Source organism: Ahaetulla prasina, chromosome 2 (assembly GCF_028640845.1).
Source record: "Ahaetulla prasina isolate Xishuangbanna chromosome 2, ASM2864084v1, whole genome shotgun sequence".
In the NCBI taxonomy this organism is placed as follows: Eukaryota; Metazoa; Chordata; class Lepidosauria; order Squamata; family Colubridae; genus Ahaetulla; species Ahaetulla prasina.
In genome coordinates, this window is record NC_080540.1 from 18,055,905 (window position 1) to 18,113,259 (window position 57,355).

The 57,355-nt window shown below is 41.4% G+C and overlaps 2 protein-coding genes across 2 annotated transcripts; one reads left to right on the plus strand and one right to left on the minus strand.

The window, feature by feature from the left end:
* Positions 1-11,890: 11,890 nt before the first annotated feature.
* On the plus strand, positions 11,891-16,388 carry LOC131190398 (C-type lectin domain family 2 member D-like; the record flags this gene model as incomplete). Its single annotated transcript, XM_058167719.1, has 3 exons — positions 11,891-12,031; positions 13,760-13,857; positions 15,794-16,388. Coding segments are annotated over 3 exons (375 nt in total), but the record flags the coding sequence as incomplete, so codon positions are not given.
* Positions 16,389-18,090: 1,702 nt separating this feature from the next.
* On the minus strand, positions 18,091-57,067 carry LOC131191691 (killer cell lectin-like receptor subfamily B member 1B allele B). The gene is made up of 6 exons (XM_058170099.1): positions 56,565-57,067; positions 50,733-50,834; positions 31,468-31,611; positions 24,244-24,392; positions 22,169-22,287; positions 18,091-20,133 (listed from the first exon to the last, which is right to left on the minus strand). Exons 1-6 carry the CDS (start codon positions 56,644-56,646, stop codon positions 20,010-20,012), a joined length of 720 nt encoding a protein of 239 aa, XP_058026082.1. The 5' UTR covers positions 56,647-57,067; the 3' UTR covers positions 18,091-20,009.
* Positions 57,068-57,355: the final 288 nt, after the last annotated feature.

Consider the following 57,355-nt stretch of genomic DNA (forward strand, 5'->3'; position numbering starts at 1 on the left):
AAGTTAAGAAGATAAGGAAATAGGAAATAGGAAAGATAATAATAAAATAGGCCTACTTGGTTGTTAACGGTATTGTGGGAATTAGAGTGATGGCATGGGGGTAAAATTGTCCTTCTGTCTAGTTATTTTGGCATGAAATGCCCTATAGCATAATCTTGAGGGAAGCAGTTTATGTCCCTGAGATGAGGTATTTGTAGATATTTTCACTGCCTTCTTTCTGGCTCCTGCAGTATACAGGTCCTCAATGGAAGGCAGACTAGTTGCAATTAGTTTTTCTGCAGTCCTAACCACGAGTGAAATGCTACCGGTTCAGGCCGGTTTGCCCAAACCAGTAGTAACAAATGCTACCAGTTCGCCGGGATGCTTAAAAAGTAAAAAAAAAGTTTTAAAAAAGTTCCAAGAATCAGCTGTGTGACAATCAGCTGTGCCATGTGATCACGGAACTTTTTAAAAACTTTTTTTACATTTTTTTACAACTGGTTCACTGGAACCGGTAGTAAAAAAATGCTTTAAAAAGTTTTTTTTTTAAGTTCTAAGGATCAGCTATGCGACAATCAGCTGTGCCACACGATTTATATTAACAGGAAATCCTGCTTTCTAGCGAATCTAGATCGCACGGCACAGCTGTTTCCCCCCCCCTTGCTGTTCTACTTACCTTTATGGACTCAGAAAAGGCTTCTTAGTGCCTGCGGTGAAAAGCGAACTGGTAGTAGACTTCAGAGCATTTTACCCCTGGTCCTAACTATCCGTTGAAGTCTGTGTCTGTCTTGTTTGGTTGCAGTGCCAAACCAGACAGTTATAGAGGTGCAGATGACAGACTCAATAATTCCTCTATAGAACTGTATCAGCAGCTCCTTGGACAGTCTGAGCTTTCTGGGTTGGCTCAAGAAGAACATTCTTTGTTGTGCTTTTTTGATGACTTTTTGGTGTTAAGTGTTCATCCTATGTCTTGCGATATTATAGAACCTAGAAACTTGAAGGTCTCTACTGTTTACACTGAGTGGCCTAGTATTGTAAGAAGTGATAGAATAGGAAGATTTCTCCTAAAAGCTACCATCATTTCTACAGTTTTGAGTGTGTTTAGTTCAAGATTTTTCTGGTTGCATCACAAGGCTAGTTATTCAACCTCCCGTCTGTATGCAGATCCATCATTTCCTCGATTGAGACCAAACACTGTTGTATTATCTGCAAACTTCAGTATTTTAACAAAGGGATCCTTTGAGATGCAGTCGTTGGTATACAGAGAGGAGTGGAGAGAGCACACAGCCCTGTGTCACCCCTGTGCCAATTGTACAGGCATCTGATGTGATTTTGCCAAGTTTCACCTGCTGCTTCCTTTCTGTTACGAAGCTTATGATCCACTTATAAGTACCGTGTGGTCAGGCAGGGATAGCTGACTCAGTTTAGTTAGAAGAATATCTGGAATGATGTTATTGAATGCTGAGCTAAAGTCTACAAAAAGGACTCCTGCATAGGTCCTTGGAGATTCAAGATGTTGTAGGATGTAGTGCAGAGGCATATTAACAGCATCATCTGCGGATCTATTTGCTCTGTAGGCAAATTGCAAGGAGTCTAACAGCGGATCCGTGATGGTTTTCAAGTGGGCCAGCAGTGACCTTTCAATGGTTTTCATAACTATGGATGTCAGAACAACCAATTTGATGGTTTTTGTTTGTATATTAAACTTCTTTATTTATTTTTTGTAAAATGAAAAGTTGTTTAGTTACCAGAAATGAAGATATTATAGCAATACAGCAGTGGTGGGTTTCCAATTTTTTTACTACCAGTTCTGTGGGCATGGCTTAGTGGGCGTGGCTTAGTGGGCGTGGCATAGTTTGGTGGCTGTGGCTTGATGGCCATGTCAGGGGAAGGTTTCTTCCCAATCAGCTGGGATTCAGGAGGCAGAGAATAGATGGGGGGCGGGGCCAGTTGGAATTTTTACTACCAGTTCTCCGAACTACTAAAAATTCCCGCTACCGGTTCTCCAGAACTGGTCAGAACCTGCTGAAACCCAACCCTGCAATACAGCAACATACAGCAATACTCCAAAAATAAATGAATTACTTTTTCCAGCATCAGGAAGCCTGGTTCTTTTCAATCAACATGTTTTTCCAACAAATCTTTACTTTCAAGAACATTGCTAGCAATAAGACAGAATTATTATATTGTCCCTCAGTATGAATTACAGGCTGGATTACAGGCTATACTTATACTATACTATTTGCACATGATTAAAATTAAAAAGAAAGAAAAGAACAGAAGATTCAGATGTGCCAGTAGCATAATGGGTCTATGCCGCCCCCTCCTGGCCACATCGAACCAGCAGCATCAAGTCGTCCCATTCCATAGCAATAACTTTTTATTTTTTTTATTTTTATTTATTTGTTACAATAGTATATATAAGCATAAGCAGGAAATAACTATACGATATATAAGCATATATATAAGCATAAGTATGTAATTAATTGGATATAATGAAAGGAAACATTAGGACAGGAACAGTAGGCACGATTATGCTCTTATGCACGCTCCTTACAGACCTCTTAGGAAAGGGGTGAGGTCAATAGTAGACATTTTTTGATTAAAGGAGATTTGGGTTTGGGGATTTTGGGAAGAGAGCACAGAGTCTGGTAGTTTATTCCAAGTATTAACAACTCTGTTACTGAAGTCATATTTTCTGCAATCAAGATTGGAGCGGTTAACATTAAGCTTAAATCTATTGTGTGCTCGTGTATTGTTGCAATTGAAGCTGAAGTAGTCTTCAACAGGAAGGACATTGTAATAGATGATTCTATGAGTTAAACTCAGGTCATGTTGAAGGCGGCGGAGTTCTAAGTTTTCTAAACCCAGGATTTCAAGTCTGGTGACATAAGGTATTTTGTTGTAATCAGAGGAGTGGAGAACTCTTCTTGTAAAATATTTCTGGACACATTCAATTGTATTAATGTCTGAAATGAGGTATAGGTTCCAGACAGGCGAGCTGTATTCAAGAATTGGTCTAGCAAATGTTTTATATGCTTTGGTTAGTAGTGTAGTGTTTCTGGAGAAGAAGCTACGCAAGATTAGGTTTACAACTCTTAAAGCCTTTTTTGCAATGTAGTTGCAGTGGGCTTTGGCACTTAGATCATTTGATATGAAAACTCCAAGGTCTTTAACAGGGTTGGGGTCATCTGTAAGGTAATGTCCATCGAGCTTGTATTTAGTGTTCTGATTCTTTTTTCCAATGTGTGAGACAGAGCATTTGCTGGTTGAGATTTGGAGTTGCCAAGTTTTTGACCATTCTGACACAAAGTCAAGGTCTTTTTGAAGGGTAGCTGTATTGTTGGTGATGTTAAATAGTTTGACACCGTCAGCAAAGAGAACACAATTACTTATAATATGGTCACAGAGATCATTAATGTATAATATGAAGAGTGTTGGTCCAAGAACGCTCTCTTGGGGAACGCCGCTATTGACAGGAACAGGATTTGATAGAGCACTGCCAATTTTCACCACTTGTCTGTTTGATAGGAAAGCTGTTATCCAATTGTGGAAGGGTCCTGAGATGCCGTAGGATTTTAGTTTTAGGAGAAGTTTATCATGTACCACAGAGTCAAAAGCTTTACAGAAGTCTATGTAAATTGCAACTATTGCTTTGTCCTGATCAAGATTTGTAGTCCATATGTTTTTGCAGTGAAGAAGTTGTAAATTACAAGATAAATTTTTTCTGAAACCAAATTGTTTATTAGAGAGTAGGTTGTTTGTTTCTAGGTGGAGGGTAATGGATTGGTTGATAATAGATTCCATTACTTTGCAGGTAACGCAGCATAGAGTGATTGGTCTGTAATTTTTAACTAGGCTGGAGTCTCCTTTTTTGAAGACAGGGTTTTGTAAGGGTGAAGAAGTGACTGTTGAATTGGCAAAACCAGCGGTGTGCTTTCTCCCCTTGTGAAGCCAAAGCAAAGGGCAGATTGTAGTCATAAATCAAGAACTACCTGTAACTGGATTAAGCCCAAAACATTTTACATTTGTTAACTCTGAAATGAATCAATTCCTACTTTAGAGTTTGGAGAGATTCTTTTGCACTTAGCACTTAGACCACTGCCCCATTTTGTTTTAAACATGCTGAGGGTAATTTGAGCACTAACTGGTCATCCTGAGCTGAATTATGAAGGTAATTCAAATTAGGAATGCCATAGAGCTGTAGTAATGCTTCTGTTTGCAGCAAACTAAATATTATTTGCATAGTCATGGGAGAAAGCTCTGAAAACTGATCTAGAAGGCTGCAAACCTGGAAGGAAGTACAGGAAAAATATATTTAATTCTTTCTGAGAACTGCAATATCCTTCCTATAAAAGACTACTTCAGCTTCAATCGCAATATTACAAGAGCAAAAAATAGATTCAAGCTAAATGTCAACTGCTTCAAACTTGATTGCAGAAAATATGACTTCTGTAACAGAGTTGTTAATGCTTGGAACTCATTACCTGACTCCATAGTCTCTACTCAAAATCCCAAAATCTTCAACCAAAACCTGTCTACTATTGACCTCACCCCATTCCTAAGAGGGCTATAAGGGGCGTGCATAAGAGCACAAAAGTGCCTACCGTTCCTGTCCTATTTCCTTCATTATATCAAATTGATATAGTTGATGCATATTTTTTACATATATATATATATGTTTTCTGAGGTTTTCGCGGGTGTTTGTATGTAGGTCTTTGGTTATTCGGGTTTTCTCCTGCGTAAAATTGGAAGTGTCTTGGCGACGTTTCGACGAAGTCTCATTCGTCATCTTCAGGCTTCAGCTTCATGCTTCTGGGAGCTCCCAGAAGCACGAAGCTGAAGCCTGAAGATGACGAATGAGACTTCGTCGAAACGTCGCCAAGACACTTCCAATTTTACGCGGGAGAAAACCCGAATAACCAAAGACCTACATATATATATTTCTTCAAAATATGTTGTTTTATCTATGACAATTGTTTGTGTATACTGTTGTGACAAAAAGAAATTTAAAAAAAAACTGTTTTGCTACCAATACCAGCTATCAATTCCAAAAGCCCTCTCCATTGGAAATTTTAATGAAGAGATTTGCTGGCAAATATGGTGACACATATCCTAATCAACCTAAAAGCAGGAGTATAAGCCAGATAGGAAATTGTTAAAGATATTTCTCAAAGCAATAGCATATGGAACAAATTAGGCTGGGCTTTTGCGCAATGTGACTTTGTCACAGCTAATAGTCTACATATTCTGACTGCTGGAAGGATCTCTCAGCAAAAAGCAGCAAGATAAAGATAAGTAAAGGGCAGGGGCGGGCAGTTGGCCTGACCTGATCATCGGAGAGAACCGGTTCGCTCCCAGCTGATCATCAGAGCTACTGGTTTGCCCAAACCGGTCCAAATTGGTAGAATCCCACCCCTGATTCCTAACCACAAAATGACAAACATGCGGTCTGACATGACCTATGAGTTCCACTCCAGTCTGGCATTGTGTGTTCATTTGTAAATATGTAGAATTTTATATTTGTCACTTGACGTGCTCTGCACAGATGCCCAGAGAATGCTTGTGTGCTTGCTTATTGATATTATTTATGCATTCATTCATTTACTTGTATCCCACGAAGGCAGCAAAGATATTCAACACTCTTTCCTTCCTCCTATTTTCCCCACTACCACAACCTTGTGGGTTGGGTTGAGAGAGAGTAACTGGTTCAGTCACCTAGCCGGGTTTCATGCCTAAAACAGAATTAGAACTCATGATCTAAATGTGGGTTAGACAGCACCACCACCAGATGGACTCGTAACTGGCTGACCAACCGCACTCAACATGTAGTCCTCAACGGAACTACATCCACATGGAGGGAAGTATGCAGTGGAGTACCCCAAGGCTCTGTTTTAGGCCCAGTACTCTTCAACATCTTCATCAATGACTTGGACAAGGGGATAGATGGGGAACTCATCAAATTTGCAGATGACACCAAGCTGGCAGGAATAGCCAACACTCCAGAAGATAGGCTCAAGTTACAGAAAGATCTTGACAGACTTGAACATTGGGCGCTATCTAACAAAATGAAATTCAACAGTGAAAAAAGTAAGGTTCTACATTTAGGCAAAAAAACCAAAATGCACCGGTACCGTATATGTGGCACCTTGCTCAATAGTAGTACCTGTGAGAGGGATCTTGGAGTCCTAGTGGATAACCATTTAGATATGAGCCAGCAGTGTGCAGCAGCTGCTAAAAAAGTTCTGGGCTGCATAAACAGAGGGATAGAATCAAGATCACATGAAGTGTTAGTGCCACTTTATAATGCCTTAGTAAGGCCACACTTGGAATATTGCATCCAATTTTGGTCGCCACGATGTAAAAAAAGATGTTGAGACTCTAGAAAGAGTGCAGAGAAGAGCAACAAAGATGATTAGGGGACTGGAGGCTAAAACATATGAAGAACGGTTGCAGGAACTCGGTATGCCTAGTTTAATAAAAAGAAGGACTAGGGGAGACATGATAGCAGTGTTCCAATATCTCAGGGGTTGCCACAAAGAAGAGGGAGTCGGGCTGTTCTCCAAAGCACCTGAGGGTAGAACAAGAAGCAATGGGTGGAAACTGATCAAAGAAAGAAGCAACTTAGAACTAAGGAGAAATTTCCTGACAGTTAGAACAATTAATAAGTGGAACGACTTGCCTTCAGAAGTTGTGAATGCTCCAACACTGGAAATTTTTAAGAAAATGTTGGATAACCATCTGACTGAGATGGTGTAGGGTTTCCTGCCTGGGCAGGGGGTTGGACTAGAAGGCCTCCAAGGTCCCTTCCAACTCTGTTGTTATATATATTATATATAAAGCCTGATGATCTTGATCTAGTTCGCATAGTAGATACAGGATTAGCAATGTGACATTCTCCAGATTTTTCACTGTGGTCCTTTCTGCTGCCTTGCTGATAGGAATAGCAGCCCAAAATATGTGCAGTGGCTTATTTCTACTTTGCATAGGTTGAATGTCTTATATAAAAGCACTGCACTGTGGTTTATAAGTGGTTGTCGAGCACAGCTCTGGCTCAACACATGATGCTGCAGGGATCTGGATCATGGGAGCAGCCCCTAATCGAAGATCCAAAAGGATGAATTATCCTTGTTCAAGGGGTGCAGGGATCTGCGTTTGGGAAGCATGGGGAGAGGAACAACACACTGGCAGCCGGGAATAGAGGGAGATGAGGGCTAGGCATCATGAAGAGCTGTTTTACTTCCGGGATTTGGCAGATGACGTGGCAGCTGAGGCTGTCAGACGAGGAGGGAGAGAGTGGCCAGACGTCCAATCAACTGAGCAGCATGGGATGTTTAAAAAGGCTGAGAGGCAGAAGCTCTCAGCGCTGACTTTATACAGAGAGACCTCGACTATTACTGAGACCCGGTTTGTAGCAGACCCAATAAACGAAATCACTGTTGGAAAAAAGAAAACCAAGTTGGCTTGCTTCTTCTCACGGCATCTGACACAATTGTGGCTGAGCTAGCCGAGAGCGGTAATTTATAAATTAGTGTACTGTGTATGTCTACTTAATCATGGTTCTTTACCAAACAGGAAGTTATACCCTAGTGCAGTGATGGCAAACCTTTTCAGCACCGAGTGCCCAAATTGGAACACGTGTCCATGCACATGCATGTGTGGATGCCGGAGCACCAGATACCGGAAGAACAGCTGGCCAGTGCACCAAAAACAGCCTGGAAAAGGCCCAGAAAATGGCCTGTTTTTTGAGCATTTTTCAGGCCATTTTCCGGCACTCTGGTGCTCACGAAGACCAGCTGGCTAGCACTGGAAACCAGAAGAGCAGGTGGCGATGGTGCGCGTGCCCACAGAGAGGGCTCTGCATGCCACCTTTGGCACACGTGCCATAGGTTCGCCATCACGGCCCTAGTGAAATCTGATTGTGTGATATATATTTTACATAAGGCAGTAGACACCTTCACACTTGTATTTATCATTGATCTATTGACTAGATCATTCTGCTTTTGGGTTAAGTTATGGAGAGGACTGAAACAGCTTCTGGATCATCTACAGTGGTGTGGCCCAACCTGAAGAGTTGAGAAGCTTGGAGGTGTGTGGACTTGGTCTGCTTGAATGCCCTAGTCAAGAACTCTGGGAGTTGACGTCCACATATCTACAGGTTGCCCACGATGAGAAACACTGATTTGGCCTGAATAGGCATTTCTGCTCCCTGCCCTGCGCAGAGAAAAGGAAGACCTTTAAACATTTTGAAGGAGCTTTGCAATAAATGTATTTCCTTTTTTTTTTAACCATAAAACCCCCTGAGCCTTTGTCTCTTTCTTGATTGGGGAAGCTATTAAACGATGAAAGACGTTTCCTCCGGAAGTTGTAGTTGAGCCATCAACTGGTCTCAGGAAAACAAAAGATAACAGGGTTTTCCCTTTTTTCAAGCCAGGGAGTGGCAGACAAATAAGTCAGGAACCACATCTCTGAGGAAAGGAGTTGATCCATTTCTTCCCAATAACAAAGTCTCTGGGGCAGCTAAAAATTAAACAACTTTTCTCTGGAGATAGCTGATTTCCAAGAAAAGAAAAAAGGAAGTTGGTTAAGAAAACTCTAATTCTAACTTCTCATTTCAATGGGTGCTTCCATCCAGCAAGGTGAGCTCTTACCACCTTCTTACCACGTTGTCAACTTCCTCTTAACCTGAGATTGGAGATCTTGTCGGTTTAAGATTTTGTTTTTTTCTTTCTGCTTTAGATAATATGCAGAACTGCAGAAATTCAAAAATGGGAACTCTTTTCGTCGCGTACCGTGGTCATATTGCCACCGCTGTTGTTGCTGCTGTTGCTTCTGCTGCACTTGTATTTTTCATCGGTAAGTTATCCAAACTCTAATATTGCAAGCTAGGTGAGGCTTTAATTTTTGGTGAGGGTTTGTTTTCTGCATTCCTTTCTACCCTCCTTCTGGGAGATAACAGCAGCCAGGTTAATGAAGAGGTTGGACAGGCCCTGGGTAGACCCAGGTTTATTTATCTGCTTGTTTGTTTGATTACTATAGCTGCCTATCTCAGTAAATGACTCTACCAGCCTACAGTTCAGAACATATGTTACAACTGATTCTTTCTGTTAATTACTTTGTCACAAATATAAACATATAGAACAGGGGCAGTGGTGGGATTCAGCCAGTTCGCACCACTTCGGGAGAACCGGTTGTTAACTTTCTGATCCGTTTGGCAAACTGGTTGTTGGAAGAAATCATTAGGGCAGAGAACTGGTTGTTAAATTACTTAAATCCCACCACTGAACAGGGGTCTCCAATCTTGGAAACTTTAAGACTTTAAGCAAAGCTGGCTGAGGAATTCTGGGAGTTGAAGTCCACAAGTCTTAAAGCTGCCAAAGTTGGAGGCCCCTGCTATAGAAGACAAATCAATAAATTGCAAATAGATTTAGTAGTTTAAAAAAATTAAGAGGTCCTGTTTTGCAAGGGGTAGGAACTAATGTCACAATGTATTAATTCAACTAGGTGGGATAATATGTGTATATATTTTGAGGGGGGGTTGATGCAGCTTTTTCTTTTTTAATGTTTTGATTCTTTTATGATTTTTTTTCTTTTTTGTCTTGTTTCGGATTTTTTTTTAATTTTATATTTTAACCTTGTCTTGATCAATATATATATAGAACATGTTATAACTGAAAATTTAAAAAATCATTTAAAAGTAATAGGAAGCATTTTCTAATGAGACAACGGAGACAAAAAGATCATTTTATTACAATTTACAGAATATTCAGGCAAAAGAGATTCCCCTTATTCAAAGAGGGAGCCTCGATCCTTAGCTTACTTCCCCTTTTATAATTAACATAATGAAGGAAAAATGAAAGAGGAAAGTTGGATGGATAAGATAAAAGTAATCCCACCTTTTCACAATAAATCAACCACAAAGGTTGTTTGAAGTTAGATAACCAAATGCCAGTTGACACTAAGAAACCTTTTCTTACCAGGAGATAGTATCCTGCCACCCTTCTGTAACTTCTATCTTTTCAGTTTAGGAATGTTATAAGCTATCTAATCAATCCATAGAGCCATAGGATTAAAAAAAAAGTTTTCCTACATTCCAGTCTAATGGTTTTATAAAACCCTATCACCATTTTAAAGGAGATGAAAAGTAAGTCAATTCAAAATATAAAGTAATTATGTTTAAAATACAAGGTAAAATATAAAATAACTATCAGCTAACAAATTACAAAATCCATGTCATTTGCCCCTCCTGGTGCATTCACTGCCTCAGGCTCAGGAACATACTGTAGTCAGGTTTTTAGGGCCTTACGAAAGGCTAAGAGGGCTAGGACCAGCGGTGGAATTCAAATTTTTTTACTACCGGTTCTTTACTATCGGCTTGGTGGGCATGGCAGGGGAAGGATACTGCAAAATCCCCATTCCCTCCCCACTCCTGGGGGAAGGCTCTTGCAAAATCCCCATTCCCACCACACTGTGAGGCCAGCCAGAGGTTGTATTTGCCGGTTCTCCAAACTTCTCAAAATTTCCACTACCGGTTCTCTAGAACCTGTCAGAGGTTTTGCTGAATAGCTCCCCTGGTTAGGACCATTCTTGTCTCCAAAGGGAGAATGTCCCATAAAGAAGAGAACACTGGTGAAAAGCTACCCCCACCAATGGTTTAAAAAGCTTGTAATTTCCCCTCAGCCACAAAAGCTCCTTGGATGGCTTTGGGCCTTTTGCCTTCTCTCTCAGGACAACTTACCTCTCAGGATGATCGTGGGGAAAAATGGGACCAAGAAAAAGAAGCAAATAAATCCAACAGATAAAATAAATCAATGCATGGGAGTCTCGCCCTGCCTTATTCCCTCTCCATTCCAAATGAGACCGAAACAGAGAAGGAAGGTCCTGTCATTTCCATATACATGACATGGTCTGCTAACTTTTCACCATCTTATTACCCATTGCAGCTTTTAATCCCCTGCTCCAAAAGCTCAGTATCAGTGGTGGTTTCAAATTTGTTTACTATCGGTTCTGTGGGTGTGGCTTGGTGGGCGTGGCATGGCTTGATGGGCGTGGCTTGGTGGGCGTGGTAGGGAAAGGATACTGTAAAATCTCCATTCCCACCCCAGTCCAGGGGAAGGTTACTGCAAAATCCCCATTTCCTTCCAATCAGCTGGGACTTCAGAGGCAGAGAATAGATGGGGGCAGGGCCAGTCAGAATTTATACTACTGGTTCTCCAAACTACTCAAAATTTCCGCTACCAGTTCTCCAGAACTGGTCAGAACCTGCTGAAGCCCACCTCTGCTCAGTATGCTCCTTAGCCAATGAAAGCTTGAACATTTCTGCTCTGGAAGTGCAGATTTCCAGCTATTCCTTATTACAGATAATCCTCAACTTATGACCAATCAATTAGCCACTGTTTGAAATTATGATTCAGCTCTCAAGGGCTACAGATTCGAAGTTACAACAGATGTCCTCCCCTCCCCCCCCCCACAGAGGTCTTGTGATCACATTTGGGGTGCATTTGTATATTGCGAGGTCACATGACTACGATTTACAACATTTTTTCTGGAAACATTTTTATTTCTAATTTCTGACCAAAAAAAAAACCCACACACATTGGGGGAAATGGATTCACTTTACACTCACTGGGTTTGCTTTATGGCCACTGCATTCGCTTAATGAGCACAGCAAAAAATGTTGTAAGATCAAATCAGTCATGTGATGCCTTGGCTTATGATCATCACAACTTATGTCAGAAATTCCAGACTTCATTATGGTCATATGTCGAGGACTAGCTGTATTCCCCATGCACATTTGTGGTTAATGGACTATGGAGAGTGTTTGTTAGATCATGATCTTTTTTCCCCCCCTCAGTATTGTCGGTAAATAAACCGACCTCAAACCCAGATGACTGTAAACTGCTATTGACAACCTCCGAACATCCTGCCTGACTGGATTGGGTACCAGATGAAATGTTTCTACTTCTCAGATAAAGAAGAAACCTGGTCTGCTAGTCGAGACTTTTGCTCTTTGTACAATGCCTCTCTAGCCATTATTGAAAAGGAAGAAAAGGTAAGAGGTGAAAATATCCTACTGTATTGTGGATGATGCCAATTTCATGTAGGGCCCACATGCACCTCAGTTCTGCTAGCAGGGAATTGATTTTATACAATATCACTTTGTGCTGGTCCGTAGCAAAGATTGAAAAAAAGTTTGGATTGACTTTTATTAAGGAAGAGCATCTATCGCTTTCTAATTTTCAGCCACTGTCTCTAGCCTATGACTACTATAGGTAGTCCTTGTTTAATGATTGCCCTGTTTAGTGACCGTTCATAGTTACTTTTTTCCAGGTTTCATCTTTCCAGCTTTTTTTGTACTTTAGCTTTTTCACTTCTTTTTCATTCTATGTTCTGGAACTGAGTCCGGTAAACACAACCAGCCTCTTCTTTTTGAAATAGCTGCACCCTTTTTAAAGGGAACAGCTGCCTTTTCTCCTAGGTGGAATCCTTTTTAACATTTCAGGGAAAGGAAGTGAGAGAAAACAGCACAGTCATTTTGCCTTCATGCATCCTCTACTAAAATATATTGAAATCATTGATATTAGGGCTGGTTAGCACTCTGCTTTGACTCTAAAGGAGGCTTTGAAAGTCTAAGGCAGCGGTTCTCAACCTGTGGGTCGGGACCCCGTTGGGGGTCGAAAGACGATTTGCCAGGGGTTGCCTAAGACCATCGGAAATATGGGAAGTATACTTGCAAGTCGAAGAATCGCGCTCCAATGGTTGACTCCACAAGCCAGCTGCAGGCTCTTCAAATCGCTAGCTGAATTCGGCTTCAGGCGCGATGAATTAAAAAAGAGAGAAATCTTTGCTCTGATGTCTCCCTCTCAAGCCAGCTGCAATCACTCCCAATCGCTAGCCTAATCTGGCTTCAGGCGCGATAAACTTAATAAGGGAGGAGTCTCCGCTTTAATGCCTCCGTCCTCAAGGCAGTCGCAAGCAGTTCAGATCGCTAGCCAATATGGCTTCAGGCGCGATAAATTCAAAACGAAAATAATTTTATGGTTGGGGTCGCCACATCGTGGGGAATTGTATTAAAGGGGTCGCAGCACTGTAAAGGTTGAGAACCACTGGTCTAAGAGGTATCAGCAGAGCTGCTCCCTGCAACTATTTAAAATAGCTGCATCTTTTCTGGATTCTGATGCAGGGGCTGGTTTAAGGAGCTGAAGACTCCTGGATTCTGATGCAGGGCCGCGGTGTTATTAAACACAGCTGCTTGCAATTACTGCAGGCTCAAGTCCCACCAGGCCCAAGGTTGACTCAGCCTTCCATCCTTTGTAAGGTAGGTAAAATGAGGACCCAGATTGTTGGGGGGGCAATAAGTTGACTTTGTATATAAATATACAAATAGGATGAGACTATTGCCTTACACAATGTAAGCCGCCCTGAGTCTTCGGAGAAGGGCGGGATATAAATGTAAATTAAAAAAAAAGACTTTATGTTCTGAAGCGCTTTGGGGGAAATGGAGCAGGCAGTCTTTGTATCCTTCTATGAACTTCTATGTAATATATAATATATAATCAAACAATATTATAGGATTATTGGCCGACTCTAAACATCTGTGATTTGATTACAGAATAGAATAGAATTTTTTACTGGCCAAGTGTGATTGGACACACAAGGCATTTGTCTTGGTGAATATGCTCTTATTGAGGAAATAGGTAAACAGTTAAAATATATGTACACTTGGGGGTCTATAAATATTTTAGAGTGATTTAATATTTACCATTTATTGTCTCCAAAGGATTTTGTGCAGCGTTACAAAGGCACCACTTCCCACTGGATTGGCCTCCAACAAGACCCGAATCAACCCTGGAAATGGATCAATGGAAATGCTTCAACGTGAGTCATCCTTTCTCTCTTATGTCTTCAGCTGAGGAATAGTGAGAGGGACGGCATATAAATTTAATAAATTAATTACATAAACTCTACACCAGCGAAATGCTAAGAAGCAGTGGCGTGCGGTTTATTCATCATCCAGTGCAGTCCTGTTTCTTTCATCGAGCACAAATGCAGGGCATGTTTTCATAAATGCCAACTTTGTGCCTAAAACTAGAGAATTTAGTGAATGGAGGCAAGACAATGTGATGTAGTGGTTAAGTTTTTGGACTCAACAAACCCAAGTTAGGTCCTCTCACAGCCATAAAAGATGCCTGGGGATTATGGGCTGGTACTTTTTTCTCAGCCCAGGAGCCAGTCTCATAGTGAAGGTTGCACACTAAGAGAGTGGAGACCCAGGTTTTTTTTATTTTTTTATTTTTTTATTTTTGTCACAACAGTATACACAAACATAAGATATAAGCAAAAGTATGCAACAACTATATTAATTTGATATAATAAAAGGGAACAATAGGACAGGAATGGTAGGCATTTTTGTGCTCTTATGCACACCCCTTAATCTTAATCTAATTTTAAGAGATTAGGTTCGAATCTCTTTTGAGCTACAGAAGATCCCTTGCTGACTTTAGGCCAGATTCTCTCAGCCTTACCTGCCTCACATGTTTAGAGAGGTACTTGTGAGAGCCAGTTTGGTGTAGCAGTTAAGGCAGCAGGCTAAAAAAACTGGGAACCGTGAAGTTTAGTTGTGCCTTGGGCTCAAAGCCAGCTGGGTGATCTTGGGCCAGTCACTTTCCCTCAACCCTAGAAAGGAAACAATGGCAAACCACTTCTGAAAAACTTTTCCAAGAGTTTTCCAGATAATCTCCAAGAATGGGACATAAGTAAAAAAATGTAAAAAAATAAATAAAAATAAATTAGTCCCTAAACAAAAAACTGGAATATAAGTCTAACAAATAAGTACATAAAGAATAATGCCCCAATATGGCGGCTTTCTAAATTAATTTGGAGTCCTAGTTCAGAATTTGGGCTCAGGAGGAGAATTGACACATAACTAATCACACATGATTGAAACCAACTATATATAGCAAACTTATGGCCTCCAGATGGACTCCAGTTCCCATCAACTTTGAGCACAGAGGATGAGTAAGTTATAGCTCAAAGTTGCTGGGAAACACTACACTGGCTACTGCCAGACTAGCCCATATGAATCCACTATTATCTTTTTATCACCCACTCAACTTCACTTCTTTGCACATGTGCTCATGTGTTGGTGAGTTGAGATTTGCTCATTCTTGACTCAGCAAAAAACGATATTGGCATGAAATTCAGGGCCTCCATTATCTCTCCAATCCAAGTCACCATGGTTGCCTGACTTTTCTCCAAGACCATGGTTGTGAAGTTGATCTTATGCACGTTGTGACTGCTCTCAGAGGTTGTTAGAATACAGAATCAAATTAGGACAATAAAGTCAATATCATTAAGTGTTAAATTTGTACCCTATGACTATCATTAAGTGTTGTAAGTGTTGTACCTTGATGAAAGTATCTTTTCTTTTATTTACACTGAGAGCCTATGCACCAAGACAGATTCCTTGTGTGTCCAATCACACTTGGCCAATAAAAAATTCTATTCTATTCTATTCAAGGTGTATTAAGCCTCTCTTACAGGTGGGGGTGAGAGGAAAACAAGGCTATGGGGATATGGCAGAAAAGGGATGCTGCTAGAGCAGGGGGTCTCCAACCTTGGCAACTTGAAGACTTGTAGACTCCAACTCCCAGAATTCCTCAGCCAGCAAAGCTGGCTGAGGAATTCTGGGAGTTGAAGTCCACAAGTCTTCAAGTTGCCAAGGTTGGAGACCCCTGTGCTAGAGCAAGTTGACAGTGTGGTTAGATGCCAATGGGGGACACAGCTTTTCTCTCTTGTTGCCCTTGTGTTGCAGGTGGGAGGTCCTTCGTGATGGAGGGAACTGTGCCTTCCTGAATGACGAAGGGAAAGCAAGCTGTTCCAGATGCCATACCTTCCATCACTGGATATGCAGCACACCTGATGAATTCACAAGTCCAAAGATAGTTTGAAGTCGTATGGCTTCCAATCCACTCAACTGGAATTATCTCCTAATATTGGCTAAAGTAACACATAGGCCTTACTTCCAGAGAAGGGGAAATTATTTCTGCCTTTGCACACCGTAAACCTACCCTATCTGCTGGGGATATGGTTTTCCTTGGCTCTTGCCAGTGGTCAGCGATCAAATCTTAGGATGTCCTTTTTGAACAGATGACAGCCGCTGGAGTCGGGGGGGGTGCGAAATCAAGGGGGGGGCAGAGATTTCCCCTCCCCCTCCCCTTTGACTGTATTGAAAGAAACCCTTCTCAGACTTTGGGTTGGGATAGGTAGAAGATGCTTCAGGTGTTTAATCAGTGGCTTATTTCCTCTGGATTTTCTTCTGCATAATATAGTCTGTGTTTCTGCTGTTGCACTGTTACATTATTATTATTATTCCTTTATACTGTTTACATTTCTACATTGTTTACTAGTCTAAACTGTTTACATCTCCATGTAGTTTAGACCAGGGGTTTCCAACCTTGGTCCCTTTAAGACTTGTGGACTTCAACTCCCAGAGTTCCTCAGCCAGCTTTGCTGGCTGAGGGACTCTGGGAGTTGAAGTCCACAAGTCTTAAAGGGACCAAGGTTGGAGACCCCTGGTTTAGACCAGTGGTTCTCAACTTGTGGTCCGCGGACCCCTGGGGGGCTGGCAATATTGACACAGGGGTTCCGTAAAGGCTTGAAAAATGTTATGATTTAAATCTTAAGTCTTGGCCACAAAAAGTATTTAAATGGAATCCGTGGTGTAGAAAAGGTTGAGAAACACTGGATAGCGGTAGCAATAGCACTTAGACTTATATACTGCTTCACAGCCCTCTGTAAGCAGTTTACAGAGTCAGCATACAATCTGGGTCCTCATTTTACCGACCTCGGAAGGATGAGTCAACCTTGAGCCTGGTGAGATTCGAACTGCCAAACTGCTGCCAGCTGGCAGTCAGTAGAAGTAGCCGGCAATACTTCATTCTAACCACTGTGCCACCATGGCTCTTATAAGACCTCTGTATTGATTTCAGCATTATATTGCTACACCTCTGCTTTATAAGTTGCATTGGTTGCCAGTTTGCTTCTGGGTCCAATTCTGGGTCCTATTTAAAATCCTTTATGGCAGGGGTCTCCAACCTTGGTCACTTTAAGACTTGTGGATTTCAACTCCCAGAATTCCTCAGCCAGCAAAGCTGGCTGAGGAACTCTGGGAGTTGAAGTCCACAAGTCTTAAAGTGGCCAAGCTTGGAGACCCCTGCTTTATGGCATGGGACTAGGTTATATGAGCAACTATCTGTCCCCAATTGCAGCTGCCCATCACATTAGCTCTGCCAGAGAAGGCATCCTGCTAGGGATCTACCGTTAGTGGGTCCCAGGAGAGGGCCTTCTCTGCCCTAAGACTCACTTTATGGGACATTCCTCCCCCCCTCCCCTGCCCCAATGAAATTAGCTCCAACCCTGTTGATTTTCTGGAAGTCTCTCAAGTCCTGGTTATGACATTACACCAGGAGATCCTAGGGAATCAGATTGTGATGTGGATCCATTGCTGCTGTTGTCATCTATTTTCCCCTAGGCCTTGTAAATTTAATTTTTCAAATAGTGACTTGTATTATATGTTTACTATTTCAGCCCCTATCATTGCCAAATATGAAGGCTATGAAGATAAATTTCATGTTTATTATTTAAAGGATGCTAACCCCATATCCAAAATTCAGATGACCAAATATCAAGTCAAATATAGAATACTAAGCTATACAACTATACAAAACTTTTAATTACATATATTTTTAGAGTCCTATTATTTTTTTCTCTTCTCTGATACACTATTTCCCTTTTTACTGCATTATTTTACTGTAAAAACTGGTCAAAGGCTGTAATAATAATATTTGGATTGATTTGATTTGATTTGATTTACTATTTTATTATTAAATTGCATGCAGCTGAGAATCACTTTTGGGAAGATGGATATACATTTGAAATACAAATAAATCAATTAATACATAAAAGGAATGTCTGTTGAAAATCATGGCAATTGTTTTATTTTACATCCCGTCATAATGATACACCAGGCTTTCTTTCCTGGCTACTTTGATAAGTGTTGTCAGAAAAATGCTCATTTAAAGGGAAAAAACAAACCATTTGGAGACCGAATCAACAAATGATACTTTATTGGAATATCACTGGGGCCAGCTGACCTATTAAAACAACACCCTTTGTAGGGTTATCAAATACTTGGATGGGCAAAGGGATGACACACAGATCGTTAAATTTTACTAGCATCCACAACAAAAATTACAAGAAAGACTAAACAAAGAAACAAAAAGTCTTTCTTAGTTCGTATTTTGTTTATACATTTAATTTTTTGAAGGTTTTTTTCTGTAAGATTAAAATATAGTTTTGTTACAAAAAATATATTGTACATTTAAAAAACAAATACAGCAAAAACGGCAAATATGAATGATTTTCTCCAGCATCAGAAAGATTGATTTTTTCCAATCACAACGTTTTTCCAACAAAACTTTATTTTCAAGAACATTGATAGCAAAAAGATAGAATTATTATATTGTCCCTCAATATGAACTAGAATCTGAACTTGTACATGATTAAGTTTAGAAATAAAGAAAAGAACAGAAGGTGCAGACGTGCCAATAGCAAAATGAGTCTATGCCACCCCCTGCTGGCCACATAAAGACAGCGGTGTCAAGTCCTCCCATTTCCTAGAAAGAATTGGTGCGGTTTTGTACGGGTGAAGAAGTGAGCTGTTGAATTGGCAAAACCGGCTGTGTGCTTTCTCCCCTTGTGAAGCCAAAGTGAAGGGCAGATATGTGCCTTTTCTGTAGCTGTTAATGCAACTTTAAAATATATGGACATACCAGGCTGGGAATTCTGGGTCTTGAAATCTTAAAATACATGTGAACATAAAAATCTTAAAATACACGTGAACATAAAAAAACCCACTAATAAACATTTTTAAAGTATCCAGAAAACCAGATGTATATATGCTCTATTGCCCTAATCAAAATGAGCAGGTCTCCTCCAAAATGACATTCAATTTTGCATTTTTAATTTCAGAAACTTTTCAGAGTTTCCTGTAATTTTTCATGGCACAATGTAGTACTTCATTAATATGAACTGCACATTATGAAATACAGGTAGCCCTCAGCTTATGACCACAAATGAGCCTCAAATTTATATTGCTAAGTGAGAAATTTGTTAAGTGACTTTTCTCCCATCTTACGACTTCCCTCGCCACGATTGGTAAGTGAATCACTGCAGTTCTTAAATTAGTAACACTGTTGTTAAGTGAATCTGGTTTTCCCATTGACTTTGCTTGTCAGAAGGTCACAAAAGGGGATCACATCGTCCTGGGGCACTGCGACCGTCGTAAATGTGAGTCAGTTGCCAAGCATTCGAATGTAAATCAAGTGACCAAGGGGATGCTGCAACAGTCATAAGTGTGAAAAATGGCCATAAGTCACTTTTTTTCAGTGCTGTTGTAACTTTGAATGGCCACTAAATGAACTGTTGTAAGTGAAAAATTACACCTGAATTCCTCCCCAGTGTAATTATTATATTTATTTATTTATTTTATTTATTTATTATTCATACTTTTATACGGCCCTATCTCCCTAGGGACTCAGGGCGGTGTACAGCCATATAAAAACATATATATATATACAAAGTAAAACATTAATTTAAAAAACTTATTACATTGGCCGAATATTTAAAATAGAGATATAAATAATAAAACCCGATTTAAAACCAAATTTAAAATTTAAACATTTAAAATTTAAACAATTTAGTCCAGTCCTGCGCAGATAAATAGATGTGTCTTAAGCTCGCGGCGGAAGGTTCGAAGGTCAGGAAGTTGACGAAGTCCTGGGAAGGACAGAGAAGGCCCTTCCCCTGGGCGTCGCCAGTCGGCACTGCCTGGCCGACGGCACCCTGAGGAGTCCCACCCTGAGAGAGCGCACGGGTCGGTGGGAGGCATTCGATGGCAGCAGACGGTCCCGTAAATAGCCCGGCCCTATGCCATTATAGAGCACTTCTTTGTTTTTCTCTTGGATGATTTACATCACCAGAGCTTCTATCTCGCAGATCCACTTAGCCACAGCACTGCAAGATTCTGAGATGACTTTTGTGGCCTTCAACATCCCACAGCTGTTTCCTTGAGCCCCGGTTATGTTTGGCAGCCTGTAGGATAAGGGAGCAAGCAAGGAAGATTGTCAAGGGGAGGGGAAGGATTGTTTTATTCTTGTTTGTAACTCTTTATTATAATATTTATAGAATAGAATAGAATAGAATAGAATAGAATAGAATAGAATAGAATAGAATAGAATAGAATAGAATTTTTTATTGGCCAAGTGTGATTGGACACAAAAGGAATTTGTCTTGGTGCATATGCTCTCAGTGTACATAAAATAAAAGATACGTTCATCAAGGTACAACATTTACAACACAAATGATGGTCAATACTGGCTTAATATTTTTAAATAATTTTAAATTTTTTAACCGGGGTTTTATTATTTAAGGGTTGTAATTTTAAATTTTTAATTGGCCATTTTCTAATATGCTCGGTTTTAAATTGTTGTTTTAATTGTATATTTCTTATGTTTTTTATCTTCTGGCTGTACACCGCCCTGAGTCCCTAGGGAGAAGGGCGGTATAAAAATTTAATAAATAAATAAATAAATAAATATATCAATATAAATCAAGAACAATTAGAAATAAAGAAACCATTAGAGAGCATTTCACCGAGGCAGCCTTCGTCGGCGCCATCTTGAGGTACAGGTAGTTATACAGGTAGTTCTCGACTTACAACCACAATTGAGCCCAAAATCTAAATGAGACATTTGTTAAGTGAGTTTTGCCCCTTTTTACGACCTTTCTTGCCTCAGTTGTTAAGTGAATCACTGCCGTTGATACTTATAACTGTTGGCGTGTCATGTGATCATCTTTTACGACCTTCTGTTGGGACCCAGGCCCAAGTAGGTAGTAGTAGGCGCATTCAGTTCAAAAACAAACAGACTTTATTAGAACAGCTGAGAATTAACTCATTCTCAGCGTAGTCCAAACGAAATCAAAACAAATTCTTCATGACACAATTCTTCAGTCTTATCACCAACCTTGGTCTAATTAGGCAAACTGCCAAAGGCTTTTCTTGGCAAAAGCTCAAAAGCAGAAGACGCCAACAAGAAATAAATGCAGCAAGACAAGGGGCAAATCTATCAACGTTGTTTTCCAACAAAGAGCCCAAACACCGTTGCTGGGCTCTTTGTCGGATTGGCCCTTATGGGAGGGGCCAATCATCTCTTGGCCCTACTCCCAAGTCGCCCTCTTTGCTTGAGCTGCTCTTGCCTTCTGGCAGCTCTTCTCATGCGTGTATTAGGAACAGGCTCCTCCTGTTCCTCTGCCTCACTACTGTCAGCCTCTGGAGGCTCCAGAGTCTGCACATCACTCCCCGATGGCCCTGGCCCCACCTCAGCCTCTGATGCAGAGCCCTCATCCGGGCCTTCCCCAGCCTTCAGGACTGGCCTATGCTCTTCCTCAGCCTCATTACTGTCTGATTCCGCTGCCAGCTCAGCAGGCTGCTGGGGGACCACAACTCCTTCTGACAAGCAAAGGAAGCCAGATTCACTTAACAACCGGGTTACTATCTAATCCAATGTTCCTCAATCCCCAGTCCATGGACCGGAACCAGGCCATTTAACAGATTTAAAAGATTTAAAAGAGTTGGAAGGGACCTTGCAGGTCATCTAGTCCAACCGCCTACCCAATCAGAAGAACATACATCTGCCTCTATCTAGACTTGAACTCACAACCTTCTGATTGTGAGGCAAGAGTTCCACCGCTAGGCCATGGCATGCCAGAAATCAGGCCACTCAAACAAACAAAGCCCCATCTGTTGGATGCAGACAGCACACAAAATCATACCACTCTGGTCCGGGGGAAAACCTCTCTCCACAGAACCAGTCTCTGGTGCCCAAAAGGTTTGGGGCCGCTGATCTAATCAATTGCAGTGATTCACTTAACAACTGTGGCAAGAGAGGTCATAAAATGGGGCAAATCTCACTTAACCAATGTCTCATTTAACAACAAAAATGTTGAGCTCAATCGTGGTCATAAGTCAAGAACTACCTGTAACTGGAGTAGGCCCAAAACACTGGAAGAGGAAAACAGATATATATTTCCCAGCTCAAATAATCATAAAATGCATGGGAATACTCACCCTTCCTTATTACCGGTATATGAGGAATTGTCCACCCACAACCATTGACGGGTCCTGGAATTTGCAGACAGTCCTATCCACATCATTTGTGCCCCACTGGTGATGTGCTGGATGAAGTGCTGTCAAGAATATATTTGTCAGTTACCTGTTTGCTTAGTAGGGCATAACAGAATTCAGCATTAGTGCATAAAATTCACCAAAACAGCACATCAAATGTGTACGAAGATATAAACACCAATACAGTGAATTATTTTAAAACTGCACGATTAAAATGATGAATACAGTTATAATTACATTTTAATTAAATTTAATTAAAAACCATCTGGAAGAAAGACAGCCAGGACAGCCCTCTTTTTCCTTTGATCGCAAATTAAAGAAGCAGTTGCTAATCTTCACTCCTCTGATTAATTCTCCACTCCTCTGAATACAACAAAATATCTTATGCCACCAGACTTGAAATCCTGGGTTTAGAAAATTTAGAACTCCGCCGCCTTCGACATGACCTGAGTTTAACTCATAGAATCATCTATTACAATGTCCTTCCTTTCAAAGACTACTTCAGCTTCAATCGCAACAATACACGAACACACAATAGATTTAAACTTAATGTGAACCCCTCCAATCTTGATTGCAGAAAATATGACTTCAGTAATAGAGTTGTTAATACTTGGAATACACTACCTGACTCTGTGGTCTCTTCCCAAAATTCCCAAAGCTTCAACCAAAAACTGTCTACTATTGACCTCACCCCATTCCTAAGGGGTCTGTAAGGGGCGTGCATAAGAGCACCAGCGTGCCTACCGTTCCTGTCCTAATGTTCCCTTTGACTGTATACAATTTCATATAGTTACTACATACTTATGGTTATATATATGCTTATATTTATTTCATACTTATGCTTATATATACTGTGTGAGAAAATAAATAAATAAAAATAAATAAATCTGATGGCTGGATATATAGATCGTTTAGCCATTGAACAGCTGTGCCCTCAAGATGATGTAGTTCAGGGGTGTCAAATTCAATTTCATTGAGGGCCACATCAGGGTTGTGTTTGACCACTGGTGGCCAGGTGGATGTGGCCAGTTCAAAGTCACCTATGTCGGGATGCCTGTGGTGGCCCGAGTGCTCTGCCAGCGAAAATGGAGCTTGGGAGGGCTTCATTTTCACTGGCAGAGGCACTGCAGGCCTGTTTCCAAGGCAGCCCCGTGGGCCATATCTAAACACCTCACAGGCTGGAGCCAGCCCACAGGCCTTGAGTTTGACACCCCTGATGTAGTTCTTGCAAGGACCTTCTCATAGGGAATTTTGTTGCAATGTGATGTAAAGTTAGCGGGATGTTTGCAGGATGCAATGTAGACTAGCTTCCTTGTGCTGCACCCGGGGCAACGTGACTTTGTCACAGCTAATAGTCTATATATCCTGGCTGCTGGAAAGATCTCCCAGCAAGAAGCAGCAGGATAAATACTATTGATAAATGAATACTCTGGAACGTATTTTTAGGTTATTGTTAAGGAGTCCTCTGGCTTTGATTTGCAAGCTAAAGAGGTCGACCTGATGATCTGTCAGCTTGGAGAACTACTAGATCAGGGGTGTCAAACTCAAGGCCCACAGGCCAGATCCGCAGATCCAGCCTGTGGAATGCTTAGATCTGGCCCGTGGGGCTGACCTGGAAACAGCGAAGGACGGGCCCGCAGTGACTCGGCCCTCCCGAGCTCCCTTTTCGTTAGCAGAGGGTTGCAGGAGGCTGTCACAGTTGAAAATGGAGGTCAGGAGCCTGTTTTCCCTGGCAGAGCACTCGAGCCACCACAGGCATCCCCAAAACAAGTGACACTGAGCTGGCGATGCCCATCCTGGCCACCCCCACCCACCCCCGAGGTCAACCACAACCCTGATGCGGCCCTCAATGAAATCGAGTTTGACACCCCTGCACTAGATAATTAGAGTTGAACTGAAGCTGTTCCCAGTTCCCAGTTGAACTGAAACTGTTCCCATGGACATGCCCACACAAGAAAGTGCCAGATCTTTTAAAGACTACATATTTCTATGGGATGAAGGAGGATGTTGGTATTTACCAATTCTGCCTCTACTTTCAAAACTGCAAGTTCAGAATCTTTGGCTCTGCAATCGTCTCTACTCTCATTCCAGGTTTGTTTTTCCCCTGAGATCCAAAAGCACTTGTTTTCATGAAGCTGCCATTCTTTGGGACACAGCTTCAAATTCCCTGAAAGAGAAAAAAAAAGGGCTCCATAAGGTAAATTTAAAGGTTCCCCTCGCATATACGTGCTAGTTGTTCCCGACTCTAGGGGGCGGTGCTCATCTCCGTTTCAAAGCCGAAGAGCCAGCGCTGTCTGAAGACGTCTCCGTGGTCATGTGGCCGGCATAACTCAACGCCAAAGGCGCACAGAACGCTGTTACCTTCCCACCAAAGGTGGTCCCTATTTTTCTACTTACATTTTTTATGTGCTTTCAAACTGCTAGGTTGGCAGAAGCTGGGACAAGTAACAGGAGCTCACCCCGTTACATGGCAGCACTAGGGATTCGAACCGCTAAACTGACGACCTTTCGATTGACAAGCTCAGTGTCTTAGCCCCTGAGCCACCACATCCCCTTACTGCATCATACTGACACCAATTTGCAGTAGTCCTCGACTTATAACAGTTCACTTCAGTTTCAGTAACAACGTCACTGAAAAAAGTGGCTTGTGACCATTTTTCACATATATGACCGGTACAGCATCCCCATGGTCATGTGATCAAAATGCCAACTGATTCATATTTATGACCTTTGTAGTGTCCTAGGAACATGTGATCACCTTTTACAACCTTCTGACAACCAAAGTCAATGGGGAAGATAGATTCACTTAACAACTGTCCTACAAACTTAACAACTGCAGTGATTCACTTAACTAATGTAGCAAGAAAGGTCGTTAAATGGGGCAAAACTCACTTAATGTCTCACTTAGCAACAGAAGTTTGGGGCTCAATTATAGTCATAAGTCGAGGACTACCTGTACAAGGAAAGGTAAAGGTTTCCCTGGTCAGTCATGTCCGACTCTAAGGCACAATGCTCATCTCTGCTTTTTAGCTGGGGGAGCCGGTGTTGACTGAAGACATTTCCGTGATCATGTGGCCAGCATTATATGCCAAAGTTACATGGAACTCTGCTACCTTCCCACCAAGTGATACCTATTTATCTACTCGCATTTGCATGCTGTCAAAGTGCGAGGTGGCCAGGAGCAACGAATGGGAGCTCACCCCATTGTGCAGGTCTCAAACCCAGGCTGCCACCTTTCCAGCTGACAGCTGACAAGCTCAGCATCTTTAACCACTGAACCATCGCACCCTCTTAAATTACTTATTGAATGTAATTGAGACAGACACCTTCATCATTAAGCAACCTGGTTGTAAACTGAAAAGTCACACAATTATGCCCAACCTATGACATCAGTTCTGGCTGTAATTCTTAAGCAAATCACTGTGGGTTATTGAGCACAATGTTATGTGACTGCAACTTGCAACTTCCCACCGGCTTCCCCATTGACTTTGCTTGCTAGAAGCTAACTAGGAAGGTTACAGATGGAGATCACATGACTACAAGACATTGCAACTATTTTAATGCAATGCATGCCAGTTGCCAAGCATCCAATTTGGGATCACATGACCACAGGAATGCTGCAATGGTTGCAACGTTGAGGACCAGTCGTAAGTCTCCTCCTCCAACGCTGCCGTAACTTTGAAAGGTTGATAAGCAAGCAATTTTTAAGTGAGGACTAGTGCAGAGATCCCCAACCTCTAGACTGTGAATTGATACTGGTCTGTGGCCTGTTGGGAACTGGATCACACAAGCAGCAGGTGGGTGAATGAAGCTTTATCTGGCATGTGTGGAATCTAAGTTGCGCATGAAACCATCTCCCCACACACACACACACGCACACAGTCTGTGGAAAAATTGTCTTCCACAAAACAGGTGCTTTGTGCCAGAAAGATGGGGGACCATTGAACTACTGTAATCATAAACCAGCATGAAATAAAATATGGATCTTACATTACTGTTCTTGTTGAACGGATTTTTTTTTCAAATGTAAGCAACTTCAGACTGGTTTGTAAAAAAGATCAATTTCTAATTAGTCTTCATCCTTGATCTTATTATTTAAAAGAGCCATGACTCTTCACCCAGGCCATCAGTCAGAGATAATGCAACCCCTCGCTTCACTTCACTGGCCATTTTTTATCTTTGTTTTATTGATTTTGTTGTATTTTTGTTGCTTTTTATGTTGAATCGCTTAGAGTTGGGCAGCACTCAGCAGTTTAATGAATTATGAATATGATTATTATGAGCGTGTCCAGAAATATTTCACAAGAAGAGTCCTCCACTCCTCTGCTCACAACAAAATACCTTATGCCACCAGACTTGAAATTCTAGGCTTAGAAAACTTAGAACTACGCTGCCTTTAGTCTGACCTAAGCATAACTCATAAAATCATCTACTACAATGTCAATGAATACTTCAGCTTCAACCACAACAATACACAGGCACACAATAGATACAAACTTAAAGTAACCACTCCAAACTCGATTGCAGAAAATATGACTTTCTGCATATGAGCAACAGAGTGGTCAATGCCTGGAATGCACTACCTGACTCTGTGGTTTCATCTCAAAACCCCCAAAATTTTAACCTTAGACTGTCTACTGTTGACCTCACCCCATTCCTAAGAGGTTGTAAGGGGTGTGAATAAGAGCACCAATATGCCTACCGTCCCTGTTCTAATGTTCCCTTTATTTGTATTCATTTTATGTATTCAATTCATACTTATATATATTATCCAATATGTACTTGACAAATAAATAAATAAAATAAAAATGTTGCAGATCTGAGAATTTTTTGCATGGAGGGGGAATCTGACAGAAATCAGAAGCATTTACTTCTGAGTATGAACTACATTTGAAATCATTCTGAGATACGCTGAATCCTTATCTAATTATTAGTGAGTGTGATGTTAACCAGCCACTGATAGGAAAGAGAAATCAAAATAAGCAGTAACTATATAGTAATGAAGGAAGGTATACAAATAGCTGGGTTTCATAACTGACATACCCATCAGAGATCAAAATGATATCAGTGTGATAAATCTAACAGATTAGTAGAGATTATGATGGATTCATCTACAGGGATTAATAGAAGACATAGATACAAAGGATGAAGGATGAGGATTAATGAGTAAACATTAGTCATTACTCTAATGGCTTCCTTTCCAGAAAGTGAGAACAGTTTTAGAAGTTCAGAAAAACAAGTAAATTATTTTGCTATTCTGAAGCATTTCTTTTTTTCAATTTACATATGTCCATGCGTGCGTGCATTTGCATCTTCCCAGCTCTACGGTTCAGCCCTCCATAACAGTCCCAGTTTTGCATATGGCCCCTTGGGGAAAAATACAGGTAGTCCTTGACTTATGTCCACAACTGAGCCCAAAATGTATGTTGCTAAATGAGAAATATCTTAAATGAATTTTGCCCCATGCACTTTGCACTTTTCTTGCCATGTTTGTTAAGTGAATCACTTCAGTTGTTAAATTAGGAACACAGTTGTTAAGTGAATCTGGCTTCCCCATTGACTTTGCTTGTCGCAAGCAAAGGACTCTGGGATGCTGCAACTGTCATAAGTGTGCACTTGTCGAGCACCCGAATATAAATTACATGACCCCGGGGATACTGCAACGGTCATAAGTGTGAAAAATTGTCATACGTCACATTTTTCAGTGCTGTTGTAACTTAGAATGGCCACTAAACAAACTGTTGTAAGTCAAGGGCTAGGGTTTTATGTCTATTTGTATGCCACAAATGTCCTTTCAATATGATATATTTTATATGGTTAGATTATATATATATATGGATATACAGATAGTCCTTTATACCTTTGTTTCTCCTAGAGATTATTGGAAGCTGCAAATTATTGGATGGTCCAAAGGGGGCGCTGGCGATTAGGGCTTTTGCTGAGCTTATGGTCAGAGGAGCTTATGGTCATGAAGGGCTTATGATAAGGGATGGGCTGCACTTCACAAGAACTGAGAAGAATGTAATTGGAAAACAAAATGGAAATTGAGGGTAGAGGGAAAGCAATCTTTAGGATCTTTAGGACCCAATCCCAAGCATAAATCCCAAGACAAAAAATAAACTACTTTATTGGCCAAGTGTGATTAGACACCCAAGGAATTTGTCTCCGGTGTAAAAGCTCTCAGTGTACCTACAGCAATAGTGATATAGATCATTATCGTGGTCATTGTAAAAATACATTCATCATAAAACATTAGATACAACACTTAGTGAAAGTCATGGATACTGAATAAGCAACCAACATAAATCATGCTAGGATACACATTGTTTCAGGATACCAAGGTCCTATGTACCGTATTAATAAACAAATGGCCTGCCCCTTTGGCCTTTTTGTATTCCTTGGGGTTGGCCTTGTGTGATGATTCCAGGTTTGGGAAATCTCTCTCTCTCTCCCTCCCGCCCCCTCCATCCTTCCCTCTCTCCCTCTCCCTCCCTCTCCCACCCCTCTCCTTTTTCCGCTCTCTCCCCCTCCCTCTCCCCTCCATCCCTCCCCCTCCCCTCTCTCTCTCTCCTCTCTCCTCCCCTCTCCCCTCCCCTTCCCATATCTCCTCTCCCTCCCCTCCCTTCTCTCCCTCCCTCTCCCTCCCTTCTCTCCTCTCTCCCTCCCTCTCCTTTTGTCTCTCCCTCCCTCTTCCCCTCCACCTCTCCCTCCCTCTCCTTTTGTCTCTCCTCCTCTTCCCTCCACCTCTCCCTCCCTCTCCCTCCGTCTCCCACTCCCCCTCCATCCCTCCATCCCTCCTTCTCTCTCCTTTTCCCTCTCTCCCCCCTCCCACTCCATCCCTCTCTCTCTGTCTCTCTCTCCCCCTCCCTTTGTGTGTGTGTAAAAAAGATTTCCATATCCTGAGGGGAATTCTGATGCTTTTGTTGTCTGTGGTGTGTGTGTGTGTGTGTGTGTGTGTGTGTGTGTGTGTGCGTGCATGCGTGTAAAAAATATGTCCGTATCCTGAGGGGAATTCTGATGATTTTGACTGAGTTACTGTGGTTTGCGAGCTTTTTATCAGTTTCATGATCCAAAGACTTGGCTGAAAGGCTGATGTGGTTCTTTGTTTTGTGGCCTGGGGTTTCCTCCCGCCAAGATACAGCCAAGATTAGATAGAACGTGGCCTGGCTTGATGTCATGGAGGCGTTTCCCATCTAACAGTACAATTCCATTCCACCGCTTACAACAGCACTCGGTTGCCAGCTACGTTTCATGGGTATGCAATAATTGAAGCTCTGCAAACAAAGCCTTTGTGTCTCCGTTTAGAAACGTAAAAAGAAGCAAGCAACCTATTTGAAAACTAACTGATTTTAGAAAAGAATTCGGGCCCAGGCATTTTGATTGGGTAAAAAAGTCAGGAAGATGATGGAAAGTGCCCAAATGAAAACTCTGAACCTTCTCTCACCCCAACATGAGTTATTAATAGACTGTTCTAAATCTTAACACACGTTACGCCATGTGCTGTGTTATTCTAGCAGGAGTGGGGTGGGGTGGGGGTGTGTTCCAAAAATATGCCAACATCAGGGCGAGCAGACTAATAGTCATGATATAACCATGTAGCACGAGGTTATTTTACATTCATGTAACTCTTGCAAAGAACATTGGAAGCTACTGTACTCCTTTATATTTTCGTTCCTGTTAGTTTCTTTCCTTTTTTAAATGTTAATAAAGATATTGTGGGGGGGGGTGGAGTTGACACATTGTTTAGTTTCAGTACAACGGTGTACAACGTATTAATTGGAGGCTATTATTTTATTCTGTCGTTTCATTCACTAGTCAGCTGCCTGCACCACAGTGGAGGGGGCATTTTTTGCCCTCCCCAGGCTCCGGAGGCTTTTCTCGAGCCTCCGGGAGGGCAACAACTGCTTCCCCCGGGATCCAAAGGCCCTCCAGAGGCCGGAAACAGGCCCATTTCCAGACTTCCAGAACCTCCAGTAGGCCTGTTTTTGCCTTCCTAGACCCTCCATGTGGCCCCTGCACTTACCTGGAATTATGAACGGGCCACGTAGAGATTCCTGGGAGGGGCAGGCTGGCATGGCCAGCCAGGTGTGGCATTTGGGGGTTCACCGAACCCCAGCGATCCTTGCCTAGAGGATCGCCCGAACCCTGCCGAACTCCCAGGAGCCCACCACGGTTTCTAACCAGTAAAGGGTTGCTGTTATTTTAAATTCACGGCACCTTAGTGTATTCCGAAGAGTAAGCTGTGCCTTAGTTTTCAATTGAAAGTGATTTGAGTGTGTCTGCTGACCAGGGCTATGAGTGTGTGACTGTAAACTGAACCTGGAAGTGCGTGTAACAGCTTTATTTATTTATTTATAAAATTTGTTGGCCGCCCATCTTACCACAGGGTAACTCCGGGTGGCTTACACAGTGACATCTAAGGTAAAACATACAAAGTTAAACTCAAACATTAACAACAAAGACATATGGGGAGGATGAGGGGAGAGTGGGGTGGAGAGTGGGGATCTTTTATTACTCGATCAACCACCTCCACTGGGCTGTTCCTCCACTGAGGCCCCAAACTGACCGGAAGAACCAGATCTTTAGGCCCTTATGAAAGGGTAGGAGGGTTGAGGCCAATTTCACATGGGGGGGAGGGAGTGGTAGATGTTCCAGAGGGCAGAGGTGACAGCAGAGAAAGTCCTCCTCCTGGACCCCGCCAGCTGGAATAATAAGGGCTGATGGGACCCCGCAGCATGCCTCCTCTTCTGGCACGAGTGGTACGAGCCAATCCCAGTGGGGTGAGACGGTCCCTCGTGTAACCTGGACCCATGCCATGAAGGGCTTTAAAAGTGACCAACACTTTGAATTGGACGCAGAAGCAGACTGGTAACCCATGCAAATTGTGAAGCAGTGGCATTACAGGAGCCATTCTTGGCGGCCCCAAAACTACCTGTGCCACCGCACTCTGCACCAGCTATACTTTTCAAATGTTCTTCAAGGGTAGCCCCATGTAGAGCGCATTACAGTAGTCTAATCTTGAGATGACTAGGGATTGAATGTCTGAGTCCTGGTCCAGGAAAGACTGCAACTGAAGCACACCACAAAGTTAGTTGTGTGGTTGCAGCCGCCATCTGGATTTCTCTGATCAGCGGGCCTCCCTGAGTTGAGTCTTTCTCCTGAAAATTAGCGGCATTTTCAAGCAATTTCAGCTGGTTGGTGTTAGTGTTGCCATGCACAACCCTTGAAATCTGAGAACATACCTGTGGAATTGTCACAATGGTGCTTACACAGAAATCGCCACAGCTTGTTCCATTTTTCTCCTGCTGGCTCTTTGCTGACTTGCTGCTTTGCTTCAGTAGCAGGAATGTTATCCTGATCATCTGCAGTTCTCTGAAGCTGAAAGACTTTTAAAAAAGATTTCTAATTAGCTGATAAACAAATGGAGGGAGATATTAACAGTGGTGGGATTCAGCCGGTTCTCTCCGGATCTTGCGAACTGGTAGCAGCGACTGTGGGAAGCTCCGCCCACCTGCCTGGACGTAATGCGTGACTACTGCTCATGAACAGAGGTGCACATGTGCACAGTCACATTTGCGAACCGGTAGGGAAGAGAAGGGAATCCCACCTCTGGAGATATATATAAAGAAATGCACATACAGGAAGCTTCATTGTAGCACTTTAAAAACAAATACAAAAAGGCTTCTTTTGTGATATTCCTGTTCTCTGGACATTTATTTTACCCTCACTCTTCTTAAAAAGTCCATATTTATGCAGGGTTGTTTTTTTCCTGTTTTGGCTGCTCACAGCTGCTCACAAAGCTAAATTTCAGCATCCCAACTCCCTATGGAAATAGCTTGACGGACCAAGATTGGAGCTCACTCTGGATCTGCTAAATCATGTATGTTCTATGTTCCCCAATTCCTTAGCTTTTCTATCAATGCAAGGAAGGCGAGAATTCTTAGTTCCTCTGTGTAGGTGGATCTTCTTTTTCCATTAGTAGTCCCTGTACCTTTCCTTGGTTTGTATATACCCTGTTTCAGTGGTGAAATCCAAATTTTTTTACTACCAGTTCTGTGGGTGTGGCTTGGTGGGCATGGCAGGGGAAGGATACTGCAAAATCTCCATTCCCACCCCACTCCAGGGGAAGGATACTGCAAAATCCCTATTCCCTCCCCACTCTTGGGGGAAGGATATTGCAAAATCTCCACTCCCACCCCACTCTAGGACCAGCCAGAGGTGGTATTTGCCGGTTCTCCAAACTGCTCAAAATTTCCGTTACTGGTTCTCCAGAATCTGTCAGAACCTGCTGGATTTCACCCCTGCCTTGTTTTCCCTAAAATAAGACATCCACTGATAATAAGCCCAATTGGGCATTTGAACGCAATCAGCCCCCCCCCCCAAAAAATAAACCCTCCCCAAAAGGCCAAGCACTTATTTCGGGGTTCAAAAAATATAAGACAGGGTCTTATTTTGGGGAAAACATGGGTAGGTAAATGAAGACTCAATCATCCAGGCCAAAATTATCTTAAAAAGGTTATATCAGGGCAACTGGAACCAAATTTTGTTAATCTGAGACATTTCCTTACTCATCCCAGTAATTTCATAAGTCAAAATAAAATAGTCTACGATAAAATAATAAATAATCTCTGCCTACTTTTTTTAAAAAAATATTTTGACTCATGAAGCTTTGGTCTAGTTGCCCGGATATAACCTTGTTAAATACTTTTGGTGTGAATGATTGAGTCTTCATTTACTTATTGCAGGGAAAAACCCCTGCAGTTGGTGTAACAAGAGTTCATATATTCCAATGACTCTCTGCCTAACAATTTCTTTTATTTTGATGGATGACGTTACTTGGATGAGTAGTGGGACGTCTCAGATTAACAAATTTTGATCTAGTTGCCCTGGTTTAACCTTTTTAGATATTTCCTTTGCTTGCTTTACCAAAGCTTTGCACATATGTCTTGGCCTCCCTTTCCCCCATTCTCTCCTTTAACACTAATATAGACTTCTCTTTTTTTCTTTTTTTCTCCTTATGCTGCTATCTTTGCTCTGAGGCCACAATAAGCCAAGCAAAGCCAGATTGCTCTTTTGATCGCCATATTGGTTCATACAAACCTTATAGCAAGAGTGAGGTGATCATTCAGCTGCCTACAGGTAGTCCTCGACCTACAACCATAACTGAGCCCAGAATTTCTGTTGCTAAGCGAGACAGTTGTGAAGTGAGTTTTGCCCTGTTTTGCGATTGTTGTGTGGTTTTTTTTGCCACAGGGTTTTAAGTGAGTTGCGTGATCGCTAAGCAAATCTGACTTCCCCCATTGACTTTGCTTGTCAGAAACCAGCTGGGAAGGTTACAAATGGGGATCACATGACAGTGTGCAACTGTCACACAGCTAGTCTTCGACTTACGACCACAATTGAGCCCAGAATTTCTGTTGCTAGGCAACACAGCTGTTAAGTGAAATTTGCCCCATTTTATGAACATCTCTTGCCACAGTTGTTAAGCAATTCAATGCAGTTGTTGGTAGTATCCCAGTTGTAAAGTGAATTTGGCTTCACTGTTGACTTTGTTTGCAAGAAGGTTGCAAGAGGGGAATCACATAACAACTAGGTCCTGCAATCGTCATAAATATGACTCAGTTGCCAAGCGTCCGAATTTTGATCACGTGACCATGAGGATGCTGCAACGGTCACAAATGTGAAAAATGGTCATGAGACATTTTTTCAGTGCTTATTGTAACTTTAAACGAATGGTTGTAAGTTAAGGACCTTCTGTAGTAGAGAGACAACATCCATTTAAACTTTGTTATTTTATTCCAGATTGGCTGGAATACAGCTTTGGGTGCCAATCCTTGGCCATGCCTACTTTTGTCCCAGCCAACAATTGCTGCCAAACTATAACAGGCTTTCCCTTGACTATATTCATGCCAGCCAACATCAGCTGAAGAGCCAAATATTATTTACTAGAAGCTTTTCAGACAGTTGTAGTTAATGTATGCATCTTTTTTTAAAAAACATCTTCCTTGCATTTTTCTTTTGCCTAAACTTTCTGTTCTGTGTGGTTACAGGGGATGAGTATTAAATTTCCCCTTTTGCAATGTTCATATCCATTCTTAAGAACTAAGGGAACCTTTTAGTGTCTTTGATCATGTAGCTGATTTCTTTTCCTTTGGCAATTTTTCAAAAAGTATCTAACTATCTGTTAGATTCGGGCAATAACGAGGCAGGAGACCAGGATAGTGACAACAGCTCTTTACTATATGGTGAACCCAGCAACCCGGGCTGGGAAAAACCTCTCTTTATATACAGTTTAGCCGGTGGCTTCAACCAATCAGCAACGTGCTTTTTTCCCGCCAAAACATTTAAAGATACATTACACTATCTCTGACTCACTGCAATGTACCATCAAATAATTCAACAGCCGTGCCAAATTCATGTCATTATTAACCAATGAAAAATTGAATCACATCGGTTAACCTTTCCTTTTTTTCCTTTTTTAAAATTTGTCTTGATTTTTTTCAATAGCAAAATGTTATTTGTTTTATTCAACTTTATTAAGCTTCAAAGAAAGCTAAAAATGCAATACAAAAGGGGGAAGGGGATCAAAAAGGAGAAAAAGTTAAAACGTGACAAAAATGCATTCAAATCAAAGGAACCCACATCTTAATAGATAAGCTTGTATACTGTATATTGTATACTGTATACTGTATATTGTATACAGTTGTGACAAAAAAAAGCGGGTGAGGAAGGTGAAAGGGGATTACAAGGACAATTTAATTCCCTACTGATCTGAATAGGAACAAACTCCCTTTTTACAACCCTGTAATCCTTTAATGTAAAACTTATGCCTAATCAAAATCAGAGGCAGCCTTTATTTTCTAAAAGGAACATTCAAACCCTCTTTTGGGAAGATGAAAGCAATTCTAAGTGTTTTATTAGCAAGCATGGTCAACAATGTGTAAGCATAAAGCATAAGCACACCAAGCCAGGTGGCTTTTTGGGACTTCTGAGGGAGATTTTTTTTATGGGTAGAACTAAAAGCTCTTCACACAAATGCAAATTTGGCACCATCCCCTGCTCAAATACATCTTCCCAGAGAAATTAAACGATCATCTTAGCCATAAAACATTTAGAAAGCCGGGAAATCCAAAGAAACAAATAACTGGAGGTAATTCTTGGCAGGAGGAACAAAAAACCAAAAATTGCACATAGGCAGAAAAGAAGAAAAAGTTAGAATGTCCCTCTACAGTGGTACATATGACTTTATTTATAAAATGAAAGAGGCAGTGAGAATTTAAGCAAGGAATCAAAGAGGGCTTCAATCACAGATCATAAAAATAACAGCCGTATAAGCCCTAACTATTGATAATTGAACCTGGCAAAAATCAATCAGAATAGAGCTGGAAGGGACTTTCAAGGTCCTTCTAGTCCCCTGCTCAAGTAGGAGACCCTATACCGTTTCAGACAAGTGGTTAATAATAATAATAACAATAGAGTTGGAAGGGACCTTGGAGGCCTTCTAGTCCAACCCCCTGCCCAGGCAGGAAACCCTACACCACTTCAGACAAATGGTTATTCAACATTTTCTTAAAAATTTCCAGTGTTGGCGCATTCACAACTTCTGCAGGCAGTCATTCCACTTATTAATTGTTCTAACTGTCAGGAAATTTCTCCTTAGTTCTAAGTTGCTTCTCTCCTTGATTAGTTTCCACCCATTGCTTCTTGTTCTACCCTAAGGTGCTTTGGAGAATAGTCTGACTCCCTCTTCTTTGTGGCAACCCCTGAGATATTGGAACACTGCTATCATGTCTTCCCTAATCCTTCTTTTCATTAAACTAGACATACCCAGTTCCTGCAACCGTTCTTCATATTTTCTAGCCTCCAGTCCCCTAATCATCTTTGTTGCTCTTCTCTGCACTCTTTCTAGAGTCTCAACATCTTTTTTACATCGCGGCGACCAAAACTGAATGCAGTATTCCAAGTGTGGCCTTACCAAGGCATTATAAAGTGGCACTAACACTTCACGTGATCTTGATTCTATCCCTCTGTTTATGCAGCCCAGAACTGTGTTAGCTTTTTTAGCAGCTGCTGCACACTGCTGGCTCATATCTAAATGGTTATCCACTAGGACTCCAAGATCCCTCTCACAGGTACTACTATTGAGCAAGGTACCACATACACGGTACCTGTGCATTTTGTGTTTTTTGCCTAATTGTAAAACCTTACTTTTTTCACTGTTGAATTTCATTTTGTTAGATAGTGCCCAATGTTCAAGTCTTTCAAGATCCTTCTGTAACTTGAGCCTATCTTCTGGAGTGTTGGCTATTCCTGCCAGCTTGGTGTCATCTGCAAATTTGATGAGTTCCCCATCTATCCCCTCGTCCAAGTCATTGATGAAGATGTTGAAGAGTACTGGGCCTAAAACAGAGCCTTGGGGTACTCCACTGCATACTTCCCTCCATGTGGATGTAGTTCCGTTGAGGACTACACGTTGAGTGTGGTTGGTCAGCCAGTTACGAATCCATCTGGTGGTGGTGCTGTCTAACCCACATTTTTCTACTTTATCTAGTAGTAGGTTATGGCCTACTTTATCAAATGCTTTACTGAAGTCCAAGTAAATTATATCGACAGCATTCCTCTGGTCTACTCCTCTGGTTGTCCAGTCTCTTCTTTAAAACCTCCTGTGATGAAGCACCCACAATTTCTGAAGGCAAAGCTGTTCCACCGGTTAATTGTCCTCACTGTTAGGAAGTTTCTTCTTAATTCCAGGTTGCTTCTGTCCTTGATTAGTTTCCATCCATTGTTTCTTGTCTTGCCTTCTGGTGCTTTGGAAAATAAATTGACTCCCTCCTCTTTGTGGCAGCCTCTCAAATACTGGAATATTGCTGTCATGTCCCACTTAGTCCTTCTTTTCTCTAGACTAGCCAAACCCATCTGTATTTCAAATGCTGCTGAACAATCTGCTGGAGAGGATATGGAACACAATGGAGGAAAACTCAGCCTGCCAAGAATAGAGACTCCATCCCTGGAAATGGAGGAAAATTAGAACAGCTTCCAGGAGTGAGGAAAGACCAGGAAGATGGACTATGTTATGTGAAGTAAATTCAGATTCTGCACAAAGGGACTTAATGAATTAAAAGCTTTTTTTTTTTTTTTTTTTTTTGGCAGCAAGACAACCAGTTGCAAACTCAGAGCATTCCTGAGCCAGCAGTGGAGATAGGAAGGCAGAGAAAGAGGTGTAATAAATTACAAGGCAATAACAGGAAAGAAACCGAGAAAGCTGAAAATTAAGCAGGTTAATATTTGAGTTCTTACATTATCCTGTACATACACAGAAAAACGGCCTGGTTTTGTAAATACAACTTTCATTTGTGTAGTTATATTAATGCAGAAAGTCAGTGCCTACCCCCTCCTAGAAGAATGAAATATTTTGAGAAATATTTAAAAAGGTGGAATATTATATTTCCCCAAAGGAAGAAATGGAGAAACTGTATTTTTTTAGAGGAAGAAAGCAACCCCCACTTTCCTTAATAGCCTACAGCAGATGTTAGCACTTAAGAGATAAAGAGCTTATTGAAAGAGGAAGACAAGTATCTAGATAGCTGTATCCATTCAAGACAAGATATTGTGAAACTCCCTGCAGCAAAGTCTGAACAAAGGCAGAATGGTAGGATTAGCCTTCACTCAAGATCCAACGCAGGAAAAAAGCCATTAAGCCACAATAGGAATTGCCCAACACTCTTTCACACACAAGGCCCTTCATTACATCATCTCAGAGCAGTCCAAACATCAACCAAACCTGGGAGCTCAGACAAACACCTAGGATTTGCATTTCCTCTTTTGCCTATAGAGCCGGCTATGACCCCCTACATGACCCAATAGGAATCTGAAATAATAGCCAATAGAATACATAATAGCCAATAGAATACATATTCTTGCCCAGGAACAGGAAGCTCAAGTGCAAAGCTCACAGAAGATATAAAAACTCTCAACTCCATTTTGTCAGCTGCCCAGGACCATAAACCCATGCGGTCATGCTTCATCAATAAAACATCTTTCCAATCAGCCTCCATTTTCTAGTGTCTTCTTCCCGGCTTGGAACTGAACCAGATGGATATTTCTTCTCATATTAGTATTAGTATTAGTATTAGTATTCTTCTCATATTCTTCTCATATATTATTATAACATTCATTAATTAATATCATTATATTACAATATATAATATATAATATAATATAATATAATATACAATATACAATATATAATCGTCACCACTACCCCGTCGGGGGGGTGACGAGTCCAGCAAGTGTTCGCGGCGGTAATTTAATAGGTCCGAAGGTGGTGGGGGAGGGTCTCGTTCCAGTTCGTCAGGGTTTTGCGATCAATACGGTATGTGGGAGAGGCAGATATGGCGGAAGGGGGGGCCATATCAGGTTTTGGGGGCACGCCCTCGCTATTTAAGAGCGATCGCGTGCTCCGGCCCCCCAGAATTCTCCCGTTCCCCGAGTGGCTAGAATACCCGGGACTTGGGCCTTCGGCTGATGTTATTTAATGCAAGATCCGTGGTTAATAAAGCTCCCCTGATTTTTGATCTAATTCAGGAAGGGACCACGGACGTTATGGGCATTACGGAAAGCTGGTTGGGCACGGAAGGGGGGGTTCCCCTAATAGAGATGTGCCCACCAGGTTTCCGAGCATTTCATCAGCCGAGGGCCCAAGGTAGGGGTGGCGGGGTGGCGGTTATTATTAGGGAGAGTCTGGAACCGAGGGAGACCACTGTGCCTCAGATAGCTGGGTGTGAAACCCTCTATGTGAAGTGGGGTCATAGGACTCAGGTGGGCTTGTTGATCACGTACCTGGCTCCTTGCTGCGTGACAACAGCCCTGCCCGAGCTGTTGGAGTTGCTAGCTGGGTTGGCAGTTGAAACCCCTAGACTGTTGGTCATGGGGGATTTCAACTTGCCATCAACTGGCACGGCATCCTCGACCACTCGGGAGTTCATGGCTTCCATGACGGCCATGGACCTGACTCAATTAATTGATGGCCCTACTCACATTGGGGGAGGCATCCTAGACTTGGTTTTTATCTCTGGCCAGTGGTTGAATGATCTGATTCTAAAAGATTTAGTTATCGACCCTTTGTCATGGTCAGATCATTATCTCCTTCGTCTGGACTTTCAGACCGCTACCCACCGCTGCAGGGAGACGGAACCAATGCGTTGGTTCCGTCCCAGGCGCCTGATGGACCCTGAGAGGTTCCTGACGGAGCTTGGGCCGTTTCCCGAGAATCTGGCCCATGGCACGACTGAAGAGCTGGTCGCAGCCTGGGAACAGGCTGGAGCTTCGGACCGTGTCGTGCCTTTGCGGCCTCTGACCCGGCGTCGGTCTCAACCAGCTCCTTGGTTCTCTGAGGAGCTGAGGGAGATGAAACGCCGGGGAAGACGCCTAGAGAGTGTATGGAGATCCAGCCGTTCTGAGGCTGACCGGACACTAGTTAGGTCCTATAGCAGGACCTACCTAGTGGCACTGAGGGATGCGAACGCCCACGCTTCTCCTCATTGCATCGGCAGATAACCGCCCGGCCGCCCTGTTTCGGGTGACCCGCTCTCTCCTTCAACAGGAGGGGCGGGAGGACCCCCTACAAGGGCGTGCCGAGGAGTTTAACGGTTATCTATACGATAAAATCATTCAGCTTCGGGACGGATTGGATCAAAATTGGGTAGATCCAGACGAGAGTCCGAGACCCATCTTGTTGAGGTGGTTTGGGATAATTTTGACCCTGTGACTCCCGAGGACATGGACAGGTTGCTGGGTAGGCTGAATGCCACCACATGTTTACTGGATCCGTGCCCCTCCTGGTTAGTACTGGCTACACAGGAGGTGACACGAGGCTGGCTCCGGGGGATTGCAAATGCTTCTTTGCGGGAGGGGGTCTTTCCCGCTGCCTTGAAAGAGGCGGTGGTGAGACCCCTCCTCAAGAAGCCTTCCCTGGACCCAGCTGTTTTAGGGAATTACCAGCCAGTCTCCAATCTTCGCTTTACGGCGAAGGTTGTAGAGAGTGTGGTGGCATGTCAGCTACCCCAGTACCTGGATGAATCTGTCTATCTAGACCCATTCCAGTCCGGCTTTCGGCCCGGATACAGTACGGAGACAGCTTTGGTCGTGCTGGTGGATGATCTCTGGAGGGCCAGGGATAAGGGTTACTCCTCTGCTCTGGTCCTATTAGACCTCTCAGCGGCTTTTGATACCATCGACCATGGTATCCTGCTGAGCCGGTTGGAGGGGTTGGGAGTGGGAGGCACCGTTTATCGGTGGTTCTCCTCCTACCTCTCTGACCGGACGCAGACGGTGTTGACAGGGGGGCAGAGGTCGACTCCGAGGTGCCTCATGTGTGGGGTGCCACAGGGATCGATTCTCTCACCCATCCTGTTCAACATCTATATGAAGCCGCTGGGTGAGATCATCAGTGGCTTTGGGGTGAGATACCAACTGTACGCTGATGATACTCAGCTGTACTTTTCCACCCCGGGCCACCCCAGTGAAGCTGTCAAAGTACTGTCCCGGTGTTTGGAAGCCGTACGGGTCTGGATGGGGAGGAACAGGCTCAAACTTAATCCCTCCAAGACGGAGTGGCTGTGGATGCCGGCATCTCAGTACAGTCAGCTGCAGATGCGGCTGTCTATCGGGGGCGAGTTGTTGGCCCCGATGGAGAAGGTACGCAACTTGGGCGTGCTCCTGGATGGTCGGTTGTCCTTTGAAGATCATTTGGCAACCGTCTCCAGGAGACCTTTTTATCAGGTTCGCCTGATCCGCCAGTTGCGTCCCTTCCTGGACCGGGATGCCCTATGCACGGTCACTCATGCTCTCGTTATCTCTCATCTGGACTACTGCAATGCTCTCTACATGGGGCTCCCCTTGAAGAGCACCCGGAGACTTCAGCTAGTCCAGAATGCGGCTGCGCAGGTTATTGAGGGAGCGGTTCGGAGCTCCCACGTAACACCTATCCTGCGCAGACTGCACTGGCTACCTGTTGTTTTCCGGGTGCGCTTCAAGGTATTGGTTACCACCTTTAAAGCGCTCCATGGTTTAGGACCGGGCTACTTACGGGACCGCCTACTGCCGGCCTCTATCTCCCAGCGTCCAGTGTGTTCCAGAGAGGGACTCCTCAGGGTGCCGTCAGCCAAACAATGTCGACTGGCGGCCCCCAGGGGGAGGGCCTTCTCTGTGGGGGCTCCTACCCTGTGGAACGAGCTTTCCCCCGGGCTTCGACAACTACCTGACCTTAGGACCTTTCGCCGCGAACTTAAAATTTATTTATTTCATATGGCTGGACTGGCCTGATTTTAAATTTTAAATATTTTAATTGTGGGTTTTAAATTCCTGTCATTTTTATGGGGTGTAATGGTATTTTAAATTCTCTGGCATATCGAATCAGTTTTTTAAGGGTTGTTTTAATTATGGTGTATGTTTCTGTTTGTATTTTATTGGCCTGTTCACCGCCCTGAGTCCTCGGGAGAAGGACGGTATACAAATTAAAACATTATTATTATTATTATTATTATTATTATTATTATTATTATTATTATTATTATTATTATTATTATTATTATTATTATTATTATTATTATTACATCATTATGTTGTTACTGTAGCTATTACAGTATCCAGAAAGCAATCCCTCATTTCTGTAATTACTGGCTGTAATTACTGTGTATCTGTATTGGCTTCCATTTTGACCACACGCTCAAAATAAACACCTCACTGCTGGGTAGGATTTATGTAGTGCTATAAAGGTTATAAAGGCAGACCTTATCTCTTCAGGTCTGGACGGAGAGAAACATTGTCAATAATCTAATCAGTATGATTGTTTCCTGGTCTTCAGTTCAAATGCACTTCTAGGAGAATTCCCCTGTGAGGAGCCCACATGCCGATCTAAACTCTTAGAGATTGGGTTGAACACACATATACCTAAATAGTGTTTGATTAGAATTAAAGGAATTTCCCAGGTCAGATTCAGCAGTTCATGATTTATATCCGTGTCAGATTTTTAAATTGCTTTTTGAGATGTATGATGGTAATTCCTACAGTTGAAATATTTTATTTATATTTTATTTTATGATTCTACCGTGTTTCCCTGAAAATAAGATCCTGTCTTATATTTTTTTGAACCCTGAAATAAGCACTAGGCCTTATGCGCTCAAAAGCCCAATTGGGCTTGGACCTCCGCTCTGGCTCCGCTTCGTTGAAAAAGCAATCTTGTTTAGACTGCTAACCCCGTAGTCTGTAGAGCTGTCAGGACATCGTAAATCATCGTCCAACAGCTTGTAAGTCTCTTCCCTCGGGCAAAGAGGGAGAGATGAGCATTCAGCGTTCAGCTGAAGGACGGTCTGGACCAAGATTGCAGCGATTCGGACGGGACGTCTGAGGGCGGTCTTGGTGATGTTGTGTGGGATGAGTTTGACCCGGTGACTCCCGAGGACATGGACAGGTTGCTGGGTAGACTGAATGCCACCACATGTTTACTGGACCCGTGCCCCTCCTGGCTGGTGCTGGCCACTCAGGAGGTGACACGAGGCTGGCTCCAGGGGATTACGAGTGCTTCTTTGTTGGAGGGAGTCTTTCCGGCCGCCTTGAAAGAGGCGGTGGTGAGGCCCCTCCTCAAGAAGCCTTCCTTGGACCCGGCTGTTTTAGGTAATTATCGTCCAGTCTCCAACCTTCGCTTCGCGGCGAAGGTTGTAGAGAGTATGGTGGCATATCAGTTTCCCCTTCACCTGGAGGAAACTGTCTATCTGGGGCCGCTCCAGTCCGGCTCCCGGCCCGGTTACAGCACTGAGACGGCTTTGGTCGCGTTGGTGGATGATCTCTGGAGGGCCAGGGATAGGGGTTATTCCTCTGCCCTGGTCCTATTAGACCTCTCAGCGGCTTTCGATACCATCGACCATGGTATCCTGCTGCACCGGTTGGGGGGATTGGGAGTGGGAGGCACCGTTTATCGGTGGTTCTCCTCCTATCTCTCCGACCGGTCGCAGACGGTGTTGACGGGCAGAGGTCACCCGCGCGCCTCACTTGTGGTGCCGCAGGGTCGATTCTCTCGCCTTTGTTCAACATCTATATGAAGCCGCTGGGTGAGATCATCAGTGGCTTCGGTGTGAGGTACCAGCTGTACGCTGATGACACCCAGCTGTACTTTTCCACACCGGGCCACCCCAATGAAGCCATTGAAGTGCTGTCCCGGTGTCTGGAGGCCGTACGGGTCTGGATGGGGAGGAACAGGCTCAAGCTCAATCCCTCCAAGACGGAGTGGCTGTGGATGCCGGCATCCCGGTACAGTCAGCTGAGTCCGCGCTGACTGTCGGGAGCGAGTCATTGGCCCGATGGAGAGGGTGCGCAATTTGGGCGTTCTCCTGGATGAACGGCTGTCTTTTGAAGACCATTTGACGGCCGTCTCAGGAGAGCTTTCCACCAGGTTCGCCTGGTGCGCCAATTGCGCCTTTCTAGACCGGGATGCCTTGTGCACAGTCACTCACGCCCTTGTGACGTCTCGCCTGGACTACTGCAATGCTCTCTACATGGGGCTCCCTTGAGGGGCATCCGGAGGCTACAGTTAGTCCAGAATGCAGCTGCTGGTGATTGAGGAGCCCTCGTGGCTCCCGAGTGACACCTATCCTCGCCGGCTGCACTGGCTACCTGTGGCCTTCCGGTGCGCTTCAAGGTGTTGGTGAATGTCTTTAAAGCGCTCCATGGCATAGGGCGGGATATTTACGGACCGCCTGCTGCTACCGAATACCTCTCACCGACCGTGCGCTCTCACAGAGAGGGGCTCCTCAGGGTGCCGTCGGTAGCGACAGTGTTGCCTGGCGACGCCCAGGGAAGGGCCTTCTGTGGGGGCTCCGCCTCTGGAACGAACTCCCCTGGACTTCGTCAACTTCCGGACCTCCGAACCTTCGCCATGAGCTTAAAACCTACTTATTCATCTGCGCTGGACTGGGTTAGTGTTTTAATGGGTTTTAATGGGTTTTTAGCTCCAAATTTTAATCCTGGCCAATTTTAATAAGTTTTTTAATTGTATTTTAATTTGTATTTATTGTATTGTATTTTTACCTGGCTGTGAACCGCCCTGAGTCCTTCGGGAGAAGGGCGGTATACAAATTTAAATAATAAATAATAAATAAATAAATAAATAAAAGTTGAAACACCCAAAAAAAGCCACAGAAAGTTTCTGGAGGCTTGAGGGGAGCGCTCCTTCCATAGCCTGAAAAGCTCCAGACTGGGGGGGCTCCTGCTTTCTTGCAGGAAAAAATGCAGCATCCAGTTTCCACGGCAGATATTGATTTATGATGGATTGTAACGTGGACGGAGCAGAAACTGGAGTTCTAGCATTTGTTTGTAAGAAGACTGCAAGCCCCTGAGGATATATTTGTTGCGAAGATAGGAGAGAAGAAAGCAAATGGCGTTTTGTGGAATCTGTGTACTGGAAACGAAAGTTAAAGAAATGCTTATTAACAGCTAGTGTACTAGAAGATATATAGGAAGATACTGACTAAATGGAAGAAATGAGAATTTTATGATTTATATTTTTTCTTCTTCTTTGGGATTATAGTGATTTAGAAGAAAAGTTTTTTGAATTTTTCTTTTTTAACCTTTTTTTGTCCGTTATTAGGTTATATATTTTAAAAATGTCTTTTAAGCAAATAGTACCAAAAGTCACTAAAATTTTGAAATTTCTTCAGTTCAGATTCAAAAATTAAAAGAAGAAATCAAAAAGGAATTAAGGAATTTTTACAGGAGTTTTGGAGAGTCGTTTTCAGAAATAGATCAAAATTTGATGAAATAGAGAAAGAGATGTTGGATTTTAAGGAAGTGGTGGAAGAGCAGAAGAGGAAATGAAAATGGTAAAGGATGCAATTGCAAATATTAAGCTCTTGTATTCAGATGGAAGATAATCTTGAAGAAATTAAAAGAAGAAATCAAAAGGAATTAAGAAATTTTTACAGGAGTTTTGGAGAGTCGTTTTCAGAAATAGATCAAAAATTTGATGAAATAGAGAAAGAGATGTTGGATTTTAAGAAAGTGGTGGAAGAGCAGAAGAGGGAAATGAAAATGGTAAAGGATGCAATTGCGCAAATATTAAGCTCTTGTATTCAAATGGAAGATAATCTTGAAGAAATCAATAAAGCTAATTTAGAGTTGCAAAGGAAAATAGAGGAAATTCAAAAGAATCAAAACAACTGGAACTTAGATAATAAGATGGAAGATATACAGGCAAAGGTAGATAGGGCAGATGAAGAAAGAGTAATATTACAATATAGATTGATGGAATATGCTATAAGGATGAGGGGGTTGAAGCAAAGTAGGAAAGAAAATTTAAAAGAGATTTTTACGCAAGCCTTTGCTCAGATAAAGGGTGTGGAGCCAGAAGACTTTGAGATTAATATTGAAAGAATTTATTGTATTAATTCTTGGTGGGCAAGACAAAATAGAGTACCGAGGGATGTGGTTATTTATTTTACAACTAAAAAGATCAGGTATGAAATTTTGCAAGCCTTTTATAAAAATAAATTTCAAATATTGGGACAAGATATAAAAATGATGAAGGAAATTCCTCCTAAAATGTTAAGAAAGAGAAGAGAATTTGCTTTTTTAGTGAATGAGTTTAAGAAACATCAGATATATTTTAGATGGGAAGTTCCAATGGGTTTGTCAGTGAATTTTAGAGGTAGAAAGTATTTTCTTAATTCAGTTATGAAAGCAAGACATTTCTATATTAATGTTTTAAAGAGTGGGAATCCTTTGTTGTTAGATGCTAAGTTAACTGGTTTGGAAACGATGGAAAATAGAATAGGAGAGGGGAGGAATGTTTAAGATGTGAATATGATGATTATGGTTAATTTTTGGAATTGATTTGTTTAGGATATAAATTATAGGATTTTTTGTTATTTGTTATTTGTATGGTATAAACCTATGGGATGATATTATTTAATTGTGAAGGATGGAAAGTAAAATTTCTGAATTTAGATAATGTTGTGGATATAATGATTTTAACTGTTTACTGTTATATTGTGGATGTAGTTTAAATGATTATTTGTTTTAATTGACAGTTTATAGACAGTAAAAGTTATGAAGTTAAGCTGGAAATACAGTATTGTATTTGAGAGACTTTATTCGAAATGATATTTGATTGATGGAGTAGTATTGGAACATCGGACATTAAATGTTATGACAATTGAAGAAATATATAAGTGATGAGAATTTGAGTTTGAGAAGCTGGATTGTAATTTAAGAAATGGACTGAAATTTGAAGGAATATATAAGTGGGGGGAAAAATTTGAATTTTAGGAGATGGACTAATTTTTAAAATGGACTGTAAGAAGAATGGACATTAAATGTTATGGCAATTGAAGAAATATATGTGATGAAAATTTGAGTTCGAGAAGATGGACTGTAATTTAAGAAATGGACTTATGAAATTTGAAGGAATATACAAGTGGAAAAAAATTGAATTTGAGAAGATGGATTAATTATAAAAATGGATTTTAAGAAGAAGTAATATGTGAAGTTGGTACTTTTTTTCTTTTTTATTATTCTTTCCTATCTCTTTATTTTTATTGTGAGGGGATTTAAAGTTTTAAATTTTTGAGGGTGGGAGGTTATGTATATTTTGTATACTTTAGCTTGTGATTGTTGGTCATAATACCCGGTATTTGCTCTGGGAAGTCCGGGGGGGAAGGGGGAGGAGGGGGGGAAAGGGGGGGAAATGATACATGGATTGATTATTAATGTACAGTAATGTTTGAAGATATGAAATTAAAATTTAAAATGATATTGGAGCTGCCCGACTGCCATTTCAGAAAGAAAAGGAGAGAGGGGTAGAAGGAGGAAAGAAAGTAGGTAGGAAAGAGTTGAGAAGGAGGAGGAAATAAGAAGGTTAGATAGGGTGGAAGAAGGGAGGAGTGGGGAAGGAGGAGAGGAAGTAGTAAAGTGAAGGAGATGAAGGATCGGAAAGTAGTAGAGGGTAGAGAGGGAGGTTGTGAAGAAAGGAAGTGGCAGTCGGGCAGGCCTGAATCAGTAATAAATAAAATTAATGATTAATGATGGATAATAGTTTGTACATAAATATGATGTTGGAAAATGGAAATAAAAATTATTTTCTTTAAAAAAAAAAAGCCCAATTGGGCTTATTATAAGGGAATGTCTTATTTTGGGGGAACAGGGTATTTCATTTACTGGACTTGCTTGCTTCTCACCTAGATTTAGATTCTGCTGCTATGTTTTCTCAATATTTTCATAGTTTAGCAGATACCACATGTCTGTAGGTTGAAAGAGGATTCAGTGAGATTTTAATTTAGACCCTGAACTAGGGAGAGATATACCTACATCTAAAAAACATTCATTAGTAAGAACTAACTGTGCAGTTAAAACTGTACGGAGGCATCAAATCTGACTATCCTCTGGCAATCTTCAACCTTGAGATAAATATTTAAACAGTGATCCATTTCGATTAGATTATGTTTATCTCTTCAATTCTCTTTCAACATATTCAGACTTGTAAGGCTGTTATTTTACACATTCACACCTACACATACTTCAGCTAATGTTAATAGATAACCACAGACCTGCAGCTATAGTCACTGCAACAGTTTTCCAAAATGTTCAGAACACCCCTATTTTTAGAAATGGACAGTTCCGGTTGCGAATAGCTTTTGTTTTCCCACCAATAAGAGTATATACAGCATGTCAGGCTGCCTCTGATTATATTTAGGAAAGAATACACCTTGACTTCATTTGCAAATAAAGAAAAGTACTTTTACTAAATACATCATGACTGCAGCAGTATAAAGTTGAATCTGAGACAAAATATGGCTAACATTCCATATCCCATTGTTAGTCCCTCCTCCCTCCAAGAGGTCAGCAGGTTTGGTCCAATGCCAGCTCCTTCTCGGCCCCCGTGGTAATCTTCTTCCGCAGGTCTCTGGCTGTAAATCATCTCAGGAATGCAATGTCCGTTGAAAGCTCGCGCTCTAACTTTCCTGTTGAATTCAAACTATGTCAGACGACACTCTTAAAGGGCCCTCTCTACCTAAACTGAATTCATGAGCTATTTACATTACACATAAAAACCCCATGCAATCTAACTACTGAATATAAAGAGTACAAAAGGATGTGAGGATTGAAGTGGAGGCTGACACAGCATCATGCTTGCATGAGTTATTTGGTGTTTTCTGTAGCGGCGTTTGAATTTGAGTTGCGGTCATTTTGACTGCAGATCTTTGTTAACGTATATTTTTTTTATAATGTCGGGGCCACTTTTTCCGCCCAAAAGAGTGTGATTTGGTCATCCAAACTTTGAAGAAACTGTTCTAACATGGTATGAAGAAGCAGAGAGTGATCTGCGTGAAGTGGAATTGGATTGCAACGAAAGTTTTGTAATGGACGATGAGGAACCCATTGTCACCGATTTTGACATCAGCGATGATGAAGCTCCCGATGAAATTGATGACCAGGTGCAATCTACGTCCACTAGTCACAATATTGCTGTGCAATTATGTGGACTACAGCCAGCACCTAGAGTTTGTCATTATGACCTCATGTCTGTAGTAGCGTAGCCAAAATAGTATGTCTGTGATTAAGGGTTAAATTACAACTACAAGCCATGTGGCCCCAACAATCTGGGTCCTCATTTTACCAACCTCGGAAGGACGGAAGGCTGAGTCAACCTTGAGCCAGTGGGAATAGAACTACCAAATTGCCGGCAATCCTTCTGAGGTCAGTAAAATGAGGATCCGGATTGTTGGGGAAATGTTTTGACTCTGTAAACCACTTAGAGGGGGCTGTAAAAGCACTGTGAAGCAGTATATAAGTCTAAGTGCTATTGCTACTGATCAGCTACCTTGATCTTCATCCATTCTTCTCTAACTTTCTTATGCTCCTTTTGTATGATAAATGGAACAGATAGTTCTCGACTTACAACCACAATTGAACCCAATAGTTCTGTTGCTAAATGAGACAGTTGTTAAATTGTACGACCTTTCTTGTCACAGTTAAGTGAATCACAGCAGTTGTGAAGTTAGTAACACAGTTGTTAAGTGAATCTGGCTGCCTCATTGAATTTGCTTGTCAAAAGGTCACCAAAGGTGATCCCATGACACCGGGACACCGCAACCATCATAAATGTGAGTCAGTTGCCAAGCATCCGAATTTTGATCACATGACCAAGAGTTGCTGCAATGGTCATAAGTGTGAAAAATGGTTACAAGTCACTTTTTTCAGTGCCGTTCAGCCGGTTCTATCCGGTTCAGGCGCACCAGTATCGGTGGTGGCAGGAGGCTCCGCCCACCCACCTGGACGTCATCACATCCTGGTTTTGATGTTCTGCGCGTGTGCGGAAGGTCCTGCACATGTGCTGAGGTGGCGCGTGCACGCTCACATTTGCGAATCAGTAGTTAAAGTAAGTGAATACCACCCCTGGTGTCGTTGTAACTTTGAATGGTCACTAAATAAACTATTGTAAGTCGAGGATTAAAACTGTATTTACACTGTCAGCGATTCCTTTAGAACACATAATTTGTCAATGTTCCTTTCTCCACTTCCACTGCCTTTTTTTTGGAATGATAATTTCCTATTGACGTCTGCAATCCCAACCTTGCTATCCTTCAAAAAAAAAAAGGGCAAAGCCTTGAAACCCTTAAAAATGTATATCCATTTTGAACAATGCTATATTAATGGTTTGTGTTTTTTCTCATCGGGGAGAAAAATGACTATCTTCTATTTGTGGTTTTAAAAATCTCATTTTCTCTGTTTTAATCCTTGCATGCTGCCCAAAGGCACTGGTAGCATTTTAAATTATAAATAATGCATTAATAATAATAATAATAATAATAATAATAATAATAACAACAACAACAACAACAACAACAACAATAACAACAACAACAGAGTTGGAAGGGACCTTGGAGGTCTTCTAGTCCAACCCCCTGCCCAGGCAGGAAACCCTACACCATTTCAGACAAATGGTTATCCAACATTTTCTTAAAAATTTCCAGTTTTGGAGCATCCACAACTTCTACAGGCAAGTTGTTCCACTGGTTAATTGTTCTAACTGTCAGGAAATTTCTCCTTAGTTCTAAGTTTTTGTTTTTGTTTTGTTTACATTTATACCCCGCCCTTCTCCGAAGACTCAGGGCGGCTTACAATGTATAGGGCAATAGTCTCATTCTATTTGTATATATTTACAAAGTCAACTTATTGCCCCCCCAACAATCTGGGTCCTCATTTTACCTACCTTATAAAGGATGGAAGGCTGAGTCAACCTTGGGCCGGGCTCGAACCTGCAGTAATTGCAGGCTTTGTGTTCTTAATAACAGGCCTTACCAGGCAGAGCTAAACCGGCCCTAAGTTGCTTCTCTCCTTGATTAGTTTCCACCCATTGCTTCTTGTTCTATTTATTTTTAAAATAAATTTGTTAGAAATGACTAGTGTATGTACAATATACGCATTCATGGAAAATATCAAGTTTCAAATAACTCACCCCAGATCCCCAGTGCTGTGAGGGCTGCCACAAGAATGAGGATTATAGCACATCCAGATCCTACCAGGAAGCAATGACCCCGAGGATGTTCCAGCAAGAAATCTGGAAACAAAGAGATAAGGAAAGAAGCAAACAAGGAAAATAAGACCTCTATACAGGTAGTCCTCAATTTACAATAGTTCATTTAGTAACCGTTCAAAGTTAAAACGGCACTGAAAATGTGACTTAAGAGAGGGCTGTAAAGCACTATGGAGCAATATATAAATCTAGATCCTACTGCCATTGCTAAGCAGGGCAGTCAAATAAGTCTCATTTGCAGTGGTTCTTAAAGCGAATTATTGCAGTTGTTAAGTGAATCATATAGTCATTAAGTGAATCTGGGTTCCCCCATTAATGTTGCTTGTGGAAGTTGCTAGTTTAATAGATAAATAGCTAGATGACAGATAGATAGGTAGATAGATAGATAGATAGATAGATAGATAGATAGATAGATAGATAGATAGATAGATAGATAGATAGATAGATATGGGGGGAGGGAGGGAGGGAGACAGAGAGAGAGAGAGATGGTAGATAGATGATAGATAAATGATAGAGAGATAGAGATAGTTGATAGATAAAGATGATGATGAAGAAGAAGAAATAGATAGATAAATCATAAGATCCAAAATCATAAGATACAAACAACAATTAATAAATCTTAATATATCAATAAGGTTTTTATCCCACCATATAAAGGGTGGGATAAAAATCTTTTAAAAACACTACCCCTTCCCTGGCCTTCTCCCATTGTAGATTACTCTTAGTTTATTCTTCCCTTTTCAGTTTACCAGCAAGAGTAAAGCACTGGGCATCATTGTTGCTAATCTCTCAAGGGAAAATGAAAACTAGGGAAGTGACAAATGAATCATCCCATAAGTGAAACCTTACTCAAACTACTTGCAGCTGAAAAATATTACTGAGTGTTGGAAAATCTGAGAGTTTGGTTCTGGGACCCATTATAAATTCCTAGAAGGACCATATTTATTTATTTATTTATTTTGTCAAATACATATTAAATAATATATATAAGTATAAGCATGAATTGAATACATAAAATGAATACAACTAAAAGGAACATTAGGACAGGGACGGTAGGCACGCTGGTGCTCTTAAGCACGCCCTCTTAGGAATGGGGTGAGGTCAACAGTAGACAGTCTTAGGTTAATGTTTTGGGGATTTTGGGATGAGACCACGGAGTCTGGTAGTGCATTCCAGGCATTAACAACTGTTACTGAAGTCATATTTTCTGCAATTGAGATTGAAGCGGTTTACTTTAAGTTTGAATCTATTGTGTGCTCGTGTATTGTTGTGGTTGAAGCTGAAGTAGTCAGCTATGCTCAGAGGCATGCTGTTCCTACTTATTTTTACCTCATATTGTGCAGCTATTTCCAGTTGTTGACCCACAAATTCTGTTTTTAAAGGTCTGTTGACCTTAAAATCTGGCTTGGCTAGGCTGGCTACAACACATTCACTAATAAAATATGCAGTTGATGGAAAATTAATCTAGATTTAAAAGGAAATAATGTACAGAACTCAGCCTTGACAGTTTAATCCAGTGTTAAATTTCTTCTTTCCTTTCATATATTTGAGTTAGTCATATCAGGACCTTATGAAAAACCCACCACAGAAATGTTTGAAAGGAAAGAATGGAGGTGTATGAAATTGGTAGCAAATGTTTCACACTTTGTTATGAATAATATTTTCCCCCAAATAATATATTTATACATACATTAGTATCTCACCTGCCTTGGATTAATCATTAAGTAAAATAAGCACGTTTATGGGTACACGTTTCTTCCCCTAGCCATCATATTCTTAACTCTTCCACTGCCACACTCAACTTTAATTTTCATAAAAATTTTAGTAGTTCCATGTTTCCATTATAGTGTAATAAAGTTATTAAAACGCATTAAAAAGTGTTGAAAGTGTGCATGTTTTTCTAATGCCTTAGTTATAAGTAAATAATTTGCTTATAGTGTTCAATAAATATATTCTGTAGGCTACCTGAGTAAGTTGAGTAATCAATATAAATGTTCTAAAAATAAATAAATAAAAGTTTTAAATTAATACAGCTGTAGGGTACAACCTGGGGGATGGCCTGGGAGAAAACTGAATTTATAATCTTGTTTCACTTTCAGTGTGTATTGAGTCTGACTGTTTTGTCAGTTGAGCAAGGGAAGAATTGAGGGGCACCATTGTTGATCTTAATCCAACCTTCTATCCCAACCTTACTCTGAAGAGCTGAAGGTGGGTCAGATAGACTTCCCCTCATTTTTAATTTCACAGAAATCTGGAACCAAACTGGAGAGGAAGTGAGTGGTCCAAGCTGGAGAGTGAAAAGAAAGAGGAAAAAAATAACTCAAGGCTGAAAAGTGAAAGTGGTTTTCTGGCTGGCTGAGGATCTGAAAAACCAAGTTCCTGTCAGAACAGACATGGGAGCTCCGTGCAGTTATTCTTTTTTTTTTTTCAAAATACAAATCTTTCCTTAAACAGTGTGTTATCTGAGTTCAAATATCTCTATGTGCCAATCTTCAACATTTACAACATCTTTCACTTAATATAATTCTCTAATCTTAAAATTATAATACGTTAAACAGTTAAACATTGTAAACCTATTCATTTTTCCTCTTAACATGTCCTCTAGTGAAAATACAATAATAACAACATTACACATAATTATCCTCCTCATCCTAACAATTATCATCTTATTTATAACTCTATCTAAACATATTTTCTTTTTTCTTTCATCTTCTTTTATTTCCAGTTTCCCCTTTTTGTCTCTAACCATTGATAAAATACTTCCCATATCACATAATATTCAGTTTGTTCTTTCTCTTTAATTGCTAATGTTAATCTATTCATTTCTGCACATTGTAATATTTTCCTAATCACCTTCTCCTCAATAGGAATCTCTTCACTTTTCCAATGTTATGCAAATATCGTGCAGTTATTCTGTGTCCATCCGGGCTCTATGCTGAAGAAAGGTTCAAAGGAGATATGAGCTACTTCCATTAGCAGTGTCTCGTGGTGCTGGTCTGAAGAAGGAGACCTTTTAGTCCCTGAGGCCTCGCTGCATGATTATGGACTCTGGAGCACCAAATTATAAAATCTTAAGGAGATTTAAAATTTAAAATCTCTCTAGAGGAGATCAACCCTGACTGCTCTTTAGAAGGCCAGATCCTGAAGACGAAACACAAATACATTGGCCACCTATTGAGAAGGAAGGACTCACTGGAGAAGAGCCCAATGCTGGGAAAGATTGAGGGCAAAAGAAGAAGGGGACGACAGAGAACAAGATGGCTGGATGGACTCACTGAAGCAATAGGCATGAGCTTAAATGGTGTCCGGGGGTTGTAGAGGACAGGAAGGTCTGGAGGAACGTTGTCCATGGGGTTGCGATGGGTCGGACACGACTTCACAACTAACAACAACAAAGGATTATAAAATCTTAAGGAAGACCCCTGTGATAGTCCTCTTCAATTGTGTTTTTGGTAGCTCAACTAACGTACCTTGTTTCCCCCAAAATAAGGCATCCCCTGATAATAAGCCCAATTGGGCTTTTGAGCACATGGCAATAAGGCCAAGTGCTTATTTCAGGGTTCAAAAAAATATAAGACAGGGTCTTATTTGCTGGGAAACGTACATGTAGCTCAACTAAAGTACAGCTGTAGCTCAACTTAAAAACCATTAGCAACCGTTCAATGTTGCAGTTCAAAAAGTTGGAAGCTGGAAAAAAGTGTGTTACAACTGTTTCTAATTGATAACCGGCATGCATTTACGATGGTTGAAGCATCACTTCCAACCATGTCCAAAAAAAGGTTGTAAAATTGGGCATGACTCACTTAACAACTGGCTTGCTTAGCAGTGGATGTTCTGCTCCTAATTGTGGTCATAAGTCAAGGACTACCTTTCTGCTAGCTCAGATTCTGTTTTCTTTCATTTTGAGGATTTAAGTTCATTCCTTAGTATAAAATAAGGGATGAACTAGCAACAAAATGGTCTACTTTAAACCATGAAGTCCTTTCTCCACATAGGAAGTATAAATCTTGAATATAATATAATATAAATCATATTATTTTCTATGTTTAATTTGGTCTTTTCTTTCCTACAAAGGGGTAATAAAAGTTTGCATTCTTCACAGCCTGCCTGCTTTTTTTTATGGTCCTTCTATATCAAAGAAATCTGATTTTTTCCCCCAGTCTTTCACAATTTGATAGCTTCAGATATTTCGGATTATAAATTGTGGCTGTATTGGGCAACGATGACCTTGCTGGTGGAAGATGATATTCCAAAAGATTTGGTGGGGAAGGTTGGATTATTCTGTTCTAGGCATTTTTCTATATTGATAATACTAAAAATACTGAAAATAGAATAGAATAGAATAGAATAGAATTTTATTGGCCAAGTGTGATTGGACACACAAGGAATTTGTCTTGGTGCATATGCTCTCAGTGTACATAAAAGAAAAGATACGTTCATCAAGGTACAACATTTACAACACAATTGATGGTCAATATATCAATATAAATCATAAGGATTGCCAGCAACAAGTTATAGTCATACAGTCATAAGTGGAAAGAGATTGGTGATGGGAACTATGAAACGATTAATAGTAGTGCAGATTCAGTAAATAGTCTGACAGTGTTGAGGGAATTATTTGTTTAGCAGAGTGATGGCCTTCGGGAAAAAACTATTCTTGTGTCTAGTTGTTCTGGTGTGCAGTGCTCTATAGCGTATACGACATGTTAACTTTTTCATCGTAAAGTTATAACTGATCTCTCTGTCACAAACACAAAGATTAAAACAAAACTGTGTGTGTGTGTATACATACATATGTACACACAAAGAGAGAGAGAGAGAGAAGAAGTATGCAAACATATACATATACAGGTAGTCCTCGACTTACAAGAGTTCATTTAGTGACTGTTCAAAGTTACAACGGCATTGAAAAAAGCGACTTATGACTGTTTTTCACACTTAATGACTATTGCAGCATCTCCTTGGTCACGTGATCAGAATTCCAATATTTGGAAACTGATTCATATTTATGACGGTCGCATTGACCCGGGGTTATGTGATCCCCTTTTGCGTCCTTCTGACAAGCGAAGTCAGTGTGGAAGCCAGATTCACTTAAGAACCGTGTTACTGATTTAACAACTGCAATGATTCACTTAACAACTGTGGCAGAAAAAGTCGTAAAATGGGGCAAACCTCACTTAACAAATTTTCTCACTTAGCAACATAAATTTTTGACTCAGTTGTGGCCGTAAGTCAAGGATTACTTGTATATATACTCATATGAAAGGCCTGGAGACAAAGCATATGTTATTTTAAATTAAAGTGATTTATGCCATGAAACACACTAGAATGGAAAACAGACTTTCTTCACTGCTCATTACTAGTTATGGAGCATTATTAGAAACAACCATTTAATCAGTTGTGGGCGCTCCATCACTGGAGATTTTTAAAAGAGATTAGACAACCATTTGTCTGAAATGGCATAAGGTCTCCTGCCAGAGCAGAGGGTTGGACTAGAAGACCTCCAAGGTCCCTTCCAACTCTGTTATCCTGCTGAAAACAAGAAATCTTGCCTAGTGACACAGTGAAAAGGCTGAAAGGTGAGAAAGGTGAACTCATACAATAGATTGCATCAATAAGATACCTGATCAAAAGAGAAATTGGCAATTACATTCTTTCCCTTATTGCTGAGATCCCCACGAAGATATTTGTATTGAGACCATCAAAACTATCTGCTTAGAAGCTCCCAATAACTACAAATAAGCCATAGATTACCTTGCAGCTGAGATTTCTTGAATCTCCTTTCCATTCTGTTTGGCCGGTAATTCAAGTATAAGTTACAGCCGTCTTCCTTCATTGTTACTCCAGCTACTAGTTTAATCTGAAGGAGGAAGAGCGATTTTGTACGAACTCTTCTTAGAATGAGCAGCAGCCCCAACCACTGAAGGTGGGCCACAAGATCGCACAGGAAGTGCTGTGAGACCAGCCTGCTTTGTTTCCAAGGCTTCCCACATTTTTATTTATCAAAATATATAAGATAAATTTCTGTTTCGAAGGCAGCAACTTCATTTATCAGAAAAGGAGAAAGCGAAGGAGGAATTTCACTCTTCAGCAACAGATCCTTTCTCATTTCTCCTCCAAATAGTTTCTCGTTGTAAAGTCTTCAGAAATCTTCCTTTTGGGTTATTATCTAAATCAATCAACATCACACCAAACCTTAATATTTGTTTTGAGGACCTGTATGCTGCACTAGCCAGAAAGAGAGCTGAGAAAAATATCTGCAGACTCCTCACATCCTGAACATAAATTGTTTCAACTTCTCCTTTCAGGATGCCACTATAGGGCATTGCATGCCAAAACAACTAGTCATAAAGATATTTTTCCCCATGACATCACTCTATTACTATCCCCATGACATCTATTAAAACATTTAAAACATTCTACAGCACTGGCTTATGCTTAAAGATGTAGTACGGCTGAATTGATATTATCTTCTCATCTTTCCTACTACCTTCTCCTTATCACTTGTTATTTGTATCTTATGATTTATGATCTATGGCTTATGA

Excerpts from the sequence above, each read along its gene's own strand:
- LOC131191691 (XM_058170099.1), bottom strand. The coding sequence starts at position 56,646 with ATGAAGGAAGACGGCTGTAACTTATACTTGAATTACCGGCCAAACAGA. Across the intron at positions 31,612-50,732 it reads CACAGCACTGGGGATCTGGG|TCTTTCAGCTTCAGAGAACT; the intron begins GTGAGTTATTTG and ends CTTTTTTAAAAG. Across the intron at positions 24,393-31,467 it reads CCATTGTGACAATTCCACAG|GGAATTTGAAGCTGTGTCCC; the intron begins GTATGTTCTCAG and ends TTTCTCTTTCAG.